Consider the following 72089-nt stretch of genomic DNA (forward strand, 5'->3'; position numbering starts at 1 on the left):
AGATGGTTTTCCAGGACATTAGTTTGCCATCTAGGTCTACAGAAACTTGCTATTCCATGCCCCAACACCTTGTCTCCTGATTTATTGGCCTGTCCTGCATTGAGGAGAATGAGTTTGGACTCGAGAACACTCCTATCTACATAGCAAGCTGGGCACTGGAACTGAGGACAGCTCTCCCACACCCAGGGACCTACTGTGAGCCCTTCATTGTTCCACTAGGGTGGAAAGTGGTTTACCTAGGAGAGATGGGGACTATGCACCGACACTCGGGCAGTCTGCTCTGTCTGGGTCTCTGAACTTTTATCTCCCACTCCCTGCCAGCCCAAAACCTGGGACAGTGCAGCTAAGGCAAAGATCATGCCTGCCTCAGTTTCCCAGCCTGCAAAAGGGGAATTTATACTCTTCCCAAGGTAGTTCTAAGCGACAAGGCCTGTGGGTGTTTGGTTCCGGGAGCAACAGGAAGACCAGCTCCTCTTGGGGGCAACAGGTGTGATCCCTGTAGGGGTTCTGCAGGGCCTTGGCTGGAGGGCTTGACGAGGGAGGTGAAATTTGAGCTTCTGGCCTTGAGGGGCTAGAGAAGAGCGTGGAGGCAGGACTGGCGCCTCATTCGGGGTGCCCTTGAAGGTAAAGTATTTCTCTTCATCTCGGCTACTCCCCTCCCCCTTCTCCCTCTAGATCTCTCGCTTCTCCTTGCTCCTCCTCAGTCCATCTCTCTCCCTCCAATTTTGGCTTCCTCTCCTACTCCTCCCATCTTCTCCCCCTCCCATCTTCTCCCTCCCTCGATTCCCCAGTGTATCTCGCAGAACCCAGAGCCCAGAGCAGATCGCTGGCCCTCCAGCGCATGCCCACGGTTGGATGCCAGCTGGACCGCGGGACCGAAGCTCCAGCTCCAAGCCAGGGATCAGCCCCTGTGGCTGCTAGGCTCTGTCGCTTGGTAGGCCTTTGGCTCCTGCCCCGGGTCGGGGCCTCCGGCTGTGTAAGTGGAAGGTTGGGGGCTCTGGGAAAGGGGGTCCCTGTGTCACAGCCTGCGAGGGCTCCAGTCAGTGCGTGTCCAGCTGAGGGGCTCGCGCCAGCCCCCTCTGCCTGCGCCACCTGCCCCGGCGCCCAGGCCACACCTGTCCAGGGCCGGGAACGCACCTGCCCGGGACATGGCCACCCCCGTCCATACCGCGGCCCGCACCTGCCACCTCTCGCCCCAGCCGGGCTCCCCTGAATCCGCGGCCGGCGCCCCCTTCCGCTCTCCCGCCCACAAGTCCCCTTCTCCTGGGCTTCCTCTCCTCGGCCGCAGGCCCCTCCCCGCCCCTGGGCGGGCTGTGTCCCGGGCCAGCGGGGTCTGCGGAACCGGGCATGGGCGGGGCAGTGGCTGGGACTGGCCTCCGAGTGGGGCTGCAGCCCGTGCCCCCCGCCGCTTTCCCTGCCCCGCCTCCCCTAGAATACACTCCTCTTCCTTTCCCTGTCCCTGAGGTCCAGCTCAGTGGCATGGACGCTGTTCCCTAGGGCTGAGAACCTCTGGCTGTAAAACCCAGCTTCTCCTGGCAGAGACTTGGGAAAAGAGAGCGCCAACGCTGAGCATGCTTCTTTCTCCTCCCTCAGTGTTTCTGCCCCAGGTAAATAGCCTTAATACTTTTTCTGGTGTTAGGATGGGGGGTGCTTGTTGATGTGACGTGTTTTTATAGTGAGCGTGATCACAGTGTTGAAAGCAGGGCTTGGTTCACTTAAAAGTGAGCTGAGGAGTAGGGGCAGGGCTATACTTAATATGTTTGAGTTGTTCTGCAGGAGCTAAGGCCCCCACCCAGGTGGAGGATGGTAACTTCAGGCTGAGCACGAGATTCCTGGAACACGGCCCTATTACCTACCACCAACTAGTCAGAAGAAAGTCACACACCTAGAAGCCCTCAAGCCTCATTTTGCCTATTAAAAGCTTTACCCTAAAAAAAAAAAAAAAGAAAAAATTTCACCTCAAAAACCATCAGAGAGTTCAGGGTTTTTGAACATGAGCCACTGTTCTTGTTTGGCCCTGCAGTAAAAAACTTTCTCTTCTCAAAATAAAGGGATGAGGGCATGAGGCTGTGACATTCTCCATCCTCCCCTCTCCCAGAGTGAAACATGTGACCGTCGATTTTAAAAAGATATAGTCCTTAACTTGTCCAGCCCTACTAGTGTGTGTTAACAAAAGTAGCACCATCAGAGGCATTTTGGAGACCCAGGAACATTGCAGTCCTAAAGATCTCCTGGCAAATTTTTGTTTGGTTTTGTTTTTTTGTTTTTCTTAAATTGTGGGGCAGACTAGTAATATAGAGGGAAAAATAGTGGTCCAGAATTATTTTTTCATAGAACAGCTTTATCGCGATATTGTTCACACACTGTGAAGTCCACCCATTTAAATGGTACAATTCAGCGGCTTTTAGTATATTCACAGTGGTGCAACCATTATTATTCCAGAACGTTTTCATCACTTCAGAAAGAACAGTGGAAATAAATGATCAATCCACGCCTCCCCAGTAGTGGTTCTAAAGAAGTTTCCTGGCTGTTCCTGACCCTAAATTAACTTGTTACATTCCATAAAATATCTGGTAGGAATTCTAATCAGAATTACGTTGAATCTACATATCAGAACAGGAAGAATTAATGTCTTTATGGCATAAACTTTTTCTACCCATAAATGTATCTGGGACCCTATCTTTTCGTCTGTCCAGAGGCTGGCCTATGGAAAGTCTTCACTAATTTGTTGGGTCTGTGAATGAGATTATATATACCGTTGGTTGCAACTGTAGCTTTTCACGAAAGAGAAAATAACCTCAGTGAAGCCAATTGACTCCCTAATGGTCAGAAAGAGTGACAGCCATTGCTGGAGTGATCGAGTGGACTTGGTGCTTGCAACCAGTGTTCTCCACCACCTACAGCTAAGGGGATTACAGTGTTCTTTTATTTATTTATTTATTTTTAAAATTCTTATTTTTTAGTAAAGTGTAATCAGTTTACAATACTAGTTTCAGGTGTACAGCAGAGATTCAGTTATATATATGCATATGTACATGTATGTTTTTCAGATTGTTTTCTGTACAACTCATTACAAGAAATTGAATATAGTTCCCTGTGCTATACAGTAGGTCCTTGTCGTTTATTTATTTTATATATAGTAATGTGTATCTGATCATACTAAACTCCTAAAATGTCCCTCCCCCTTTCCCACCTGCTGACCACAGTTGACTATGTCCATGAGTATTTCTAGCAGCATCCTTTTTGCTAGTGATATATGCTGGTTAGCTGCCTTCATTATCAGTAATTCCATCTTATCTGTGGGCTTTTTTCTTCTGGTGGGCCTGCATGTGATTTGCACACGTGTTCATAGAGATCTGTATTTGGGAGAACTCCAGGCCTCGTGTAGTGCCTGGCATGGAGCTCCCACTGAGCTCATGCTTGAACTGGGAAAAACCATATAAAATTTGGAATTTCCACTGTGGTTGAAACTTCCAGGTTTCTATAACCTATTTAGCCCACCTTAATGTTGGTGGCTCCCATATTGGATAATTTGGTGGAACTGCATGGTACGACGGTGCAGAGAGAGGGCTTGTATGTTTCTTCTCTTTCCTTTTTCTAACACTCATTCTCCTGGGCCTCCCACATCCTTCCCCAGCAGTGCCCAGGGCTGGCTTGGTGCTGCGCTGAGGCAAGATTTGTAAATAAGGCCCTTTCCTCATCTCTTCTGAGCCTCCGTTTCCTTCTCTGCACAATGAGGGCTTACACTAGATAATTGCTTTTTGGTTTCTTTTAAACCCATGTCTCCTTTTGAGAAACAGAGAACTCAAATCTCTGCTCCAACCCTAATTCTTCAGATTTTCATACGTCCTCCGAGGGGTGACACAGCACTTTGTGGAAAGTTAATGTGAATTTGGTTCTTTCCAGGCAGCACAGAAAAGACTTAAGAGAGTTATTGCAGGGAGGGGGCAGGTGGGGGGCAGTATTTCACACTTTCTTGTGTGAGAACTGCAGCAGGGGCTTGGATTTAAATACAGCCTCTGACGTGGCTTCTCTCTAATCTTGCACAATGTGATAAACCTCTCTTTTCCTCTGTTTCTTCATGTGTCAAGTTGGAGTGATATTATTTTAGGTTTTCGTGAAACAATATACACATAAGCCATTTGTGTCTCAGTAGAAATCTGACCTGCTAGAGAATCAGGGGTTTCTTCAAAAAAAAAAAATCTTGTCCATAGCAATCTGTCTATGTGTAATTTGAATTTCCTGGAGTGTGTGGGTTGAGACTAAATTTCATCATGGGACAGGTGGCCCCTGGGTCTGTGGACCCCAGTTCCCTCCTCCTCCCCAGTCCTCTTCCTCAGTCCAGGATGCAGTTCCTGCCATTAGAATTACACAGAGTTCTTGTGGATATGGCTTTTAATTTTATTGTTTCACTGGGAGGGCTGCTGTCATGATTTCCTTGGTCAGGTTTTGGTGACCTGAAGGCTATGCAATTGGGTATTCCTATTTAAGTATAAGAAAACAAAGTTACAAATACAAAATTAGACCTAGGGTGGAGGCAGGGGCTCTTGGAAGTGGGGACGATTAGCTTTGTGAGCTTCAGGTGCAGTGGCCTCTGGCCATGAGGACCCATCCTTGTGCTCTGGAGTTGGAGGGACCAGTAGGTTCAGTGGGAATGTTTACTGAGTGTATATCATAGGCTGTGCATTGTCCTATTTGTACTGTGTGTTCCTTATTTAAGACAGTGAGCTCATTTAATCTCAATAGCCTCTTTAAAAAATTAGACTTTTTATCTTGACATGTAATGAAGATTCCCATGCAGTTGTAAGAGCTGATACAGAGACAGCCTATGTACTATTTGCCCAATTTTCCTTAATGTTTCCATCTTGCAAGGTTGGGGTACAATTCATTATTGACTCACTAACCCTTTGAGGTTTGTGTTATTACTCCCGTTTCTATTCGTGAATAAACTGGGGTTTAGAGAAGCACACAGGCCTGCTCAGGTCACCCAAATGGTTAGTGTAGAGTCGGGTGGAACGTGGGCTAAGGATTTCCAGGCAGTACCATTGTGAAGGTCTGTGGCAGGGGCAGTATTCACTTGCGTGTTTATTCATTCATTCAACAAACATTTATTGAGTAACCTCTGTGGGTCAGATGCTATCATAGGGTTATCTGATTCTTCAGCAGTACTGAGAATCAGGTAATGTTTTCTTTTTTTTTAATCTGAGAAATTTAGCTCTGAGAGGTTATAACCCCCTGCAAAGGAAATACAGCTCATAAAGGAGGGATAGTACATGTGTACAGTCCTCCAATTTTTATGCAGATTGTACCCTAGGCATTTTACATTTGCAAACTTCCATAATCCAGATATATTCTTGTAAGGCAAGGATTTATTTTTTAATTGAAGTATAGTCGTTTACAATGTTGTGTCAATTGCAAGGTCTTTTTTTGAATTTTGAATTAAAAAAGTTAATATTTGATGTGGGGTAATTAGGTTTATTTATTTGTTTCACTTTTTTTAATGGAGGTACTGGAGATTGAACCCAGGACCTCATACATGCTAAGCATGGGCTCTGCCACTGAACTGTACCCTCCTCCCCAAGGAAAGTTTTCTTATCCATTTTTCTGCAGCTTAGGAGTTCAAGTAAATTGGAGTTGAAATCCAGATCTTTTGATCCCACTGTGGTTCTTTTCTTTATATTTTGCTCAAGGGGGTGAGGAAAGCAGTTCCTTTGTTCATTCTTGTATTCAGCATTTTTGAGCACTGACTTTGCATCAGGGCCTCGCTAGGTGTTGGAAACTGAAAACAAGAAATGACCCTTTACTGCAGGGGCTGGAAGCCTAGATCAAAAGATGGGTAATGTGATCCGAGCTATGGTAACTATGTGCTGACGCTGAGGACAAACTGTACCCCTGGCTTTGCTTGGGCTTCCCTGCCTTAAGGCTGCTACACACCAGGTCACTGCATCCCAGAAGGGTCTGCAGCCCACAGCAGAGTGTGTACCTCAGTCTCCTCTCCCCTCTCAGCAGGGCCTGCAACATGAGCATCCCTACTATGTGCAGTGTGCTGAAGACAACCAGAATCTCCCCGTGGTGGTCCAACCTGTTGGGGATCATCTCAGAGGAGAATTTCTTTTGCATCTATAAGTGAATCTCCTCAGTGTGCCAGATCAGCCCGTGCGGCTCCCAGTGCACACTCTGTATCCACTACAGTCACCACTACGGGCCCAAGAATGGGTGGAGCGACTTCCAGACCCACCACAATGTCGTGGGCCTTGTCACCATTACCGACTGCCTCTTGGTCAAGACCTTCTAGAAGCTCCACATGCAGAGGAGCTGTATGGCACCACGCTCTACGACCCTCAGCTCTTTGCCTTTGGGTCTGCATGGAGAGGTGGTCAAGCAGCCACCTACTGATGTGGCCTTCAACCTGCAAGGACTGCAGAGTAGTGGAGAAGAGGGTCGAGGACATCATCGAGTCACTCTTCATCGTGCTCGTGTCCAAGAGCCTGCACGGGGCCCCCGATAATTCTAGGGACAAGATCCCCCTCCCCTGCATCCCGTTTGAGAAGAAGGACTTGGTGTGACTGGACACAGACAGCAGGTAAGCCTACCCGGGGGCCCAGCTGCCCTGGCTGTGTGCCGCGTTGCTTCCCTACAACCAGAAAGGGATTGGCAAGGAGGAGGGCTGTCTTGTAGCCAAGGGGGGAGGGAGGTGCAGCCTGCCAGTTTTCAGACGTTTAAAAGTGAATCCGCCTTTGTTTCAGAGAGATCCTTTTAGGGTTAGTGTGGACACTTACTCTCCCTTTTCAGCCAGGACCCCTGGTGGGACCCCTGGAATTGCTGTCCAATAGAGTAGCCACAGCCCCTGAGGCTAGGAGCACTGTGGGTTTCTAATGTTTCCTTGTTCCTCTTTTTCTTTCTCTTTTTTCCGTTTTCTCTCGGACCTCCCTGTGAGCGTGTTGTTGGGTCTGAAAATGTGGGCTGTGCACACCCTGCATTGGAAATAGCGAGAATGCCCTCAGTGCTGCCTCCATCGCTTTAAGAACCAAAAACTTTTGTTTAATAACATTTTTTATTGATTTATAATCATTTTACAATGTTGTGTCAAATTCCAGTGTTCAGCACAATTTTTCAGTCATTCATGGACATATACACACTCATTGTCACATTGTTTTCTCTGTGAGTTATCATAACATTTTGTGTATATTTCCCTGTGCTATACAGTGTAATCTTGTTTATCTATTCTACAATTTTGAAATCCCAGTCTATCCCTTCCCACCCTCCACCCCCCTAAAAAGCAAAAACTTAATGGTTGCTTTGATTCATGTATTATCTCACTTATGTTTTTATTTTCTAATTTTTTGGAATGTTTTTTGTTAGCATGTCACCTGCTGGTGTTTGATACCTGGTAGAATCCTTGCTTTGAGAAACATGTTTGGTCCTCCTTACATTTGGTGACAAATGAGCCCTTATTAATTTTGTTTGTTTGTTTTGAGGAGGTGAAATGAGAATTGAATTAGGCGGCTTCTGAGGGATGTTTTTCATGGGTATTTTCACTTGGGAAGTCAAAGTCTGCAGCACCTTGCTTGATTCTGGCTTTTACACATACGTGCTTGGCACGTGGTTCCTGGCTGTCGCTGTGTGACGTGCGTGACGGCGCTTCCAAGCTGGCGGTCACTGGTGAGGAAGCGGCCAGCTCTGGGGTGAGCAGCTGCAGGGGACACTGTTGGAGGAAGCAGTCACTGGGTTTGCTTTTGCTTTTGCCTTCCCCATGTCATTTACTTTACTTTGTCCTCATAAAAGGGCAGAAGCAGGTCTAAAATCCATGTCACTCTTTTACTCCCTTTACAAGGCTGGCTTTTCTGAGTATCAGGACAATATGGCCTTCTCCTAAGTAGCTGGCTTACCTGGATCTGGTGGACACAGGGACCGCTAAAGGGGACCGTAGCTTCCTCTCTGCTCCAGCCAGTGGGCATTCAGAGCCGGGTCTGTGGTTTGCCTCAGCAGCCGTGCACGCCTCCCTGAACTGGCCTTTACTTTTAACCCATGTTGGCAGTAAAGAGCTGACTCTGTCTGTTGCAGCTGAGGTCCACCACTGATGGCCGTGTCATTAGTTTGCGGTAGTGAGACTCCAACACCCAAGTCAACTGTGAAGGGAGATGCTTTGACCGACATAGGACCTTGGATTCTCACCCCCACCCTGGTTCATCTCACCCGGGGGAATGGTTTGGCCACCAACTTCATGCTGGTCATGAGACCTTGTTTCTCCTTTCATGCTCTGGTCCAAATGTGGACACTTCATCCTTCACTGACTTGGTCTCGCTTCAGACAGGCCAGACATTCTGAAAGAGTCCATCACAGTCTGGGAGGGAACAGAACAGAAGTTAAGTGTCACAAGTAGAAGGAGTCTAGGCTGTCCGAGTTGGGAAATGCAAGCTGGGATCTGTGATGGGGGGCTGTGCCCTGGACACAGGCCTTTTCCGTGGCTTCTTAGAGCCCAGGGGTCGGAGTGAGAACAGACTTGCCTGGGTTCCTCCATCCTCATCTGCTCATTGGCAAGTGTGTATGCTAACAAGAAGTTTCCCCAGACCTCATTCCTTTCAAAGTTCAGACCACGAGAGAACATTGAATCCCATCTCCTGGGCCTCCTTTGTGAGAATCCAGTGCCTTCTGAGGTGACCTGTGCCAGGAGATGCCTCCTCCTCCAGGGAGCTCCCTTCAGAGGGCTGTGACTCAGTGCACCTTTCTGTGAGCTTGTGGGGTTCCGGTCGTGGTCTTTGCAGAACCAGACTTAAGATGGGCTTAGCGACGGAAATGACAGGACCGATTCCAGGGCAGGGCTGGGGTGAGGGAACAGTGGAAATTGAATGTAACCTCAAACACCTATGTGGGTGCTGGGGCTGTTACTAAAATGGGAACCCGGTAGTTACCTGCAAGGGGTTGAATTCCATAGTAAATGGTGGACATGAGGCAATTTAAGATGCCATTTGTCATCCGAGTTATGAATTCAAACAGGCACTCCGCTCTATGAGACTGGGGCTCAGGTGAAGGAGCCATACTAGAGTTACTCGTTGGGAGTCGTCATTCTTAGCTGGTGTTCACAGCCTTGCATGTGGATGAGCTCATCTCGAGATGTACAGTCTGAGGCTGAGGGAGGGCAGGGCTGTGCCTGGGCTGGAGGAAAGCCCAGACCATGCTGCTTTGGTGTGTCAGTCAACAGGGCTTGGGATTTTCAGAGCAATGCCATTTATCCTCAAAGGGCCGGGGAGGGGGGCGGTGCCGCCCAGGAAGAAATCAGAAGGGAGGGTCGTGACCACATGTGCATCTCAGGAAGATGCGGAAGCCGCAAGATCTAGGCGGGACACCTCCTCAGAAGCTGGAATTGCAGCGGGGAGTGGGGAGAAGGTAGTCACACTCATCTGTGAGGGAGGGGGGAGGCTTGGGGAGCCCCCACCCCAGCAGACTCGCTTTCTGCTTTCCACGTACAAAACGCAATCATACAGAGGATCTGAGGTGAGAGAGGATGGGGGATGGAAGGGGACCTAACCTGGAGAATGGTGGGGGGACAGTTCTCAAATATTCTCCCTGCCAAGTAGACTTAAAAAAAAAAAAAAAACTCTTAAGAACACGGATAGTGACTAGGGAGGAGGCAGTCCTTTTTCTGGACTCCTAAGGGTAAGGCATGTATCCGGGGATACACAAAAGAATCAGGCATTCTGTCCCGGGGACTTGACCCTTACCAGGGTAACAGTGCAAGTTTAAATGGGGAGAAGGGCAGCGGAGGGAAACTAGCCAGGCCCCGTGTCAGGTACCAGTTGGCAGCCCTACTTGCATGTTGCATTCACACCCATGCCTCCCAGGTGGGTGGTGGCAGCCCCCTTTTGCAGATTGGGAAGCCTTCTCAGAGGGGTTAAGGTATTGGTCCATTTAGCGACCAGTAAATGCTGTAGCAGGATTCAAGCAGGGCCTTGTCAGACTTCAAGGGCATATTTTCTCTACTAATTCCGGTACCTCCCTGCTGTACGTGGAATGGTGAAGTGGGTCAGTTTTGGAGCCTTTCAGAAAAAATGTGATTTAAGTGTCTCAGAACTGTTTCACAAATCTCAGTGATCTTCGATGGTTCGGAAGCAACGCAGTACTTTACGCCCCACAGAGGTTAGGTCTTGCTCCTTTGACGATGACGTGGTTGCAAATGACGTACAGGTGCAAAACCAGACTTAGCAGCTTCTGAAGAGAAATTCTCCAGTTCTCCCTTGATCAGCTTTCATCCGCTGGATGTAACTGTGCTGCAGCGTAGGCCTGAGATTTCTCTATGGAGTGAGGATTTGGTATCCAATATTAGCATAAAATGATCAGATGGAGAAAATCGACGTTGACAATTTATTTTTGGGTTTCATTAGACAAGATGCACTATCAGTTAATGGCCCAAATAGCATATGAAATTGAGTAGAGAACTTTGCATTTACTTTCTATTTAGAGTTCTCTTACAGCATAATGTTGCCTGCTTTGGAACATCAGCTCCACCACCAGGGCGCCTGTCTTTGTGTTGGTGTGATTGCATTTACAGTGCATGTAATCTGGGCTTCCTTGGTCTCAGATACTCCAGTGCAGAATCAAGGGCTATAGTCATCACTTAGTCATGCAAATGACTTCTAAAACTATATGATGCCAAAAAAAAAAAAAAAAAAGGAAACAGAGAGAAATTACCTTTATAAAATTTCCTTTGGATTCTAACTGTAAACTTTTGTTGAGCAGCTCTGGTTTCCTTTGGATATTAGTGCATACATTTCTTTGCATGTAACTTGGTTTTTGGACTAGAACACCAAGCTCTGGATTTCCACAAGCCACAAAAATAGTAGCCAAATTGCACACGTATGAAATATTTTATTCTTTTTTCTGAGAAAGTCTCCTTGAATTTGGGACTTGGGCTGTGATTTTTGCTTTTTGATTCTCCCACCCCTCTTATCATCCCTCACTCCTTCTTCCCACGTGGCCTTCAAGAGTTCGTGTTCTCCAAGGAGCAGGTGGACACCCAGTTGGTCATTATGCAATGCTGCTATAGAGGGAGCCCAGCCAAGAGCTAAAGGACATTATCAGAGAGGACTTCCTAGAGCAAATGGACTCTACATTCAGTTGTGAGGACAGAGTAAGAATCAGCCAGGGGAAGGGGTCAAGAGGGTGGCTCAGGTGGCAGGAGCAGCCCGGGCAGACGCCTGGAGGCTTGTGGGTGGGGACTCGGGGAGAGTGCCCTGTGCGGTCCAGGGTGGAGGGTGCCCATGCTGGGGAGGACACTGGAGAAGGCCTGGGGTGGAGGGCTTTGGGGGAGCTTGCTTTTTACTAGAATTGACAGAGGAGGTGGTGAAGTTTGTCCGAAGGAAGTGACCCTCAGGAGAGGTACTCCTGGTTTTGCTTCTGATGTTCTACAGAAAGGTGTCGGGACGGGTGAGAGCAAGACTGTCTGTCCGTTTGAGACCCACCCCTTCATTCATTTATTTATAACATGCTCACTTCTAAGTGTCTAGGGGAGAGGGGTGAACAGACAGTAGTAAGCAAAATGTACTTGCTTCTTGCGAGCTTAGCAGTGTCAGAAGTTGATTTAGCTTGGAATGTTCTAGGAACACAGCAGGGAAACCTAAACCAAAGTGTGGGGATTGGAGGCAGGGAAGGTTTCCTTGAGAAACAGAATCAGAATGAGCCCGGAGGCAGGTGGGAAGTAGCTAGGCATCAGGTCAGGGGCCCCCTGAGGTCACTGGGGACCTAGGTACTGCGGTGAGGCTGGGTGATGAGAGGCAGGGGCGGGGGTGGGGCTAGAACTGTACCAGCGAACCTCCGAAGTGTTTCAGTGGAGGAGTGATGTAATCAAATTTGTGCTTTGGGAAAGCTGCCCCTGCTCTCTCTCGCTCTCTCGCTCTCTCACTCTGGCTCTTGCTCTCTTTCGTGTGTGTGTGTGTGTGTGTGTGTGTGTGTGTGTGTGTGTGTGAATGTGTAGTGGGGAGAAGGGGGTGGGTGCCACTGAGTGGGAGGGTCATTAGAAGACCACTCGCAGGCTGGGAGGTGACCAGTGGGAGAGGGGCGTCAGGGCTGCGTGCGGACAACAGGGACACGGTGGATGTAGTATATCCTTATGGGGAGGGCTTGTTAGTGGGGCTGCCCTCGTGGCGCCTTGTGGCGGGAAGAAAGCAGATGGTTGCAGCCAGCCTGACTTTCCTCTTCTGTCCTTCCTTGCCTTGTGTGATGGTCTTAGCTCAGCCAATATTTGGAAGAGAAGAGCTGAATTCCAGGGTAGCCCAGGACTTTGTTGAGCTCGTTCAAGTGAGATCTGATAGGATTTAAGTTTGTGTTGAGATCTGCACGTTCATTTAGCTAGAAATTCACTGTCTTTTGCATTTCCATAAAGGTATTTATTCTTGATAAATATTGCTTTCTTGGTGAAAGGAAATTGAATATAGCTGCTGTTTTTCTCAAAAATATCTTATCTTTAAAGAAATTTAATATTCAAAAGAATAGGAATATTCTGAAATGATAAAGTAAGGCTTCGGTGTAATTTCTTTGGTTTCAGAGTTGACACGGAATTAGAGCCTTTGCATTACTTAATAGCACATCGTTGTCAGTATTTAAAGAGCTATTAGTGAGCTCCCCAGGCCCCAGGTCTCAAAGCATCATTAAAGCTTGCTCTGAAATTGTGAATTTGTAAAGATCTTGTTTGCAGAATCCAAACAGTTGGTTTATAATATGCAGCATAGCTCTTTTTATAAAATAATAGGTTAAAAGTTAAGAAAGTAGAAGATAGATATTAAAGCTGAAACATAAACATTCTTGTGCTAATGTTGTGATTGGAAATTTTGAAAAGAAAAAAATCCTTCTGTAATGTCGTCTACATGAGATACTTATATGTCTATGACATTGAAAAATAACTACGCAGTGTTTTTCAAAGTCAGGGCCATTCCAGCTCAGATACTGGCAGTGATGGTTGCTGGTTTTCAATTGTAGAGTCTAAATTTGCCTTGTTTGCTTTTTGGTTTTTTTTTTTGTTCTTTTTTTTTTTTTTTTTTTTTGTAGTGAGAGGGTTGAGTAGTGCTTTGCCAGCATGCTTTCGGGGCAATTTTGAGGCAGACGTCATGCACCAGCAGTGAGACATTTCTGTGCATTTTACTTTCTGGACATCACCAGGGCGCATGCGGAAACACGAGGGGGTTTGTGCCTGCAGGCCGGGATGCTTCAGGGCTCCCTGGTCCATCACCATTTGTTCTGGAGCTGCTCCGGTCAGTGAATGACTTTCTGTGGTTTGGAGGTAAGGTGGTCTGATTGAGGTGATCAGATGTGTAGTTAAAGTGCTGTTACTTGAAATAAGAGAAAACCTTGAAACACAGCTCTAAAAATACAGGATGAGGGAGGAGAATTGTCTGAGCTGCTTGCAGTGGGGAGTCTTCTCAGGTGACTCCCTCACCGTGATTCCTGCCAATATCCGCCCCAGCCCTGCACGGTAGTCTTGCCGAAGCAAGCATGCCCTTTGCTCAGAAATGCGCTGAATTTCCTTGTGCCTCTGTGTGTTGGCTTTTTTAAAGCACATCTTGCCCTTTGCTTCAAATGGAATTCTTGTTAGGAGCCTCTTACACTCATTCTTCCAAACCTTGTCTATATGTAGCGACTGAGTGGATGAACAGAATACAATATCTCCATGTAGTGGAATATTATTCAGACATAAGAATGAATAAAAAAAAAAGGGGGGGAGATGAAAAAGGCCACCTGCTCTGGGAAGTCCACCCTGATGGCTCAACCTGCCCTTTTCCCTTTGAAATCCCACCCCTTGTACTCCTCTCTATTTGATAGTACTTACCACCTTCTAATAAACTATAGCCTTTAAAAAAAAATAAGATGCTAATACCACTTTGAAATGGACAACCGTTAATAACAGCATGTTAAGTAAAAGGAGCCAGACACAAAAGGCCACATATTGTTGATTTCAGTGATCTGAAATGTCCAGAATAGGCACATGCAGAGGCAGAGGGCAGATGATGCTAGCGAGGGGCTGGCTGGACAGGGGGATGGGGAGTGACTGCTAATGGACAGGGGATTTCTTTTGGGGTGGAGTGTTCTGGAAATAGATGATGGTAAGGGCTGCACAACCGTGAATATACAGAAAGCTGCTGAATCGTACCCCTTTAAGTGGGTGAGTTTTATTATATGTGAATTATATCTCAATTATAAAACACTGGAAAAAAAAAACTCAGTCAAAGGACAGCCTCTCCTGGGCCTGCCCCGCAGTGGGGTCTGTCAGTCTCCCTCTGTGCTTGAGATGATTGTGACATGGTTTTCTCCTGCAGGGACTGTCTCCTGGAGGTGGGAGCGGGAGGCAAGGTCCATGTGTCTCCATCATCTAGCATGTTGTAGATGTTCCCTAAATGCTTGTTAATAAATGCCCTGGGAGTAAGGACTAAAATGGGGCTCTTTCCTGGAAGAAGCTGTCAGCTCAGAGGGCCTGCCAGCCACTTAGGATAAGTACCGGTCAGAGTGAAGTAACAAAATTCTCTGATAGAATTTTAACAACCAGCTGTAGTACACACTAAGTAGAAGAGATTCTTGAATGGACTTACATTTCCTAATATGGCTTCTTAAAGAGTAGGGAGAAATAAAAGTGAGAAAGAAGAAATCAATGCAAAAGAAAAGAGAAAACATGTAAAAATAATTAAGCTGAATGAGAAAAGGAAATGATGGGAGCTTCAGTACGTTGTATTGAAGGAGAAGTCTGTAAATCCTCGTGACTGATGGCTGGAGGGTAGCTGTGAGATTGGGCACTTCTCCAGGATGAGAACCCACCCGGGACCCTGACTCACATGGTGGTGATGGGCTGTCAGCTTCCTGCAGAGAACGGGGTCCTGGGTTCTTGGCCTCTCACCTTCAGTCCATTGGAAAGGTACAGTGGAGCTTCCCGGGGGCTCCACGACGTGCGACACCACAGCAGATGGAGGGCAGAAGAGCTTGTGGGGACCCGGCTCACTTGTGTTGAGCCAGACGGTAAGGAAATTTGTAGAACCATAAAACGAGGCCACTCTTCTGGAATTTGTTTTGGAAAATAGTTATCCTTCATAAAAATTTAACATTTAATGTGCTTATTATTTTGATAGGAATGAATACATATAGTTTTAAATCCTTCTTATTTTTCTTTATTTTTTTTAATGGAGGTACTGGGGATTGAACCCAGGACCTCTTGCATGCTAAGCATGTGCTGTATCCCTGAGCCATATCCCTCTCCCCTAGTTTTACTTTTGAATATGGTAAGTATCTGTAAGTGTAACCTGCACACACACACAGAAGCACTCTTTGAGATCCTCAGTGATTTTCCAGAGTGTCAGGGAGATCTAAGACCAAAAAGTTGGAGGCCTGCAGAGCTAAAGAATACAGATTAAGACTGTAGCCCAGCTTGTCAGGCGTGTGGCTGTGTAAGGTTCTCAGGGTGGAACTGCCAGTGAGAGGAGAGCAGACGGTTGTAGCTACTAACTGTGGCCACCTTTGAGAAGGAGGCAGGCCAGTTAGATATTTATTCCAGGTGGGGCAGATGAGTTTAGGGTGAAGGAGGTGGAAAGGTATTCTGGTCCTGCTTCAGGTGGTATTATTTTAAAACACTTTCATTTCGGGGGTCCTTCCTGCTCAATCCATCTCTCCGCAGTGGCAGCATCTGGCCCAGACCCTGCCACAGAGCGCACATTAGATTCTTGGTTAAATGAAGGACTGGATGGCCTGTTTCACGTGTGGTCTCAGTCCCTCAGTGGAACCCTGAGCATCGTGAGATTCTTCCGTGTCGCCAGCCTTGACACGGGCGTGCAGAGCAGAAAAGGTGGCGTGTTCCTGTTTGTAACAGAACCAGAGATCTGTGGGTTTGATCTTTGGGGGAAAAATTGACATTTCCACGTAATCAGACTGTCCAAATCATTCTTAGTCACTGCAGTCTGAGATGAGGATGGGCCGTAATTTTGTTCATTGTACTTTCATTTTAACGCCCAGCTGAGCCTGAGGGGCTGTGTTCGGCCTCTGTCATCTGTCACTATCCTGCTGAGACTGGTTTCCAAGCTGGGGCTCAGAGGTTCCAGGGAATCTCACTTCCTGCCGAGGCAGCCAACAGACACTGCCCAGGTAAGCTCTGCCCGTGCCTCTGTCCTGGGCTCGTTGGCAGTCCTTCAGCAAGCAGGAGTAATTTGTTATTTTCCCCTCTGAGTTAAGCTTGACTAATGTTTAAATAAAGTATAAAATCCATTGCATCAGGAATCCTACACATGAGATATTTTCTTCGGATTTTACTGAATATGCATTGATCTTATTGAGTCTAATTGAATGATAATAATGGATTACAGTCATTGGTTGATTTCTGGAACAGATACATAACATTTCATGGTAGATCGACCTTGAACTTCTGGGTTCTTTTCATCCTGTGTATTTGCTGATGTTAATCCCAGATGTCAGTTTTAACAGCTGATTCAGGGCCTGGGAGCTGCTGCTTTTTTTCCTGGTTGACGAATTTCTCTTACTGAATGAAGTTAGACTTGGTTATGTTCATTAGCAGCTGCAGACAGCAAAGAATTTTTTTTAAGAGATGACCTGCAAATGATCGCTGAATGACTTTGACCCTTTGGGCCCCTAATGAATGAAATTGCCTTAAAAGTTTCAGGACATAGCTGTCATATCGCACAGGTTGCAAAGGTAATAACAGAATGCGGAGATCCATGTGGGACACAGAGCTGCCAGGTGATTTTTGATCCATGAGTTTTTATTTATTTATTTTTTTTATGGATTATTCCCTCCAAGGAGAAAGCCTCTGGTAGTAGATGTGTATTAGATGAGGAAATGCCTTAAATTTCTTTCTCCCTGATTTATTCCATCCCCCACCACCACCAAGTGGTGCAGAGAACAGAAGCCGCGCGGCCTGAACCTGGGTGCACTCTTTGTACCCAATGAATCTGATGGTTCTTGAAGATAGGCTCATCATTCTTCCTCAGGCCGTTCTAGTGGTTTCAGTGGGGCCTCAGCTACTGGAGAGGGAAGAGGCAGCCTGAGATGTGATAGAGGAGATCAGGTCTAGATGTCTCTGTTCCCCCTTTCCTGACCTGAGGTCCCTCCCGTCAGTGTTCCCCCCACTGTGTTTATCCCTTGCCGTCGTCTCTGCTGTCTGTGGGAGGATGTTCTAGCTTTCTAAGCCCCCGGTCCTCTGCTCCCTCTCTCTGGGAGTGCCTGTTGCTGTGGGTGGCTTTGTTTTGTTGTCACCCTGCAATGTGAAGAGTCCTCATGTGCTGAGGCCGTTCTACTCATGTGAGCAGTGAGGCTCAGAGATTTTGCAGTCATGTTTCTTTTTCCCCCTTGCTGAGTGTATGTGAAAAAGGTTTAAGCTAGAGAAAGGGCTCTGTCTGCAGAAATGTCCTTATTTAGCTTTGCATGGTGTAAAAAACTTGAGAGCTTTTTAATCATTGAAGACAGTCTGCGGGGGAAACAGTCAGTGAAGCCCAGGTGAGACCTGGAAGAGCCGCACTTCCCTCACTGCCACAGGTGGTGACTTCACCCCCTTCAGGCAGTAAAGGGCCCAGACCAGTGAACGGAGGTGACATCATGAATACATATGTGTATCCGCTGCTTCACCTTGGGTATTAATTTCAAGCTAAGGCAGTATGTGGCGGCAGCCTCATCCTACATCAGGAATTTATGAGGAAGACCAGACAGACTTGATTAGTGCAGTATGAAGTTTTCATGAAATTAATGTCATTCTAGTAAGATAGGGACTAGTTAAAGTGTCTTAAGCAGACAACCTTGAAGATTATTTACATGAATATGCATTTTTAAAACTCAGAATTCGTATTGCCATGTAACCATCCACTAGAACTTTTAAATTTGAAGGAATCTGACCAGAACCATTAATTTAGAAAAATCAACATTAAATATTTTCAGGGAATAACCTTATCTCTTTTGTGATTGAAGAAAATATTGATTTTTTTCTGTACTTTTAATAGGTTTTTAAATATCAAAACATTGATTTGACATGTCACTTTTTAAATAGAATAAAGTTCAAGCTGTTTTAATATGTAATTAAATATTTTTGTATTTCAGCAAACTGGTGTGATTTCCTGACTCTTTGTGAAGTATTTTGCAAGACACTTAGATTACCTATGTTGGAAAAATACAGAAGTGACATTTATGAATATAGGACTAGTACAGATCTGTTGGTTTTTGATATAGTGCAAGACATGAGGACTAGGAGAACTTTGCTGCTGATTGCCAGAAGGACAGATGCCAGGTCTTAGTCTCCCTTCCTGTAAAATTAAGAGGCTTAACTGGATTCTTTCCACTACTAAGCTGAGTTTCCATGAGCCTATGTCTTTTGTTTATATTCAGGAGTATTACCAATTTCAGATTAAATGCTGAATACCACTCCCTTCCCCGAAGCAGAATTCAGTGTGTGCTAGATAAGCATTTAGTTATCTGATTCTTCTTTCTTTTTTTAAAATTTTATTTTACTGAGTTATAGTCATTTACAATGTTGTGTCAATTTCCAGTGTAGAGCACAATTTTTCAGTTATACATGAACATGCATATATTCATTGTCACATTGTCTTTCACTGTGAGCTACTACAATATCTTGTATATATTTCCCTGTGCGATACAGTTTGTTCTTGTTTATCTATCCTATATATACCTGTCAGTATCTACAAATTTCAAACTCCCCGTCTATCCCTTCCCACGCCCCTCCTCCCTGGCAACCAGAAGTTTGCAATCTTTGTTTATGAGTCTGTTTCTGTTTTGTATTTACATTCATTTGTCCTTTTCTTTTCTTTTTAGATTCCACATATGAGTGATCTCATATGGTATTTTTCTATCTTTTTCTGGATTACTTTGCTTAGAATGACATTCTCCAGGAACATCCATATTGCTGCAAATGGCATTATGTTGTCATATTTATGGCTGAATAGTATTCCATTGTATAAATATACCACATATTCTTTATCCACTCATATGTTGATGGGCATTTAGACTGTTTCCCTGTCTGGGCTATTGTAAATAGTGCTGCTATGAACATTGGGGGGCAAGTGTCTTTTTGAAGTAGGGTTCCTTCCAGATATATGCCCAGGAGTGGGATTCCTGGGTCATATGGTAAGTCGATTCCTAGTCTTTTGAGGAATCTCAATACTGTTTTCCACACTGGCCACACAAATCTATATTCCCACCAGCAGTGTAGGAGGATTCCCTTTTCTCCACAGCCTCTCCAACATTTGTCATTTGTGGACTTTTGAATGATGGCCATTCTGGCTGGTGTGAGGTGATACCTCATTGTAGTTTTGATTTGCATTTCTCTGATAATTAGTGAAATTGAGCTTTTTTTATGTGTCTATTGATCATTTGTATTTCTTCCTTGGAGAATTGGTTGTTTATGTCTTCTGCCGATTTTTGGTTTTGTCTTTTTTTTTTTATATTAAGTCATATGACCTGCTTATATATTCTGGAGATCAAGCCTTTGTCGGTTTCATCATTGCAAAAATTTCTCCCATTCCGTAGGTTTTCATTTTGTTTTGCTTATGCTTTCCTTTGCTGTGCAGAAGCTTGTACGTTTAATTAGGTCCCATTTGTTTATTCTTGCTTTTATTTCTATTGCTTGGGTAGACTGCCCTAAGAGAACATTTTTGAGATGTATGTCAGACAATGCATTGCCTAGGTTTTCTTCTAGGAGGTTTATTGTATCTTGTCTTATGTTTAAGTCTTTGATCCATTTTGAGATTATTTTTGTGTATGGTGTAAGGGAGTGTTCTAGCTTCATTGCTTTACATGCTGTTGTCCAGTATTCCCAACACCATTTGCTGAAGAGGCTGTCTTTGTTCCATTGTACGTTCTTGCCTCCGTTGTCGAAGATTAGTTAATAAAAAGTGTGTGGGTTCATTTCTGGGCTTTCTATTCTGTTCCATTGGTCCATATGTCTGTTTTTGTACCAATACTATGCTCTTTTGATTACTGTAGCTCTATAGTATTGTCTGAAGCCTGGGAGGGTTGTTCCTCCAGCTTCTTTCTTTTTCTTCAGTGATGCTTTGTCAATTCTAGGTCTTTTGTGATTCCATATAAATTTTATTATGATTTGCTGTAGTTCTGTGAAATATGTCCCGGGTAATTTGATAGGGGTTACATTAAATCTGTAGATTGCCTTGGGCAGTGTGACCATTTTAACAATATTGATTCTTCCAATCCAGGAACATGGAATATATTTTGTTTTTATTTATTTTAGCCTCTATTGGGCTTAACATTCCTTGATTGCTTTTCCCCAAACCTATAGCAGGCAGGTAGCCTTGATGTGCCATCATTGCTTGGCTTATTTGACTAGATTGGGAGAGGAATGTAAATTTTAGATTTCCATTGTTTTAATAAGTCTTTCCCCCATAGGTTTATCAGCAAGTCAGCAATATAAAGTTGTATCTTAGCTGTCTGACCATCAGGGCCTCGACAATCAAGGATCAGACTGCTACATTTTAATCCCTGGGTTCTCCCTAGACCCACAACATCAATATTTGCTGGCTGCATTGGCCATCGGCTCGGCAGTGAGTAGAATTAATGATAGAAATGTCCGCTCCAGAATCAAAAAGCCTCTGAAAGATTTTTCTTCTATTTTCTCATTACAGACAGGATGTGAATCCAGAATCTTTTTGGTTAAAAACACCCCCACCTTTCCTGTCCTTCCAAACCCTTCGTTTCCTCGCACATTGTTGCTGACTCCTGCAGGGTAGTGTGGCAGCAGCGGCAGCTGAGCAGTTTTATTTCCTTTTTCTGCTTTTCATGGCTTTGTAGATGACATCATGACCTTAATTTCTCCTGTATAGTCACTATCTGTCACCCCAGTATGAACCCGGACACCTTGAGAAGTTAAACTCGATCTTCCTAATAAGAGGCCCACTGTCCCAGGAGGAAGAGGTCCATACATTTCTGTTTCTATTAATGATGGCTCCTCTCCTGGCATAAGAATAAGTGAATTTAAACAGGGGATATCGATGGAGGCACTCCCTGCTGTTGCTGGGGATAATTCCATGACATTGTGCTGTAAACTTTGTTCACGCTGGCATGTACAGGGAACGCTCCCTTTTGTCACGGGGCTGGGAGCAAGCCCCTTTTGAAGCTTTCCTGAAGCATTGTCCCATCCTTATGCAACAGAGACCTACATTGATTTGCCCAGTGATTTCCTTTTTCACATCTTGGACAGACTCCAGGAGATTTTTCCTTTTTATTTCTCATAAGATTTTCTGGTGCAGCCTTTTGTTTTGTATTTCTTCATTTCTTTTTTGTATGACCAATTTTTCCACAATTAAAACATTTGCCTTGAAAAGTTTTTCCTAATTTCAATCCTGCCATGGCTTGCAACATCATATTGGCCTTAAAACTTTCTGTTCCCACTCTCTGGCACAATTTCATATATTCAGTCAATGGAGCCTTCCCTTTAAAGGGACCGATAGCTTTTTGCAGTCCTCCTTAGCATTTTCATAAGCAAGAAGTTGAAGAATTGTGTTCGCAGACTCCAGGCTTGTCTGAGTGGGAGATGGGAGCAAGATGACCAGAGCAGAGTATACTGGGCAGGTCCCATACACCTGCGTCTGTAACTGCCATACCCCCAGTCCCCTGACCTCACCACACAAGCCTCCTGGGAGCAATCTAACCAGGAGAATTGCGTCCCTTGAACCTGGGGAAGCAGATGCTGCCCCCAAGGCAGGCCTCAGGGGAGATGGAAACCAATCCAGGAGCTCACACCCCACTTCTTATGCACATACTGAGAGTCCCTGCTGTGATAATGATGACAGTGGGGGTTGGAGGTGCCCAAGACCATACTGGGCACAGTACTCAGTAATTACTTCATTTACTTTAACCCTCACAAGCCCTTTATGAAGTTGGTGCCTTTACTGTTTCCCTATTTGACAGACAAGGAAGCTGAGGTTGGAAGAGGAGTGACTTTTCTAATACTAATTACCGATGATGGAGGTGGGGCCCAGTTCATCCATCTCCAAAGCACAAAGATCTTAACACACAGAGGATCTAGGAAAATGGGCATAGAAACTGATGGGAGACCCTTTTCCACTTGGTTATTTCTTCATCTGGTTTACCAAGGTGTTTTCATGTTCTTACTCGAAATGTTGAGACTATATTGACATCTTTGAAAATTACCAACTGGATAGAAGAAGGTCAGACACCAGATGGTCCCGAGGTCCCTCTGACTCAGTGACATTTTGAACTGCTATAAATAACAGCCAGATACCCTTCAATCTTTCACTTCAAAAGGATAAGCCTGCACGTTATGTTCAGTCATTGACTCCTGAAAGTATAGGCTGTCTTCTCCCAGCTGACCTCCCCTTTGGTGGATATGTACAAAAATGATGTACATCCAAAACCAGGAGCTTGGGCTCCAATAGTGACATACCTTATATGAATAGTATTTACATATTTTACATGCATTTCAGTAAACTGGTGAGTTTCCTAAGCTCCAGGTGGTAGAAATGAAAACTTGCAACATAATGAAAAACTTTGGCACTGAAAAGTTGACTCACACTCCCCGTCCTACATAAAATTCTGTGCTGCTCAGGAGACGATGAGGAAAATTGATGATGCAATAAGTGTAGTTCCTTCCCTGAAATCACCTGTGAATTCATCGATGAGATCACATATATAGAAGAAAGCAAAAAGCCAGCGTTATTACGTGAGTGCTGTGATAAGATCTGTAGGGATTGTCTCAGGCTGAGCTCCCCAGGAAGCAGATCCTCAGACAAAAATATGTGTGTGAGCCTGTTTCGGGTATGTTCTTAGGAAGCTCCTGGTGTGAGGCAAAGTGAAAAGTGCTATTTCAATTGAAAACAAAAAAAATTCACTATCCTCCACTTAAACCATATAGGCTGGCAGAAAAAGCCACCTTTCATATGATTTCATTCATAGGGAATATCCAGGAGAGGTAAAAACAGGCAGAGAGGAAGAGGACTTGGGGTTGTCAGGGACTGGGGAGGAAGGAAGAGGAGTGTGTGCTTTTGATCCAGGGTTTTACTTTGAGGAAAGAAATAGTGAGAAACTAGATAGTAGTGATGGTCGCACAGCATTGTGAATGCACCTAATCCTCCTGAATTGCACAATTCAAAAGGGAAAAGTCTATATTTTATTGCAAGAAACTAAAAACATAAAAATAAAGGATATCATAGAAGATGTGAAAGAAACAAAGGAAAGTAAAGAAAAACCAAATGAAAACAACTCCAGGGGAAGGGAAGTCAACTTTGGGTGGGGGAGGGGATTGACCATGGGAATTTGGAGAAGAAGGTGTGGCTGGGGGCAGAGGGGGCTCAGCCCTAGGGGGTGGTGATGTCTGAACTGGTTCTCCGTTGCCCAGCATTCCAGGTTTAGGTTCTGGAGGAGCAGTAGGAGCTGCAAGCCAGAGCTTGGGGTCTCCTGGTGGGCCAAGATCGTCCTTTGTTTGGTCTCTGGCATCTTCCCCTATTGTGCCTGCTCTGGATCTGCAACTGTTAGACTTGGAGAGAGCTTTGAGTCTTGTGGAAATGCTGAAGCTGTGACAGAAAAACAATTTACCCACGTGCCTCCCTTTCCATGTGCCTTTTCAAGAACAGAAATCTTCCTAGAGCTTTTCAGACACGTCTCACCCAGGAAGTGCCCACAGGATGTGTTCTGTGACTGAATTCTTCCAGACAGGTGGTCTGAGGCCAGTCTTTGCTCTGGTCCCAACAGCAGCCTCTGGGGATGCCTCCCTGTGTGGCCCACCACTCGGCCTTCCCTCACCTACACACATGCACCCAGCCCTGCCCTTCTCACTTTCAGGCTAGGCCTCTGTGGGCTCCTGGTCCTCCACCTGACCCATAGGGAGGAGGGCACGGTGCTCCAGGTCGGAGCCGGGTGTGCTGAGCTGCCCGTCAGCCCCAGGCAGGACCCTGGTGAGAGGCCTGGGTGATGTCTAGGCAGGAGGCCTGCCCTGTTCACCTATGGGCCGTGGTAGTGGGGACACCTCCATGTCCAGATCCACCCGGAGCCTGTGCTGGCCCTCAGAAGTGTGGCGCACCAGCCCCTCACTCGGGGATGTGGAATGGGTGTCCTTGTCCACCAGCTCCTGTGGTGTCTGGCTATGCAATGACGGTGACCAGCAGCCACCCTGGCCCAGAGGTCTCAGAGCCCTGCCCGGCCAGGACCACCCCTGCTTCTGCCCACTCGACCCTCTGCTGCCACATCAGACTGGGACCTTGGTCAGCTCAGTCACCCGGGAGGGAAGAGACACACCCAGAGGGCATGGGCTCCACCTCCGGCATCAGGGCCCTGCCCTGGCTCTCCACATCCCAGCCAGCCATCTTGGACCCGGGTTGTGGACGTGACCGGCCTCACAGGCCTCTGACTCTTCCTCAGCCTGCTCTTGCTTGAGGCAGGACCCTCCCACCCCAACATGACGGCCCCATCTGCACCAGCCAGGAAAGGGCTGTGGGGCTACCCAGGTGGGATCTGAGTGGTCGCACAGCCTCGGTAAGCCTTCCCTGGGGCTCCCTGTTTTACCTTTGGGTCCCTCTGTCCAAAAGGCCAGAGGCGCCTGGGGTGAAGATTCACCCAGTGTCAGCACCGATGATACAGTCCCTTGTTGCAAGCATTCCACAGGCCGCGCCTCGGGTGTTGAGATGCAGCAGAACATCTCTGAGTTGTGCTGAGTTGACCAACCAAGTGAGCTGAGTAGGGGGATCCTCTACAAAGTCAGTGTCTTGGAACTTGGAACTAGGTTCCAAGTTCTGTTGAGCTCTATTGTGAGGTTACTTCCTGGGGTCCCCTTCCCCAAGCTTCCTCCTGACACAAAGCTCCCCAAGGGCATTTCTGGGCTGCCGATGGCTCACTTCCCACCCCATGCCATGTCCACACACAGTGACACCAACTCAGCTCAGCCCTTAGCCCTGGGGAGACCTGGATGCAGCCAGGACACCAGCCCTGGACACACCTCTGAGGACACAGCTGGGTTCAGACCCGGTTCCCCCGTCACCAGTGCTGTCACCCTGGACAAGCCACATGCCTTTCAGTGTCTCCCCAGTCCCCCATCAGTGCAGAGGGCATCATTCAGGCCCCTGATTCCTAGGTAAGCCATAAGACTGTAGACACATAAATGTCCACTGCATATGTCACCCCCATGGGCTGGGATCACAGGGAGCTTGTGCACAGACCTAGCAAATGAAGGACACCACACAGGGCTGGCAGAGCACAGAGCACACCCTACACAGGCTGGGGTCTGCCCTGAGGAATGGGGAAAGTCACCCTTCTTGCCGCCTGCTTCCCAGCTCCCTGTCCCCACGTTGAAATTAAATACAATTCTGAAATTGTCCACTCTGGCATACAACCTCCTAAGTCATTCTTTCATGTTCAGATTCAGGCTCAGTGTCTCATCTGGGCCTCTAGGGTGAGCTGCCCCACAGTGTCTCCCTGCTTGTTTGCCTTCTGGTCACACGTCCTTGTGTGATCCCCACACCCTCCCCTGCAGAGTGGATGGACATTGGGACCAGGTTCTGACATGTAGACAGACTTGTGAAAACGTGCATGACTTCCACACATTCCCAGCTCCAGTGTTCATTCTTTCTCTGTCTCCCAGTGCTTCTCTGTCTGTTTTGTCTCTGTTTCTCTCTCTCCCTCTGCCTCTCTGTGTTTCATCCTGTCTGTCTCTTTCCTGTATGTATGTGTGCATATGTTTACGTGTATATGTGTGTATTCATGTGTGTGTATTTTTAGGACCCAGGGCAGATCACTTCTGAAAATGCCTTGATGACATATTATGTGATATTCATGTTACTGAAGAAAAAAAAAATCTTTGAAAGTTGTGCAAACACTTTGGTGGGATCAGCTCTAAGGATCAGTACCGCTGGGGAAGGGATGCACCTGTGGCCCTTTGATGCGTCCTGCACACTGTTCCCCCAAAGAGGAGCGTCTGTTCGCTCTTCCCTCCAGGGGACCTGCTGGGGTCTCTGCCTCCTCACGTTGTCACAAGACTAAAGACATGCCAGTGCGATGGTGACCAGTGCTGCCTCCACAGTGTGTCCGTCTGCCTGTGTCCTCACCTGAGAGGTTGAGCATCTCGAGCACACTGGCCACCTGCACTCCCTCTCATTGGAACTGCCTGTGTGAGTTCTCTTTCTTTTTTGAACACTGGGTTTCATGAGGTTTTTGGCCCACAGGGATATGAAATCTTTCTCTGACCTTGGGTCATGAGGAAAGATTTTTCCACGTTGTGGTTTGGCTTTCCAGCTGTCTTTCTTGGCCTTTGTTTGTTTTTTGGTTTTGTTTGATTTGTTTCACCACAGGAAGAGCGAAGCATCTCCCTTTTGGCTCTGGTTTTGTAATTAGAACAGCAGTGCCTACCCTCAGATAATGCAAAGAGTTATTAAAAGGGCTTTATTTTGTACATATCATCTTTAATTCATCTGAATTTTTCCTTTCAAAATACAAACATGCTAATTCATGTAAACACACACAAAAAAATCACCAGTCCCCTCTTAAGTTATGTGGGCACACACAAAAAGTCACCTTTTATGTGATTTCATTAACAGGGAACCTCTAGGATAGGTAAAGACACAGAAAGAGAAAGGGGATTGGGGATTTTCATGGGCTGGGGGAGGGAGGATGTGGGCTGTGCTTTGAATACAAGTTTTTACTTTGAGGATGGAAATAGTCTGAAACCAAACAGTGGTGTTGGTCTCACAGCATTATGAGTGCACTTAATGCTCCTTAATTGCAGAATTTTAAATGGGAAAAGGCTAAACTTTATTCTTATAAACTTAAAACATATAACTAGATGTTACTCTAATAGAAAAGAACAAACCTGACTCCATATTAGATCTGTTCTTTTGTCTTTAACCCTGTACACTGTCTTCTAGGCTCAGTCTTGCTGGCTCTGCACCTTTTGTAAAACAATGTTGCCTTTAGCCTCTCTGGTAAATGAAAGAGATTGTTCTCAAGGCTCTGACCTTTAAGCATATTAACACTTTTGCACTGATATAAAGACAATAATTTGCCAAATAGAAAATAACTTGTTTTGTTAGATGTTTTGCAGGGGCGGCATGACCTGACCCACGTGGACAGCTATAGACCAAGAAAATGGTAGACTACTTCCTGGAGAACCATCTTCCCCATGTCAGACTTCAGGTTCCTTTTCTATTGAAAAGGGGAGGGGCTGTGGTTCGTTGCTGCAAACTTCTTGGCGTAGGATTTCTTTGTTCTTGGAATCCTTTGCAGCTGTCCACGTGTGTCGGATCATGGTATCCCTGTAAAACCTCGAAGAAAGCAAAGGTTATGTTCTATCCTGCAACTTGTTATCTTTATAGGAGGGCAAAAGTGTTAATATCCTTAAAGGTCAGAGCCTTGAGACTAGGCTCTCATGCATATTTCAGGCTAAAGGCAACATTGTTTTACAAAAGGTGCAGAGCAAGCAAGAATAAACCTAGATAACAGAAGACAGGTTTAAAGGAAAAGGAACAGACCTAATATGGATTCAGATCTGTTCTTTTCTATTACAGTGCCTTTTGTTGAGAGGTAAGAGGATGTTTACAGGTGGGTCCTCCTCTGCCCCAGGCTGGGGTTCAGGCAGGAGTCCTTCCAGGTTCACCATGAATGTGGACTTGATCTCCTGCAGAGAAAGTAACAATTATTGGTGATTAAAATTGCAGTGAAACTCCCTTCAATTGCCTGTAAACCATACCATGGCAAGAGACATCTCATAGGCCAGTCAACCGTCAGTCTCCCCTTATGCAAGGGACCAGCAACATGGCGGGTTCCATGGTGGACTGGCCATCGAAGCTGCCTGCTTTGTTCTCCAACCTTGGCTTCCTAACATGAACACTTTAAAAGCTCCCATCCTTCTTCCCTTTGGCCCAGTGTGAATGAACAAGTTCCCTGCACCCACATGGGCTGAGCCCACGCCATGCACACAGCCCTGTGCACACAGCCAACTGCCCGCTCTCCATCTCTGGGCTTAGCTGCAACCTCTAAACTCCCCAATCCCTGCAGGTCCGCATTCCCAGTGTTTCTGCCCTAGGGGTCTGGATCACCATCAGGACCATCAACCACCCCAGGTCCACAGGCGAGTTGCGGGCAGCCAGAGATCACCCTGACACTCAGACTCAGATGAGGCACAGTGCACAGGGTTCAGGACACCAGGGCGGGAATTGTATCTGCCTCCAGCTCGGCCCACCTCGCCCTGTAGCCTCAGACACTAGCTATGCAGGTGCACACTAGGCCAGAACCCTCGCTGGTGGCAGTCACCATGGGGAGTGGAGTCCGGACTACCAAACCCCAACCACGGGGTGAGTGGTGAGAGAGTCATCTCCAGGTAGGGATGCACTAGGAGTGAGGGGGGAACCTGCAGTGAAGGGGATACAGGCTGAGAGGTGATGGGCTGCTCAGAAGGAACTGACCCAATTGAGGGGTGAGGGGGACCACTTCGGGATGTTGGAGGTCCTGTGGTGAGGCATGAGGGGTGAAGTTGGGGTGTAAGGGCCATAAGTTAGGACCTAGCAGGATGGAGTATGTGGCAGGGACCTCAGTGTGAGGAGAAGGAGCCCCATCTTCGGGGTCTGGTGGGAGACTGGGCCTGTCCAGGATGGGAGGATAGTATCGGGAAGGGAGAGGCTAGCAAGGGGAGTGGGGCTGCGGCTGTGGCCCGGCCCAGGGCGGTCGTGGTTTTGAGCGCCAGGACCCCATTGGTGGCGGTATGGGGGCACTGGGGATGGAGATCTGGGGAATGGTGGGCAGCGGTGTGGCAGGCAGGAGGGTAGGCCCGCAGGAGAGTGGGCCTGCAGAAGGGTGGTGTCCCAGCCCACCACCCAACCGCAGGGCCCCACCCAGGTCCTTCTGGCCCCAGGCGCCACTTCCCGTACAGCAGGAGCTCCCGACAAAAGTCCCCGATGCCGGCGGGACGGGGTGGGGGAGGGCGCACATGCACAAACGCACAGACGCGCAGACAGCGGAACCCGCGCAGAGCGTGTGGCAGCCAGGTGGGAGCAGGGTGTTCCTGGAGCAGCTCACTGAAAATGAGCGCGGCCTGGAGTCTGGGCCGACGCTTACAGTCTCCTCCGCTGCCGCCGCCTGGGAGGTGAAGGGGCGCTGGATGGGGCACGGAGCCGGCGAGTGCGGTCTGAGCTGCGCAGCTGGGGAGGCGCATGGGTAGGGGTGCTTAGTTGAGTCCCGGGCCACGGGGCCCATTAGGACCCTGAGGAGGGTCTGAGGTCGCCGCCTGGTTAGTGGTGCTGTCCCCTCTCCTTAGTAGTCCCTGAACCCCGCATCTGCCCTGACTCTTATTCCCGGGTTTGGGAAAGCGGGTGTGGCCCCGGAACATCTCCAACCGGCCCTCGGACAGTGGCCTGCTCCCTGGAGGCTGGTGCAGTGCAGTCAGTGGGCGGCGGCTGAGAGGAGGGGTGCCTGTCCTCAGGGGGAGCAGGTGGACTTGCTCCCATCTCCTCCAGGGCCTGTTCTCGAGGCGGCCTCTGCTGCCCCGGGTTCGGAGACACATATTCATGCCAACCCGCTCCTGGGAGGAGGGTGCAGTGCTGTGTAGGGCAGCGTCAACAGCGGGCAAGGACTTGTGGAGGACCGGGCTCTAGCCCAGGGTAACTCACTCTCCTTTCTTCTCTTGCTTCCTCAGGTGGTGGCAGTAGCGGCTTTTCCAGTATAGGTTATTGCCAGATATTGAATGTAAGTTTCTGTGCTATAGAGAAGAAACTTTTTTTAAAAATCTATTTTCATATATAGGTTGCCATTTTGTTTGCTTAAGGATTCATTTGCTGTGCAAAAGCCTGTAAGTTCAATTGGGTCCCGTTTGTTTATTTTTTGCTTTTATTTGCATTGCTTGAGTAGACTGCCCTAGGAGAACATTGCTGAGAAGTATGTGAGAGAATGGTTTGCTTATGTTTTCTTCTAAGAGGCTTGTACTATCTTGTCTTATATTTAAGTCTTTAAGCCATTTTGGATTTGTTTTTGTGTGTGATGTGGGGGAGTGTCCTAACATCATTGATTTGCATGCAGCTGTGCAGTTTTCCCTGCACCATTTGCAGAAGAGACTGTCCTTACTGCAGTGTGTGTGCTTGCCTCCTGTGCTGAAGACTAATTTACTGTAGATCTGTGTTTATTGCTGGGCTCCGTGTTCTGTTCCATTGATCTATATGTCTGGTTTCATGCCAATACCACACTGTTTTGATTATTGTATCTCTGTAGATTCATCTGAAGTTGTGGAAGGTCATTCCTCCAGCTTTATTCTTTTTCTTCAATATTGATTTGGCAATTTTGGGTCTTTATGAGTCCATAGGAATTTTAGGATTATTTGTTCTAGTTCTGTGAAAAATGTCCTGGGTAACTCGATAGGGATTCCATTAAATCCGTTGATTGCCTTGAACAGTATGAATATTTTAACAATATTGATTCTTCCAATCCAAGAGCATAGTATTTCTTTCCATTTCTTTAAGTCATCTTTAATTTCTTTAATCAGTATTTTGTAGTTCTCCATTTGTAAGTCTTTCACCTGCTTGGTCAGATTTATTCATAAGTATTTTATCATGTATTGGTTGTGATTTTAAAGGGGATTGTTTCTTTACTTTCTTTTCTTACTATTTCATTGTTAGTGTAAAAAATTCAACTGATTTGTTCATGCTAATTTTGTATCCTGCCACCTTGCTACATGTTTTTGTAGTTCTTCTCTGTCCTTCTTTCATACTCTTCCCTTATGGGTAGTTGATTTTCTTTATTGTTACATTTGTGCTTCTCACTTGTTTTTGCATATCTAATGTAGGTTTTTGATTTATGGACACCATGAGGTTCATATAAGTTGCTTTGTTACAATATCTGATTGTTTTAAAGTGATTGTCATTTAAAGTTATATAAGTTCAAAAAAGATCTGCTCTTTTACTCCCTCTCCACTCCTTTATTGATTGTATTTTTCCATCTTCATATGCATCCTATAAGTGTTTATTGTAAGTGTAGTTTTTAAAAATTTTGTCTTTTAGTCTTTGTAGTAGCTTGTTTAAGTGTTTGATTCACAGCCATTGCTCCATTTTTGCCTTTAAAGTGGGATTTCCCCCTTCACATAAGTTCTTACTTCTTGTTCTTTTTCACATAATGAAAACTTTTTAATACTTCTTGTAACGTCAGTTTAGGAATGATGAACTCTTAGTTTTTGCTCATCTGAGATGATTTTTAATTCTCTTTCAATTCTGATTAATAACTTTGCTGAATAGGAGGCCTAGATTCCAGGTTTTTTCCTTTGAGTACTTTAAATATATCATGGCTGTTCCTTCTGGCCTGCAGTGACTCTGCTGAAAGCCAGCTGATAGGCTTCCACCATTTGCCTCTCCTCATGACTACAGTGAAACCACAACTGACTGCTAAACAAGCATCAAAAAAAAAAAAAGACTGGATCCTAGAAAAAGAAGATCTTCAGTGGAAACACAGAGATGGAACCACAGCAGGATGATAGGAGGGGCATTCTCATGATATAGGTGGACCCCATATCCCTCACTGTGGGCAACTCACAAGGTGAAGAATAAGTCACAACGAAACTCCAACAGCAGTGGGAATTATAAGCCCAGCATCAGGTTCCCCAGCCTAGGGTTCTGGCATTGGGAGGAGTAGGGGACCCCAGGACAACTGTTTCTTTTTTTAAAAAATTCTTTTTATTATTTTTTTATTGAGTTATACTCAGTTTACAATGTTGTGTCAATTTCAAGTGTAGAGCACAATTTTTCAATCATACGCTTATTCATTGTCACATCCTTTTCCACCATGAGCTACCACAAGAACTTGTATATATTTCCATGTGGTATGCAGTAAAAACTTGTTTATCTATTCTATATATACCTGTCAGTATGTACAAAATTTGAACTCCCAGTCTGTCCCTTCCCACCCTCCTCTCCCCTGGCAATCACAAGTTTGTAATCTATGGCTGTGAGTCTATTTCTGTTTTACATTTAAGTTTATTTGTTTTTTGTTTTTTTAAGATTCCACATATGAGCAACATATGGTATTTTTTTTTCTCTTTCTGGCTTACTTAATTTAGAATGACATTATCCAGGGACATCCATGTTGCTGCAAATGGCATTATATTGTCATTTTCATGTCTGAATAGTACACCATCGAATAGGTATATCACATCTTCTTTGTCCGGTCATCTTTCTATGGACATTTATGCTGTTTCCATGTCTTGGCTATTGTAAAGAGTGCTGCTGTGAACATTGGGGTGCAGGTGTCTTTTTGATGTCAGGTTCCTTCTGGATATATACCCAAGAATGGGATTCCTGGGTCATATGTTAAGTCAGTTCCTAGTCTTTTGAGAAATCTCCATACTGTTTTCCACAGTGGCTGCACCAAACTGTATTCCCACCAGCAGTGTAAGAGGGTTCCTTTTTCTCCACAGCCTCTCCAGCATTTGTCATTTGTGGACTTTTGAATAATAGCCATACTGACTGATGTGAGGTGATACCTCACTGCAGTTTTGATTTGCAAATCTCTGATAATTAGTGATATTGAGCATTTTTTCATGTGTCTATTGATCATTTGTATTTCTTCTTTGGAGAATTGCTTGTTTAGGTCTTCTTCCCATTTTTGGATGGGATTGTTTGTTTTTTTTTTCATATTAAGTCGTATGAGCTGCTTATATATTCTGGAGATCAAGCCTTTGTCAGTTTCATCTTTTGCAAAACTTTTCTCCCGTTCTGTAGGTTGTTGTTTTGTTTTGCTTATGGTTTCCCTTGCTGTGCAAGAGCTTGTAAGTTTACTTAGGTCCCATTTGTTTATTCTTGTTTTATTTCTGTTGCTTGGGTAGACTGCCCTAGGAGAACATTTTGAGATGTAGTAGAGATAATGCTTTGCCTAGGTTTTCTTCTAGGAGGTTTACTGTATCTTGTCTTATGTTTAAGTCTTTGATCCATTTTGAGTTTATTTTTGTGTATGGTGTAAGGGAGTGTTCTAGCTTCAGTGATTTACATGCTGCTGTCCAGTTTTCCCAACACCATTTGCTGAAGAGCCTGTCTTTGTTTCATTATATGTTCTTGCCTCCTTTGTCAAAGATTAGTTAATGAAAAGTTTGTGGGTTCATTTCTGGGCTTTCTATTCTGTTCCATTGGTTCATATGTCTGTTTTTGTACCAATATCATGCTATTTTGATTACTGTAACTGTAAAGTATTATCTGAAATCTGGGAGGGTTATTTCTCCAGCTTCTTTCTTTTCCTTCAGTAATGATTTGTCGATTCTAGGTCTTTTGTGCTTCCATATAAATTTTATTATGATTTGTTGTAGTTCTGTGAAATATGTCCTGGGTAATTTAATAGGGATTGCATTAAATCTGTAGATTGCTTTGAGCAGGGTGACCATTTTAACAATATTGATTCTTCTACTCCACGAGCATGGGATATTTTTTCCATTTAAGTCTTCTTTAATTTCGTTAATCAGTGTTTGTATAGTTTTCCATGTATAAGTCTTTCACCTCCTTAGTTAGATTTACTTCTGATAGTTTATTAATTTGGTTGCTATTTTAAAGGGAATTGTTTCTTTACTTTCTTTTTCTGTTGATTCACCATTAGTGTAAAGAAATGCAACTGATTTTTGAATGTTAATCTTGTAACCTGCTACCTTGCTGAATTCTTCGATTATTTCAAGTAGTTTTTGTGTGGACCTTTTAGGGTTTTCTATATGTGGTATCATGTCATATGCATATAGTGACACTTTTAGCTCTTCTTTTCCAATCTGGGTCCCTTTTATTTCTCTCTTGCCTGATTGCTGTGGCTAGGACTTCCAAGACTATATTGAATAGGAGTGGTGATAGTGGCCAGCCTTGTCCCAGATTTTAGTGGGAAGATTTTGGGCTATTCACCATTGAGTACTATGGTGGCTGTAGCTTTTACTATGTTGAGATATGTTCCCTCTATACCCACAATGGTGAGAGTTTTTATCATAAATAGGTGTTGAATTTTATCAAAAGCTTTTTCTGCATCTATTGAGAAGATCATTTTTGTTCCTTCCTTTTGTTGATGTGAGTATTACATTGATTGATTTGCGTATGCTGAACCATCCTTGTGTCCCTGGGATGAACCCCACTTGATCATGATGTGTACTCTTTTTAATGTGCTGTTGGATTCTATTTGCTAGTATTTTGGTATGGATTTTTGCATCTATGTTAATCAGTGATAATGGTCTGTAATTCTATTTTATTTTTGGTGGTGACATTGCTGGTTTTGGTATCAGGGTGATGGTGGCTTTATAGAATGAGTTTGGGAATACTCCCTCTTGTTCAGTCTTCTGAAAGAGTTTGAGGAGGACTGGTATTAGTTCCTCTTTGTATGTTTGGTAGAATTCCATTGTGAAGCTGTCTGGTCCTGGACATTTATTTGTAGGGAGGTTTTTTATTGTTAATTCAATTTAATTTCTAGTGATCAGTTTGTTCAAGTGGTTAGTCTCTTGATTCAGTCTTGGTGGACTGTATGTTTCCAGAAACTTGTCCATCTCCTGTAGGTTATCCATTTTGGTTCCATACAGTTTTTCATAATATTCTCGTATGATACTCTGTATTTCCATGTTTATTGGTTGTAATTTCTCCATTTTCCTTTCTTATTTTGCTTATTTGTGCTCTCTCTTTTTCTTCTTTGTAAGTTTGGCCAGAGGTTTGTCAATTTTATTTACTCTTTCAAAAAACCAGCCTTTGGTTTGGTTGATTTTTTTCTATTTTTTATCTCTGTTTTATTTTCTCCCTGAGTTTTATTATTTCCTTCCTTCTGCTGACTTTTGGGTGTTTTTGGTCTTCTTTTTCTAGTCCTTTTAGCTGGTGGATTATATTGTTTAGTTGAGATTTTTCTTCTTTTTTAAGGAGGGCCTGTATTACTGTAAATTTCCCTCTTAGCATTCACATTGCTGCGTCCCATAAGTTTTGTGTGGTTGTGTTTTCATTTTCATTTGTCTCAAGGTACTTTTTAATTTCAACTTTGATTTCCTCAGTGATCCATTGGTTTTTTAATAGCATGTTGTTTAATTTCCATGCTTTCCTCTTTTTCTTCTTTGTTTCTCTGTAGTTGATTTATAGTTTCAATGGCATTGTGGTCAGTAAGGATGCTTGAGATAATTTCTTAAAGTCGTTGAGGCTTCTTTTGTGCCCAAGTACATGATGAATCCTAGAAAATGTTCCATGTGAACTTGAAAAGAATGTATATCCTATTTTTGGGGAGTGCAATACTCTGAAAATACCCAACAAATCTAATTTTTCTATTGTATCATTTAATTTCTCTGTTGCCTTCTTTATTTTCTGTCTGGAAGATCTGTCTAGTGATGTTAATGTGGTGTTAAAATATTCCGACAATGATTGTATTCCCATCAATTTCCTCCTTTATCTCTGTTAGTAGTTGTTTTACGTACTTAGGTACTCCTATGTTGGGTGCGTATATATTAATGATTGTAATGTCCTCATCTTGTATTACTCCTTTAATCATTATAATATGTCCTTTTTATCTTTCTTTATGGCCTTTGTTTTAAAGTCTATTTTGTCTGAAATCAGTACTGCAACACCTGCTTTTTTTGGCTTTTCCATTTGCATGGAATATCCTTTCCATCCTTTCACTCTCAATCTATATGTGTCCTTCATCCAAAAGTGTGTCTCTTATATGCAGCATATTGAAGATTCTTGCTTTATTATCCAGTCTGCCACTCTACGTTGTTTGACTGGAGCATTTAGTCCATTAACATTTATAGTAATTAATGATAGATGAGTATTTATTGCCATTTTTAACTTATTTTTGCATTTGATTTAGCATTTTCTCTTTGTTACTTTCTTCTTCCTTTTGTGATTTGGTAAGTTTCCTGTGTATTATCTTGTATTTCATTTAGTTTGTTTGACTCACTTGTAAGATTTTGGCTTGTGGTTACCCTTTTTTGTAAGTCTATTAACCTATTACTGTAAATGTTTGTACTAAACAGATAGTAATATTAGCTCAAAACCATCCTACCGAGAACACATTTTTTTTAAAGAAGAAAGAAAAACAAAATACTGTATGTTTTCTTGCTTCCCTCTCCCACTCTTAATGATTTAGATGTCTTCTATTACAATTTTATATTTATTCTATTTGTAATTCATGGCAGTCATCTCCTTTCCAGTTCTGAGTTTCTCATTTTTGTAGCATCCTGCTTCTTTTCTATTTAGAGTAGACCTGTCAATATTTCTTTTAGCATGGGTTTAGTGTTGTTAAACTCTTAGTTTTTGCTCATCTGTGAAGTTCTTTATCTCTCCTTCTATTCTAAAGGATAGCCTTGCTGGATAGAGTATCCTAGGCTGCATATTTTTTCATTCAGGAATTTGAATATATCTTGCCACTCCCTTCTGGCCTGTAGTGTTTGTGTAGAGAAATCAACTGAGAGCTTTATGCAGGTTTCCTTATAACTCACATTTGTTTTTTCTCTTGCTGCCTTTAGGATCATTTCTTTATCCTTCAGTCTGGCCATCTTGATTAGGATGTGTCTTGGTGTGAGTCTGTTTGGGTTCTTCCTGTTTGGGACCCTCTGAGCCTCCTGTACTTAGATATCTGATTCCTCCTTTAGGTTTGGGAAGTTTTCAGTCATGATTTCTTCAAATACCTTTTCAATCCCGTTTGTTCTTTCTTCCCCTTCTGGAAACTCTATTATGCATAGATTAGCATGCTTTGTATTATCCCATATGTCCCTTTATTGTTTCCATTGTTTTTTATTTGTTTTTCTCTCAGCTGTTCTGATTGGGTGGTTTCTGTTGTCCTGTCTTCTAGGTCACTGATTCATTCCTCTGCATTATCTAGCCTGCTATGTACAGCTTTTAGATCACTTCTCATTTCAGCCAATGAGTTTACCAAATATATTTGGTTCTCTTTATAGTTTCTATTATGTTTTTGACATATTTTATATCTCTAAACACTATCTCTTTTAGTTCCTTCAGTACTTTGATCACTTCTTTCTTTGAAATCTTGATCTAGTAGGCCATTAATGTCTATTTCCTTGATTGTGCTTTCAGGGGATTTCTCTTGCTCTTTTAATTGGGAGTGGTTCCTCTCCTTCTTCATATTGCTCATACCTCTCTGGCACTGTGACTTAAGGAGTATCAGTTATCTATTGTGGTCCATAAGGAGTGTATTTATTTATCTACCTAAAGCCTATGCAGGAATAAAACAGATTATTTCACTTCTTTGTCTTTCGAAGAAGGTGATGTTCTGTCTGCATTAAGCAGGTGCTCTGGTTGGCTGAGTGGGTCCATAGATGTGAGTTTTGGTGTATTTGTTGGAGAGAGTAAGCTACGAGCATTCTTCCACTCCTCCATCTTGCTTCTAAACTCCAATATCATGTGTTTTTATAGCGAGAGGTATTACAGTGTTGAAAGCAGGGCTTGGTTCAGTTAAAAATGAGCTGAGGGCATGAGGGATGAGACATCCTCCATCCTCTCCCCTCCTAGGGTGAAACATATGACTGTCAAGTTTGAAAAGATAGTCACAGTCCCTAACTAGCCCAGCTCAACTAGTGTATGTTAACAGGAGCAGCACCACCAGAGGCATTGGAGACCCAAGAATATTGCAGTCTTAAAGATCTCTTGGAAAATTTTTGTTCGGTTTTGGTTTTTTGTTTTTCTTAAAATGTGGGGCATACTACTAGTATAGAGGGAAAAATAGTTGTCAGGAAATGTTTTATTCATATAACAGTTTCATTGAAATTTTGCTCACACACCATGAAGTCCACCCATTTAAATGGTACAATTTGGAGGGTTTTAGCATATTCACAGTGGTGCAACAATCATTATTCCAGAATGTTTTCATTGCTTCAAAAAGAGCTGTGGAAATGAATGACCCATCCAACCCTCCCCAGTTCTAAAGAAGTTTCTTGGCTGTTCCTGAGCATATACTAACTTGTTATATTCCATGAAAAATCTGGGGGGAATTCTAATCAGAATTGCATTGAATCTATATATTAGAATGAGGAGAATTAATGTCTTTATGACATAAACTTTTTCTATCCATGAGTATATCTGGGACCCTATCTTTTTATCTCTGTAGAGCGTGGCTCATGGGAAGTCCTTACTAATTGTTGGGTCTGTGAATGATGAAATATATACATCATTAGTTGTGACTGTAGCCTTTCACAGAAGAGAAAACTAACCTCAGTGAAGCCAAGTGCCTCCCTGATGGTCAGAAAGAGTGACAGCCAGTGCTGGAGTGATCCAGTGGACTTGGTGCTTGCAACCATTGTTCTCTCCCTCCTACAGCTAAGGAGATTACAGAGTTCTTTTAATTTTTTTAATGGTGTTGCTTTTATTTTTATTTATTTATTTGTTTCTTAAATTCTTATTTTTTATTGAAGTGCAGTCAGTTTACAATGTTTGTTTCAGGAGTACAGCAGTGATTCAGTTATATTTATGCATATGTACGCATATAATTTTCAGAGTGTTTTTAGTACAATTCATTACAAGAAATTAAATATAGTTCCCTGTGTTATACAGTAGGTCCTTGTCATTTATTTATTTTATATATAGTTATGTGTATCTGTTAATCCTAAACTCCTAATCTGTCCCTCCCCCCTTTCCCACCTGCTGACCACAGTTTGTTATGCCCATGAGTATTTCTAGCAGCATCCTTTTTGCTAGTAATATATGCTGGTTGGCTGCCTTCACTTTCATTAATTCCAACTTATCTGTAGGTGTTTTTCTTCTGGTGGGCCTGCATGTGGTTTGCACACGTGTTCATAGGGATCTGTATTTGGAAGAACTCCAGGCCTCGTGTAGTGCCTGGCACGGAGCTCCCGCTGAGCTCATGCTTCAACTGGGAAAAAACATAGTAAAGTTTGGAATTTCCAGTACAATTTAGACTTCTGGGTTTCTGTAACCTACGCTTAGCCCACCTTAATGTTGGCTGCACCTGTAGTGGATCATTTGATGGAACTTCATGGTATGGCAGTGTAGAGACAGGGCTTCCTTTTTTCTAACACTCACTCTCCTGGGTCTCCCAGATCCTCCCCCAGCAGCGCTCAGGGCTGGCTTGATGCTGCACTGAGGCAATATTTGTTAATAAGTCCCTTTCCTCATCTCTTCTGAGACTCCATTTCCTTCTCTGCACAATGAGAGCTTGGACTAGATAAATGCTTTTTGGTTTCTTTTAAACCCATGTCTCCTTTTGAGAAACCAAGAACTCAAATCCCTCCCCCACCCTAACTCTTCAGATTTTGATACGTCCTCCAAGGGGTGACACAGCTATTTGTGGAAAGTTGATGTGATTTTGGTTTTTTCCAAGTGGTGCAGAAAAGACTTCAGAGATTTATTTCAGGGAGGGGGCAGGAGAGGGACAGTATGTCAAACTTTTTGGTATAAGCGCTGGAGCAGGGGCTTTGGTTTAAATACAGCCTCTGACGTGGCCTCTCTCTAATCTTGCACAATGTGATAAACCTCTCTTTTCATCCGTTTCTTCATGAGTCAAGTTGGAATGTTATTATTTTAGGGTTTTCATGAAACAATATACACAGAAGTCATTAGTTTCTCAGTAGAAACATGACCTGTTAGGGAGTCAGGGATTTCTTTAAAAAAAAAAAAAACCTTGTCCATAGCATGTTGTCGATGTGTATTTTGAAGTTCCTGGAGGGTGAGGGTTGAGTCTAAAGTCCATCATGGGACAGGTGGCACCTGGGTCTGTGTGCCCTAGATTGCCCCCTCCTCCCCAGTCCTCTTCCTCTCAGTCCAGGATGAAGTTCCTGCCATTAAACTTACACAGAGTTCTTGTGGATATGGCTTTTAATTTTATTGTTTCACTGGGGAGGGCTGCTGTCATGATTTCCTTGGTCAGGTTTTGGTGACCTGAAGGCTATGCAATTGGGGGTTCGTATTTAAGAAAAAGAAAACAAGTTACAAATACAACATTAGACCTAGGGTGGTGGCAGGGGCTCTTGGAAGTGGGGACAATTATCTCTGTTAGCTTCAGGTGCAGTGGCCTCTGGCCATGAGGACCCATCCTTGTGCTGTGGAGTTGGAGGGACCAGTAGGTTCAGTGGGAATGTTTACTGAGTGTATATCATAGGCTGTGCATTGTCCTATTTGTACTGTGTGTTCCTTATTTAAGACAGTGAGCTCATTTAATCTCAATAGCCTCTTTAAAAAATTAGACTTTTTATCTTGAGATGTATTGAAGATTCCCATGCAGTTGTAAGAGCTGATACGGAGACAGCCTATGTACCTTTTGCCCAATTTTCCTTAATGTTTCCATCTTGCAAGGTTGGGGTACAATTCATTATTGACTCACTAACCCTTTGAGGTTTGTGTTATTACTCCCATTTCTATTCGTGATTAAAGTGGGGTTTAGAGAAGCACACAGGCCTTCCCAGGTCACCTACATGGTTAGTGTAGAGTCAGGAGGGAAACGGGCTTGGGATTTCCAGACAGTACCATTATGATTGTGGCAGGGGCAGCATTCACTTGCTTGTTTATTCATTCATTCAAAAAACATTTATTGAGTACTCTCTGTGGGTCAGATGCTTTCATACGGTTATCTAATTCTTCAGCAGAACTGAGAATCAGCTAACGTTTTCTTTTTTCATCTGTGAAAATTAACTCTCAGAGGTCATAAAACCTCCCAAAGGAAATACAGCTCAAAAAGGAGGGATTAGTAAATTTGTACATCCCCTCTTTTTATGCAGGTGGTAACCTAGGCGTTTTGCATTTGCAATCTGCCTTGATCTAGATATATTCTTGTAAGGCAAGGTTTGTTTTTTGTTTTGTTTTGTTTTGTTTTGTTTTGTTTTGTTTTGTTTTGTTTTGTTTTTAATTGAAGTATAGTCAAGTTTAGAATGTTGTGTTAATTGCAATGTTTTTTCTTTTTAATTTTTAATTAATTTTTATGGGGTAATTAATTTTATTTTTTGTTTCATTTTTTTATTGGAGATACTTGGGATTGAACCCAGGACCTCGTGCATGCTAAGAATGTGCTCTACCCCTGAACTGTACCCTCCTCCCCAGGGCGAGTTTTCTTATCCATTATTTTGCAGCATAGGAGTTCAAGTAAATTGGAGTTGAAATCCAGATCTTTTGATCCCACTGTGGTTCTTTTCATTATATTCTTCTGAGGGGTGTGGAAGCAGTTCCTTTGTTCATTCATTTATTCAGGATTTTTGAGCATCAGGGCCTGGCTAGATGTTGGAAACAGAAAACAAGAAATGACCCTTTTCTGCAGGGGCTGGAAGAAAGAGCAGGATAATGTGATCCTAGCTATGGTAGCCATGTGCAGACTCTGAGGACAGACTGTACCTCCAGGTTTGCTTGGGCTTCCCTTGACTTATGGCTGGTAAACACAGGTCACCGCATCCCAGAGGGGCCTGCAGCCCACAGCATAGCATGTACCTCAGTCTCCTCTCCCCTCTTGGCAGAGCCTGCAACATGAGCATTGCTGACTACGTGCAGTGTGCTGAGGACCACCAGACTCTCCCCATGGTGGTCCAGCACGTGGGGATTATCTTGGAGGAGAATCTCTTATGCATCTATAAACAGATATCCTCAGTGAGCCAGGTCAGGCTGTGCGGCTTCCAGCAGTCATTCTGTATCTGCTACAGGTACCACTACCCACACAAGAACGAGTGGGTAGACTTCAAGACCCACCGAAGGGTCATGGGCCTCGTCACCATCACTGACCGCTTGGCCAAGGACTGGCTGCAGATCGAGGAGCTCCCTGTGCAGAGGAGATATGTGGCAACATGCAGGACGATTCGTGGCTCTTCATCTTTGTGCTGAAGGGCGAGCTCGCCGAGCAGCTGCGCACTGATGTGGCCTTGTACCCCAGCTACGAGGACTGTGGGACAGTGGAGAAGAGGATCAAGGACTTCATCGAGTTGCTCTTCATAGTGCTCGAGTCCGAGCACCTAGACAGGGCCACCAACAATTTTGGGGACAAGATCCCCCTCCTCTGCATCCCATTTGAGAATAAGGACTTGGTGGGACTGGACACAGACAGCAGGTAAGCCTATGTGGAGTCCTGGCAGCCCTGGCTGTGTGCCTGGGTTGCTTTCCTACATCCAGAAAGGGATCAGCAAGAAGGGGAGCTGTCTTGCAGCCAAGGGGGGAGGGAGATGCAGCCTGACGGTTTTCATAGTTTTAAAAATGAATTCATCTTTAGTTCAGAGAGATCCATTTAGGGTTAGTTTGGATACTTACTCCCCCTTTCCAACCAAGACCCCTGGTGGGACCCCTGGAGTTGCTGTCCAATAGGGTAGCCACAGCCAAAGAGGCTGGGAGTGCTGGGGAGGAGGCTGGTCTAAGCTGAGACGTGCAGAAGGTCAAATGGACATCAGACACTGAGACTTGTCTAGAAAAAAGAATGTAAACTATCTTGATAATTTCTATATTTACTACATGTCAAAATGATACTATAATACATATTACATTAAATTAGATCTGTTCTTAGAATCACTTTAAAGTGTTTGTTTTTCTACTTTTTTAAATGTGGCAACTGGAAAGCTTTCTTTGTGTGATTCTCATTGCATTCCCGTTGTCCTGGGACAGTCTCGTCCATTTGATGTATAGGTTAGGGGCTGAATCCCTAGACGCAGCAGATCGAGGCACTAGCTGAGCTGGGGCTGGAGCCCATGTCTCCTGACTCCCAGGCTTTTCTTCCTGCCCAACAGCCAGCATGCCAGGTAGGACATCAGAAACACCGCCAGGGATTTCCGAAGGAGCTCCTTATGAAGGGGAAGGCGTGTCACGGAGTATGGGACAGAGGATGGAAAAGTTCATTCTTACTTTGTCACTGTGATTAGGTCAGTGGCCCCACTTTGCCCCAGAATTGCAGACGAGCTCTTCTGGGCCATCTGCCCCCTCCGCCACCCTCTGCTCTGCTTCCCTGTGTGGCCATCGTGCCGTCCCTCGGGCAGAAGAGGGTGAGATGCCTTTGCTGAGAGGTGGTCCCCCTTTGCTGCGGAGAGCGAGGGAAGCTGTGTCCTCTGGCCTTGGGCCTCGGGCCCTGAGTCTTCACTCCCCGAGCTGGAGAGCATGCAAAGTGGTCTCATAGGTGACAGTTGGTGGTCCTTGCACATCCTACTGGGCCCGCTGTAGAGTCGAGGCTCCATAATTCTTGGACTTATCTAAGGTCAGACCATACTTTCTGGGTTTTGGTAAGTTACAGGAGAAGACACCAGAGAACTGACAAAAAGAATGTCCTGGCCAGCCCTGCGAGTGAAAGGCACAGAGGACCAGAGTCCCACCTGCATGTGGTGCCTGGTGGGCTCTGGATGAATTTTCAGTTCCTCCCCGGACATGCCTCTATGGCTTAAGGAAATGGCGAGACATGTTGTGGCCATGATGTGTACTTGTCCTCGCAGGGCTCTGTGATCTACACACCTAACTCCCTTCTGCTCCTTGGGGATGAGGTGTCACGTTTAGGGTCCTGGGCACTGCTGAGGGCACAGCTGCCAGCACCAGGCCACTACCAGGCTGGCTCTGTTCACTGCACCTGTCACCTCCTGCTGAGCCCCCAGGCATTAGGCGAGAGAGGTACATCGGTGATGCACTAAGGTGGGGCTGCTCGTGTGCACAGCGCTGCAGCGTCAGCAGGGACCACCTTCTCCCCCTGGACAGACTGGTGGGTGAGCGGTGGAAGCCTGGAACCCTGCTCCAGCCCCCTGGCCAGTGCCTCCTCTTTTTTCATAGGAGGCACTGGTGACATTTTTGCTCAGCAACTGCTTGGCCATGAGTCTGCGGACCCACCGGAAATTGCCAGCTTGTTTTTGCCTTTTGAAGTCTGTCCTCGGGATTTGGCGGAGGAGCTAGTTTCAGGACAGTGTGCTTAGTGCATAGTGATTGACACTGTCACCATTGTTTACCCAGCACCTCGCCTACCAGGCACAGCTCTGGGCATCAAAATACAGCAGCACATTAAACCTCCCTCCTGTTGGATCTGTCTGTTCTGGTACCAGAAGCGCTCGGCCAGCATCTGAACGTCAGTGAGATAATGTAGCCAGTGAGCTCCAGTCAAACACGTTCTCCTCCCATCACTTTTACTCCATTGTTGCTTTTATTCCATAGTCACCCAACTTTTAAAACAATGCTTTGTTGCAGGGGCAGAGCCTAATTCTCTCCTGCTACTCTTGGTGGGAGTGAGCAAAACTGTCAAGCCTGAAATGCGACCAAGTATTGTAGATCAAAAGCTGTCGAGGTGCATGTAGGTGGATTTTTGGTTTGGGGCGCTGATGACGTTGGGGTCCCCATGGCAGTGACGCTCCCCTCAGGCCCCTGGCTTCCCCGGAGCAGGAGGTGAGGGTGGGTCTCACTCTCCCCCGTCTCTAGCCTCATCACACTCACTTAAATTCTTATATTCATGCTGTCAAAATTATTTTGGTTGTTGTGTATTTCTAACTTTTGCTTGTTCCTCTTTTCCTTTTACTCTCGTACCACCCTGTGAGCATGCTGTTGGGTCTGAAAAGGTGGGTTGTGCACACCCTGCATCGGAAATACCTACATTTCACTTCGTGCTGCCTCCATCGCTTTAAAAAGCAAAAACTTAACAGCTGCCTTGATCCATTTATTATCCTAGTCATCCTATTATTTTCTAAAATTTTGGAAATTTTGCTTTGTTAACACATCACGCACTGGTGTTTGATACCTGTTAAAATCCTTGCTTGGAGGAGCCTGTTTGGTCCTCCTTATATTGGTGACAAATGAGCCATTATTAATTTTGATTGTTTGTGTGTTTTGAGGAAGTGAGATGCGAATTGATTTAGGTGGCTTCTGAGAGAAGTTTTTCATGGGTATTTTCACTTGGAAAGTCAAAGTCTGCAGTACCTTGCTTGATTCTGGCTTTTACTCGCACACAGTTCCTAGCCGTCGCTGTGAAATGAATCTGACTGGGCTTCTGGGCCGGCGGTCAGTGGGGAGGACGTGGCCAGCTGGTGGGGTTAGCAGCCCACAAGGGGCACTTTTGGAGGAAGCAGTTTTCTTTTGCTTTTGCCTTCCCCATCCCATTTATTTTACTTTGCCTTCATAAAGGAGCAGAAATGGGTCTAAAATCCATGTCACTCTTTTGTTCCCTTTATGACACTGGTTTCTCTGAGAATCAGGAAAATGTGGCCTTCCGCTAAGTAGCTGGCTTACTTGGATCTGGTGGACACAGGGACTGCTAACGGGGACTGTAACTTCCTCTCTGCTTCAGCCAGTGGGCATTCAGAGCCAGGTCTGTGGTTTGCTTAAGCAGCTGTGCAGGCCTCCCTGCACCGGCCTTTACTTTTAAACCATGTTGGCAGTAAAGAGCTGACTCTGTCTGTTGCAGCTGATGTCCACCACTGACGGCCGTGTCGTTAGTTTGCGGTAGTGAGTCTCCAACATCCCAGTCAGCCGTGAAGGGAGATGCTTTGACCGACATAGGACCTTGGATTCTCACCCCCACCCTGGTTCATCTCACCCAGGGGAAGGGTTGGGCCACCACCGTCATGCTGGCCATGAGGCCTTGTTTCTCCTTTCATGCTCTGGTCCAAATGTGGACACTTCATCCTTCACTGACTTGGTCTCGCTTGAGACAGGCCAGACTTTCTGAAAGAGTCCATCACAGTCTCGGGGGGAACAGAACAGAAGTAAGTCTCGTAAGTAGAAGGAGTCTAGGCTGTCCGGGTTGGCAAATGCAGCCTGGGATCTGTGATGGGTGGGCCGTGCCCTGGACACAGGCCTTTCCCGTGGCTCCTGAGAGCCCAGGGGTCGAAGTGAGAACAGCCTTGCCTGGGTTCCTCCATCCTCATCTGTTCACTGGCAAGTGTGTCTGCTTATTAGGAACTCCCCCAGACCTCGTGTCCTTCAAAGTTCAGACCACGGGAGAACCTTGAGTCCCTTCTCCTGGGCCTCCTGTGTGAGAATCCAGTGCCTTCTGAGGTGACTGGTGGCAGGAGATGCCTCCCCCTCCAGGGAGCTCCCTTCAGAGGTCTGTGACTCAGTGCACCTTGCTGTGAGCTTGTGGGGTTCCGGCCGCATTCTCTGTAGAACCACACTTGAGATGGGCTTAGTGACGGAAATGACACGACTAATATTCCAGGCCAGGGCTGGAGGGAGGGAACAGGTGAAATTGAATGTGACTTCAAACACCTAGGTTGGTTCTGGGTCTGTTACTAAAGTGGGGAGCCTGTGAAGTAACTGCCAGGAATCGAATTCCAGAGTAAATGATGGACATGAGGCATTTTTAAGATGCCATTTGTCATCGAAGTTAGGACTTCAAAGAGGCACTCGGGTCTATGAGCCTGGGTCTGAGGTGAAGGAGCCGGACTAGAGATACACGTTGGGAGTTGTCATTCTTAGCTGGTGTTCACAGCCGTGCACATGGATTAGCTCATCTTGAGAGGTGCAGGCTAAGGCTGAGGGGGGACAGGGCTGTGCCTTGGTTGGAGGAAAGCCCAGACCATGCAACTTTGGTGTGTCAGTCAGCGGAGTTTGGGATTTTCAGAGCAATGGCATTTATCCTTAAGGGGCCGGGGGTTGGGCAGGGCCAGCCAGGAAGAAATCTGAAGGGAGGGTTGTGGCCACGTGTGCGCATCTTGGGACGATGTAGAGGCTGCAGGGTCCAGGAGGGGAGACTCATCAGAAGCTAGAGTTGGAGTGGGGAGTGGGGAGAAGGTAGTCACACTCACTTGTGAGGAAGGGAGGGAGGCCTAGGGAGTCCCCACCCTACCGGACTCACTTTCCCATGAACAGAAGGCAATCAGACAGAGGATCTGAGGTGAGAAGTTATGGGCACTTGGAGAGGAGCCAACCTGGAGAATGGTGCTTGGACAGTTCTGGAATAGTCTCCCTGCAAATAGAGTTAAAAAAAGTCAGACTCTTAAGAACACTGATAGTGACTGGGGAGGAGACAGTTCTTTTTCTGGCCTCCTAAGGGTAAGGCATGTATCTGGGGATATACAGAAGATTCGGGCAGTCTATTCTGGGGGCTTGATCCATACCAGGGGGAACAGTGCAAGTTTAAAGGGGGAGAAGGGCAGCGAAGGGAAACTAGCCAGGCCCCATGTCAGGTACCAGTTGGCAGCCCTACTTGCGTGTTGCATTCACCCCCATGCCTCCCAGGTGGGCGGTGGCAGCCCCCTTTTGCAGATTGGGAAGCCTTCTCAGAGAGGTTAAGGAATTGGTCTGTTTAGTTGCTAGTAAATGCTGTAGCAGGATTCAAGCAGGGCCTTGTCAGACTTCAAGGGCATGTTTTCTCTACTAATTGCTGTACCTCCCTGTTGTACGTGGAATGGTGAAGTGGGTCAGTTTTGGAGCCTTTCAGGAAAAGTGAGATTTAAGTGTCTCAGAACTGTTTCACAAAGCTCAGTGATCTTCGATGGTTCTGAAGCACCGCAGTGCTTTACGCCCCACAGAGGTAAGGTCTTACTCCTTTGACGATGACGTGGTTGCAAATGATGTACAGGTGCAAAACCAGACTTAGCAGCTTCTGAAGGGAAACTCTCCAGTTCTCCCTTTCTTCCACGGGATGTAACTGTGCTGCAGCGTAGGCCTGAGCTTTCCATATGGACTGAGGTTTTGTTATCCAAAGTTAGCATAAAACGGTCAGATGAAGAAAATAGAAGTGACAATTTATTTTTGGGTTTCATTAGACAAGATATACTATCAGGTAATGGCCCATATAGCGAATGAAATTGAGTGCAGAACATTGCAGTTGTTACTTTCTATTTAGAGTTCTCTTACAGCATAAGTTTGCCTGCTTTGGAACATCAGCTCCACCACCAGGGTGCTTGTCAGTGTGTTGGTGTGATTGCATTTACACAGTGAATGTAATCTGGGCTTCCTCAGCCCCAAACACTCCAGTGCAGAATTACAGGTTGTAACCATCTCTTAGTCACACAAATACTTCTAAAATTATATGATGCCAGAAAAGAAAGAAGAGAGAGAGAGATTGCCTTTATCAAAATTCCTTTCAATTCTAACTGCAAACTGTTGTTGAGCAGCTCTGGTTTCCTTTGGATATGAATATATACGTTTCTTTGCATGTAACCTGGGTTTTGGACTAGAACATCAAGCTCTTGCTGTCCACAGGCCACAAAAATAGTAGCCAAATTGCACACGTGTGAAATATTTTATTCTTTTTTCTGAGAAAGAATCCTTGAATTTGGGATTTGGGCTGTGATTTTTGCTTTTTGCTTTTCCCACCCCTCTTGTAATCTCTCACTCCTTCCCACATGGCCTCCAAGAGGTCGTGGTCTCAAAGGAGCCGGCAAACACCCAGTTTGTCACCATGCAGTGCTGCCGAAGAGGGAGACCAGCCAAGACCTAAAGGACATTATCAGAGAGGACTTCCTGGAAGAAGTGGGCTCTACGTTCATTTGTAAATACAGAGTAAGTGTCAGCCAGGAGAAGGAATCAAGAAGGTGGCTCAGGTGGCAGGAGCAGCCAGGCAGAGGCCTGGAGGCTTGTGGGTGGGGAGGGAGAGTGCCATGTGTGGTCCAGGGTGGAGGGTGCCCTGCTGGGGAGGACACTGGGGAAGGCCTGGGGTGGAGGGCTTTGGAAGAGCTTGGGTTTTACTAGAACTGACACAGGAGACAGTGAAGTGTGTCAGCAGGAAGTGACACTCAGGACTGGTACTCCTGGTTTTGCTTCTGATGTACTACAGAATGAAGGGTTTGGGAAGGGAGATAGCAGCTCTGTCTGTCCCTTTGAGACCCACCCCTTCATTAATTTATTCATAACATGTGCCCTTCTGAGTGTGTAGGGGAAAGGGATGGACCCACTGTAGTAGGCAAATCGTACTTGCCTCTTGCGAGCTTATCCGTTTCAGAAGTTGACCCAGCGTAGAATGTTCTAGGAACACAGCAGGGATAGGTAACTAAAAGTGCAGGGGTTGGAGGCAGGGAAGGCTTCCTTTACATATAGTGAAATTGAGCCTGGAGGCAAGTGGGAAGAAGCAGGTGGTCAGGGGGGCCCTGAGGTCACTGGGGACCTGGGTACTGCAGTGAGGATGGGCAATTAGGGGCAGGGGGGCTAGAACTCTACTAGGGAGCCCATGAAGGGCTTGAAGCAGGGGAGTGATGTAATCATATTTGTGTTTTGGGAAGGCTGCTCTGGCTGTGTCTGTGTGTGTGTGCAGTTGGGAACAAGGGGAGGGTGCCACCAAGTGAGAGGGTCATTAGAATACATTTCACAGGCTGGGAGATGAACAGTGGGAGAGGGGTATCGGGGTTGCCTGGGGACGGCAGGGGCAGTGCAGATGCAGTATCTTCTTATGGGGAAGGCTTGTTAGCGGGGACGCCCTAGCGGCGCCTTGTGGCTGGAAGAAAACAGATGGAGGCCGCCAGGTGGACTTTTCTCTTCTCTCCTTCCCTGCCTTCTGTGATGATCTTTGCTCAGCCAACATTTGGAACAGAAGAGCTAAGTTCCAGGGTAGCCCAGGAGTTTGTTGAGCTCATTCGAGTGAGTGTGTGTTGAGATCTGCACGTTCACTTAGCTAGAAATGCCCCGTCTTTTGCATTTCCATAGGGGTTTTTAGTCTTGATAAAAATTGCTTTCTTGGTGAGAGGAAATTGAATACAGCTACTGTTTTTCTCAAAAACAAAATCTTATCTTTAAAGAAATTTTATATTCAAATAATAGGAATATTTAAAAATGGTAAAGAAAGGCTTTGGTGTAATTTCTTTGGTTTCTGAGTTAAAGTGGAGTTAGAGCCTTTGCATTACTTTATAGCACATCCATGTCAGTATTTAAAGAGCTGTTAGTGAGCGCCCCAGGCCCCACCTCTCAAAGCATCACTAAAGCTTTCTCTGAAATAGTGAGGTCATAAAGGTCTTTTTTGCAGAATCCAAAAGTTGGTTTATACTATGCAGCATAGCTTTCTTTATAAAATAACAAAAGGCTCAAAATTAAGAAATTGGAACATACTTGATTTTTTTTAAAAGCTGAAACAAACATTTTTGTGCTAATGTTGCGACTGGAAATTTTGGAAAGAAAACTCCTACAGTAATATTATGTATGTGAAATACATATATGCCTTTCATGTTTGAAAAATAACTACGCAGTATTTTTCAAAGTCAGGACCATTCCAGCTCAGATACTGGTAGTGATGGTTGCTGGTTTTCAATGGTAGAGTCTAAATTTGCCTTCTTTGCTTTTTTTTTTTTTTTTTTTTTGTAGTGAGAGGGTTGAGTAGTGCTTTGCCAGCATGCTTTCAGGGCAATTTTGGGGCAGATGTCGTGCACCAGCAGTGACACATTTCTGTGCATTTTACTTTCTGGACATCACTTGGCCGGGATGTTTTAGGACTCCCTGGTCCATCACCATTTGTCCTGGAGCTGTCAGAGACAGTGAATGACTTTCTGTGGCTTGGAGGTAAGGTGATCTGATGCAGATGATCAGATGTGTAGTTAAAGTGCTGTTACTTGAAATAAGAGGAAACCTAGAAAAATGGCTCTAAAATACAGGATGAGGGAGGAGAATTGTCTGAGATGCCTGAGGTGGGGAAACTTCTCAGGTGACTCCCTCACTATGTATCCTGTCACACTCCCTCACAGCCCTGCACAGCAGTCCTTCTGAAGCAAGCATGCACTTTCTAAGAAACGTGCTGAATTTCCTTGTGCCTCTGTTTGTTGGCCTTTTTTAAAAGCATATCTTGCCCTTTGCTTAAATGCCATCCCTGTTAGTCACCTCTGACACATATTGTTCCGGACCTCATCCATATATAGCTGCTAAATTGATGAACAGAATGTAGTATCTCCATGTAGTGGAATATTATTCAGATATAAGAATGACAAAAATGAAAAAGAAAAAAAAAGGGGAAGATGAAAACAGCCACCTGCTCTTGGAACTCCACCCTGACTGCTCAACCCGCCCTTTTCCCTTTGAATCCCCACCCCTTATGCTCCACTCTACTCTTTTTGATAGTACTTACCACCTTCTGATAAACTTTAATATTTTCAAAAAAAACAAAAGAAGATGCAGATACCACTTCAACATGGACAAGCCTTGATAAAAGCATGTTAAGTGAAAGGAACCAGACACAAACGGCCACATATTGTTGATTTCAGTGATCTGAAATGCCCAGAATAGGCACATGCAGAGGCAGAGAGCAGGTGTTGGTTGCAAAGGGCTGGGCGGAGGAGGGTGGGGAATGACTACTAGTGGACAGGGGGTTTCTTTTGGGACGATGGAGTGTTCTGGAAATAGATGGTGGTGAGGACTGCACAACCATGAGTGTGCAGAAGACTGCTTAGCGCTGTCTCTGGGAGTGCCTGTTGTTGGGGCGGCTTTATTTTGTTCTCACCCTGCAATGTGAACAGTCATCTTGTGCTGAGGCAGTTCTACTCTCTGAGGTGAGACTCAGAGACTTTGCAGAGTCATGTTTCTTTTTCCCCCTTGCTAAGTGTAGGCAAAAAAGGTTTAAGCCTGAGAAAGTGCTCCATCTGCAGAAATGTCTTTCAGTTTGTATGGTGTAAAAGACTTGAGAGCTTTTTAATCATTGAAGACAGTCTGTGGGGGAAAATAGCCCGTGAAGCCTGGGTGAGACCGGGAAGAGACACGCTTCCCTCCCTGACACGGGTGGGGATTTCATCCCCGTTCAGGCATTGAAGGGCCCTGACCCGTGAGCAGAGTTGACAATCGTGAATATTTATGTGTATTCGCTGCTTCATCTTGGATATTAATTACAAGCTGAGTCAGTTTGTGGTGGCAGCCTCATCCTACATCAGGAATTTATAGTATCTGCTCTTTGAGGTGAAGACCAGACAGACTTGATTATTTAAGTCTCTCTTGAATTGTATCTCAGATTACTTTGTCAAAAGCAAAACAGCAGAAATACAGACGTCCTTTAATGCTGATGTGACCTGAAGCAGGTTTAGTCTCTGTGGATCAGTGGCCTTATCTGCGGGTGGGGAAGATGATAACAGTGCTTCCCTCAGAGGGGCTGGTGAGGGGGGAGTGAGAAGCACAAATGGAGGACTTACACAAGATGCTCATGAATGACTGGATTTAATGATCTCAGCCTGGTGAGGCCTCAGGGGCAGAGATGTCAGAACAGAGCAGTCCCAGCCAGAGCTCGATCCATGTTGGCAGCTGTGATTATGATCTGTATCACCACTGTGGGTTACCAGGTAGTTTTAAGACTTGGTAATATGAATTCATGAATAATGTTAAAAGACTAGACATCTCAGATCCGGTTTACATAGTTTTCAAGATTTCCTCTGAGAAAAGGGTGTCTTTTTTCCCCAACTTAAATCTGAGTTGATTCTGCAAAAGAATTCTGTAGTCCTCCATCTTTGTGCTTTAGTTCTCCATTTCTTCAAAAAACGTTTTTAAATGGAGTTACTGGGGACTTAACTGAGGACCTCATGCATGTTAAACACGTGCTCTCCCAACTGAGGTATAATCCCCCCCTATTTTTTTTAACTTTACTTTCTTAGTATTCAGAGTTTAGAGGCCTCTAATTCTTTTTCTTGAGACTTGTTCATGAAACTGGAAGTCTATAAATAATGGGCAATACTTGGCTTATTAAAAAAATCAATAGAACATTCTGCAGTCCATCCAAAAGGAAAAGCTCATTGACTTAAATATTTCTCCTTTATGGTGATTTCTACTTTTTGATCTAGCTTAATTTGTTAACAGCCATCCTCATCATCATAATGACCAAATTCGCCCTGAATGGGCACCGACCAAAGACTAAAATGCTTTCCTCATGTTTTACTTCATAGCAGGTGTTTGAGGGTAGGTATCATGGTCTCCTTTTTCGCAGCTGAGGGATTGAGATATGGGGCAGCTTGTCCCAAATCACACGCAGCTGGTGGTGGCAGGCTCAGGGCTGGAACCCAGGCTGCACAGGATGCCTTCTCAATTGCTCCTCTAATCAGCCTCCTGATGAGTGGTTTCCCAAATCCCTGTGAGTCCATAAATGACCAATTTTAGTGATCTCAGCCTGATGAGGCCTTCAAAGGAGAGACATCAGTGAGAATGTGAGACAGAGTGGCATAAATTAAAATTATACATTTTCACAAATGTTATATTCTCGGCTAATGACTTAAAAAGTTAGTGTTATTTATTCTAGAGTTCTGCAGCACTAAAAACAAAATATTAAAAATGATTATAATGCAAAAGAAAAGTGAGCTCTGAAAGTCCAACCACTGCTAATGACTCATTGATTGTTTTTCTCTAGTGGTGCTTATTGAGAGAAAAATTTACAAAGTCTGAATTGGTTTTATGTAGTTTTAGTATGGAAGAAAAAATTGTCAGTGAATATTGAAAGTAAAATCTTGACTCTTTTCTTTCCTGATGATGAATATGTAAGTTGTTTTTCATGGCTTAAGTACATTTCCTCATTTGTAAAATTTGAGTAATGCTGTTTAACTTGTCTTGACTGTGAGAGTTAGACGCCTTGTATACAAAGAACCCAAGAGGTGCTCAATAAAAAAATGTGCTTTCACAATGACAGTTAAGGAGAATCAGCTCTGAATACTAAAGAGGGTGGCTTATTTCTGATACATATTCGATATGTATATATATGATATATATGAATATGATTTACAGTAATAAATATTCAGTTGTTTTTTAGTGCAGTATGAAGTTTTGATGAAATCAATGTCATTCTTGTAAGATAGGGACTAGTTACATTGCCTTAAACAGACGACCTTGAAGATTATTTACACTGAATGTGTATTTTTACAACTCAGAATTCATATTGCCGTGTAACCATCCACTAGAACTTTTAAATTTGTAGGAATATGACCAGAACCATTAATTTAGAAAAATCAACATTAAATATTTTCAGGAAATAAGCTTATCTCTGTTGTGATTGAAGAAAATTTTGATTTTTTTCTGTACTCTTAATAGGTTTTAAAATATCAAAACATTGATTTGACATGTCACTTTTTAAATGGAGAGAATAAAGCTCAAGCTGTTTTAATACATAAATTAATCTTTTTGCATTTCAACAAAATGATATGATTTCCTGACTCTTTGGGAAGACTATTTTGCAAGACACTTAGATTACCTACTTTTGCAAAAAAGCAGAAGTGGCTTTTATGAATATAGGCCTAGTACAGATATGTTGGCATTTGACATAGTTCAAGACATAAGGCCTAGGAGAGCTTTGCTGCTGATTGCCAGGAAGACAGATCCCAGGTCTCAGTCTCCCCTCCTGTAAAATGAAGAGGCTGGACTGGATTCTTTCCTCTTTTAAGATGAGTTTCCATATGCCTATGTCTTTTGTTTACATTCAGAAGTATTATCAATTTCAGATTAAATGCTGAATACCACTCTCTTCCCCGAAGCACAATTCAGTAAGTGCTAGATAAGCTTTCAGTTATGTGATTATTTTTATTTCTTTTTTTAAATTTTATTTTATTGAGTTATAGTCAGTTTACAATGTTGTATCAATTTCCAGTGTAGAGCACAATTTTTCAATTATACATGAGCATGCATAAATTCGTTGTCACATTGTTCTTCACTGTGAGCTACCACAAGATCTTGTATATATTTTCCTATGCTATACAGTATAATCTTGTTTATCTATTCTATATATACCTGTCAGTATCTACAAATTTCAAACTCCCCGTTGGTCCCTTCCCACCTTCTTCCTCCCTGGCAACCACAAGTTTGTATTCTATGTCTATGACTGTTTCTGTTTTGTATTTATGTTCATTTGTCCCTTTCTTTTCTTTTTTAGATTCCACATATGAGTGATCTCATATGATATTTTTCTTTCTTTTTCTGGCTTACTTCACTTAGAATGACATACTCCAGGGACATCCATGTTGCTGCAAATGGCATTATGTTGTCATTTTTATGGCTGAATAGTATTCCATTGTATACCACCTCTTCTTTATCCAGTCATCTGTCAATGGATATTTAGACTGTTTCCATGTCTTGGTTATTGTAAATAGTGCTGCTATGAACATTGGGGTACAGGTGTCATTTTGAAGTACGATTCCCTCTGGATATATGCCCAGGACTGGGATTCCTGGGTCATAGGAAGTCTATTCCTAGTCTTTTCAGGAGTCTCAATACTGTTTTCCACAGTGGCTGAGTCAAACTGCGTTCCCACCCCAGTGTGGGAGGTACCCTTTTCTCCACAGCCTCTCCAGCATTTGCCATTTGTGGACTTTTGAATGATGTCCATTCTGACAGGTATGAGGTGATACCTCATTGTAGTTTTGATTTGCATTTCTCTGATAATTACTTATACTGAGCATTTTTTTCCTATGCTTATTGATCATTCATATGCCTTCATTGGAGAATTGTTTGTTTAGGTCTTCTGCCCATTTTTGGATTGGGTTGTTTTTTTTTCTTACTAAGTCATATGAGCTGCTTGTATATTCTGGAGATCAAGCCTTTGTCAATTTCATCTTTTGCAAAAATTTTTTCCCATTCTGTAGGTTGTCATTTTGTTTTACTTAGGTATCCTTTGCTGTGCAAAGCCTGTAAAATTAATTAGGTCCCATTTGTTTATTCTTGCTTTTATTTCTATTGCTTGGGTAGACTGCCCTAGGAGAACATTTTTGAGATGTATGTGAGATAATGTTTTGCCTATGTTTTCTTCTATGAGGTTTATTGTATCTTCTCTTATGTTGAAGTCTTTAATCCATTTTGAGTTTGATTTTCGTTTCTGATCCTACAGGCAATTTTTGTGTTGCATCTTTCCTGGCAACCTGGAAAGCCTTTTTAGCCATAGGTGGCGCTGTTGCACCTTCTTACAGACTTAATTTTCCTGTTTGTAAAAGAAGGCTTAAACATTATTTTATTTTGATTTCTTTGCTTAATGCTTCAGGATAGCACAATGTCCATTGTGTCTGTCTACCTGGAAAAATTATTCTACTTAGATCTTACTTTTATTCTGTCATCTCACTGTGAACATTTCAGACTTGCTGTGCAAACAATGGCAAAATCGGACTTTTTTTCCAGTGTTAGAAACCAGTGAGCCAGGATTTTATTAAACAGCTAGAAGCGGCCTCTGGGGCACCTTAAAGCTGAAAAGTGTACTGAGTTCCCTGAGTATTGACCCTGCCACTGTGTGTTAATTGGGAGGTGATTTGGCATATATAGGAAGGGGTGTAGCTTTGTTTGCATGCACGCACTGCCATTGAGCCACGTGAATCCGAGTCATTTCGTTCTGTTTTTCCCTCGTCCGTGTGATGGGGACGCTCATATCTGCTTTGTAGAATTGTGAGAATTAGAAATTATGTAAAGAGTTTAGCACAGTGGGTATCTCAAGAGGGCTCATAAACTTTAGCTCCTGTTTTGTATGAAGCCATCATTTTATAGTCTTTGGCAATTTCTAAGAAATAGGAAAATAAGAAAGCTGGTTTTATGATGAAAGATATTTGAAGAGGTTCCATAGTTCCTATACTCATAATTTAGCATCAGCAGAGTCAGGACCATTACACGGTCACCCTGAACCAACGTTAAGCCACAGAATTTTTTGTTAATTAGTATACATTGGGGCTTAAGGGAACCCAATACTTATACACATGTTTTCTCCAGCAGCCAACTGAGAGATGACACAGAAAAGCAGGCAGGCGATTAACATCTCCTATATTACTGAGGAAGCCATGTTCTCCATGAACTTCAGGGCTGTGGGAAAATGGGTGTCATGGTACTGTGTCCCAGAAGTAGAGACTCACCCTGTCCCAGGTAGCTCTGGGCCACAGCGAGCCTTCCATTGAGAGGATCTGCCCCATCATGCACAGGGCTGTCCTGCCTTGGAGCTGAGCATCCAGGGTGCTTCCCAAGGGTGGCCAACAAAGGAGAGAAAAGAAGGTTTTCACATGCCCTGCTTGTCTCCCGGATTCACAGCTCACTCTTTTAGTGTGACAAAACCTAGCTGTGGGCCAGGTGTCAAGGGTATGAAGGGAGAAGCACTCTCCATGGCCCAGTGGAGTGGGGAGGAGGCATCCCCTCCCTCAGTTTAAACAGGTGGTGGTATGGAACAGAAGGGTGCTCCCCAACAGTTTATAAAAGGAGAAATAAGGATTTCCTTTGGGACCTAGTCGAGCTGGGAAACACTGACGATGATTAGAAGGAAGACTTGTAAATCACTTTAATATTTAGTTAACATTTGTTGAGCACCAAAAATACGCTACATTCTTTTCTGAGCATTTTATAGAAATGAATCCTTCAATCTTCAAAACAAGCGAGTAAAAAAGGTTTGATTTTTATCCCAGTTTTACAGTGTGGAAATTGAGTCACACAGAGGGTAAGTAATTTGGCCAAGGTCACAGAGCTAGTAAGTGACAGAGCTGGCATTTAAACCCTGGCTGTCTGGTTTCCAGGCTCCCAGAGATGGGCTGTGAGTGTTTAGAAGTATCTGCATGCCTGGGTCTCTGTAACTCTGTACATCAGTTACCCCAGAAAAGACAGGGGAAGTAGAGTTACACAGGGGCTCACAGTTGTGTCTCAGCCACTGTCCAGGAGAGTGCACCATGATTAACATTGTTTTCCAGGCAGCATGTCTGTTTGTTTAACATTGAGTTAACCTAGAAGCCCTCCCTGCATTGCTTCTGTCCATGCTTGCCATATGACCAACTGCCCGTGATTGAGCTGTTGAGGAGAAAATGTACTGATGGTTGAACTCTGATATTTCAGTCTGGTTCATAGTTTCATGTCTCCTGTTACATTAATAAGTTAAAAGTCTGGTTTTCTTGCATCAGTTTGGTTAATGTGAGACCAGTCCATTGGAGCCCAGGGATGCTGATGGTATAATTTCTGAGCACGTTGTGGCACTTCTACCCATGCAGACCTGGCTGGAGAATGTCCCCCTTCCTCACTGATTTCTCCCGACAGCAGCATCCTCTCCCAGCCCTGCATGTGAGGCTGGGAGCTCTCTGAGTAGGCCAGTTAGAGGCAAACTCTACAAATCGGAAAATGATGAAGTACTGGAAGTGGGTTTAATAGATGAAAAGGGCTTCCAGGTCGTCCGATGGACTCTTCGAGGCCGTTTGTTGAAAAGCTGTCCACTGTTTGTGGTTAAGCTACCTCTTTGCTGTTGAAAAGTCTGGATTAGATGAAAGGATTATAAAAAGCAGAAAGGAGTGATTTCAGGTGGTCCATCCACACTGGTGAGAAGTGATGGGTGACCGCCTGTGTGAGGCATTAACAGAGTCTTACAAGTTTCATAAAACAGCTTTAAAAGCTCTGCCATCTGAATGCACTTCATTTGGGGTCTAGTTCATCACTGGTCGCGCTAAGAGAGCAAAGAATTGATGATGGCAGAAAGGACATGGAGGCATCAAAAAGGTCTCAGTCGTGTTCCCTGTTTAAAGGATGTGGCATAGTGTAATATACTTCAGCTGGTTATTCACTGAACAGTTTTGAGTGTTTTCTGGGACTCCCCAGTCCCCCAAGGTTCCATGCAGCTCGGTGTCCCCTCAGTGCAGCTCTGTCAGCGCTCATCCTGGGCTGAAGTGGTGTCACGGGGAGCAGGACGGTCAGTGTCCCCAGCTCCTCCGAGCTCCGTCTCCTCATCCGCAATGCCGGGTTGCTCATCCGTGTCTACTTAGTAGGGTTGCTGAGAATCACACGTGATGGTTGTCAGGTGTGATTTGTGGTTGTCCCTGTGTTTGACATATAGTCAGTATTTGATAGAAACACTTGTTTTTGTTTTTTGTTTTTATTATACTTGTGGGTCCTAGATTGCAGTGGTTTTTAATCTGCATTTTTTATAACTTTATTCTTATATATAAATAAGCACTTATTTTTATGTATGTACTGGGGATTGAAGCCAGCACATTGTGCATGCTAAGCAGGTGCTCTACAACTGAGTAATACCCACCCTTCTTGTCTGCACTTAAAAATAAACATTGCAATACACAAAATAGCTCTTAAACACCATCATGGGACCTAGTCTCTGTATAATTGAACATGTATTCTATTTCAATAAGAATAAATGTTGGGGCATACCTTTCTGAATCTGTTAATGTGCTTAAAAACGATCATAGCTAGTGATAAACATGAGTCTTGGATCCAGTACTTCTTAGGGTCTGCTTTGCCATCATGGGAAATTACATTCTACAGAGAAGGCAAATTGGGTCTTATTGATAATGGATGATTTAGCAGATGATCAAGGCTTTCAAAACCTGACAGTTTTGTATTTTAAACTAACTGCAAAGTTATCTTCAAGAAGTTGGAAGTCCTAAGCTTGTGAAGTGCCCAGTAATTCAGTGTGTATGTGTCTGTGTCAGTGTCTGAGAGAATGTGTGTGTGTGATTTCAGGAATGTAGAAATAAGTTCCATATAGCCTTCTGATACATTTCTCCTTCAGTTTAAGTGTAGGCATATATTTACACAAATAAACATATTCTATTTTTATTTGGCATATTGGTGGGAATACGAGGTTCTCATACTTGTTTCAGAAGGGTTGGGGAGCATGAGCTTAGAAAGTGGGGAAAGATAGAGGCAGGGAGGTTCTTTACACTTTGTGCAGGATGAGAAACAGTAGCTTTTCTTTTTTCTTCTAAAGCAAACTGGCACTGAATTGTAACATACTATTACTCAGAATTGCTTTTCTGATCAGATACAAGTGCCTCAGATTTTTCAAGGCAACATGAATGATGAAATGTGTTTTAGCAGTTATCTTTAAAAGTAGTTTTATTTTTCAAGTAAAAAGCTACAGCCTGTTCCTTCTTCCAGAGGGACAAGAAGTTCTCATTGATCTATGTACATAATCTATGTGCTTAGTTTCTTTGGTTTTTTTTTTTTTTTAAGTGCTTGTTTCATTGTGGTTTGAATGAATGTTTAAAATTTCTGAATTTTGATCTTTAGAACATGCTGATTTATCAGAACTGTTAAAAACCTGATTGGTCTTTGGTCCTTGTTTGGTGGGGCTCCCTACTGATTTCTGTTGTCTGTTAAAGAGGGAATTTCTTCCTCTAGCCTGCAGATCATTAAGTGAATGGTTTGCAGTGTGCCTTTAAAACTCTTTGAGTGCATTGAGCATGTTTGTCCAGTGAATTTTGAATTGACTCATAGTAATGACTTTGCATTGATTCTTTGGCTTTTCCTCCTCTCCACAAGAATTTGAATTCTCTGTTGCATTTTGTATATGTGTTCTTCACAGGGGAAGAAATTTTGCTTTTTTTACAGAGGTGAATTTTCCTATCCCCTCTGAATGCCTTCTGCAATTAATACAGCAAAAAATCTGTTATTGCAGTGCTTAATTACTTCATAAACTATTTTTTGTCTTAATCAGAAACAATGACAAAGAGTGATAATAAAAAATATGAAGATCTTCCTTCCTTTGAAGAATAGAAATCAGGTGGTCAGGCTCACACATGCTTTGTGCCTGACACACTATCATGTCATTGTGTATCATGATTTGGAGATGGAGCTGCTTCAGGTTTGTAGATTTTTGTTTGAACATTTTTGTTGAATTCTTTCTCCAGGCTAATGTTTCCTGTTGGGTTTGTGGAAAGTGTAGAAGAAGGGAAACAAATGCTTTGTTTTGTTTTCAGGAAGCCTGAGTTGCTGATGAGAAAAGAGTTGAGGGTGGGCTGAGGAACAGACACTCCCTCTCCTGGCTGAAATCGATGAACAATGAAATCAATTAGGTGTACCGGTATTTGACCAATAGATTTCAGTGAGCCCAAACTGGCTAGTTATGCCCAATGGAAATTACTGAATTCACCTGCAGAATTAGGTGCTTTACCAAGTAGAAGCAGCTTAGAGGAATCAGAAAAATCAGTCCTATGATGAGATATAAAAAGAATATAATATCTTTTATTTCTGAAACTTTTCTATGTTAAGTTGTGTAGAGATAAAATTAAGTTTCAAGCACCAGGAGTTAAGAGTGTGAGTGGTTCTGTGGGATCGTTATTCAGGGATGTGCCTAGACCCTGCTAGAGTGGCCGAAGCTGGCAGGAAAAGACCCAGACCCAGGATTTGTCATCCTAGGGTGTTCTCCATAATGGTCCATGTGGGAGCCCATGATTGGGTTAACAAATTATAACAGACCCCAGCCGCCTGTCAATTTTAAGAAGGAAAAACTGTGCTTAATAACTGCTTTGCAAGCAGGCGCCTGTGCATCCTCATTCCTGTCTCCTTGACTTAAAAAGAAGAGACAATTCTTTGCTTGCATAGTTGAGGTTTTAGATAGCACGCTGCTCGTTACCAAGCAAGGACCCAGGCCCTCAGCTATAAACGCTGCGCTTGTGTGCTGTTAGATATTCAATTATCCCCAAAACAAGGACCTGGCTGGTCTGGTGGTCTGCTTTCTAATGAACATATTTAAAGAATGTATCTTGTTCCCTTCACCCCATGACTTCCTTAAAGATAAACTAAGCCTTTGTACTCAGTTTGGATTCTACAATCTCTATCTCATTCTGCCTTTCCCCAAGTTCCTGCTTACTATCACACAACACTTAATGACTTTTTCCTTTGATTATACTCAATAAATATGAGAGCACTTGAGAGGCTCATGGAGTTGGCTCCCTACTCCCTCTCGCTCTGTTAACTTTTTCCACATTGTCTTGAGTAATTCATTCCGTGTCGGTAAGACTTCTGCCAGCCAGTAGCCACAGTTCCAAGTGAGAAGGATGCAGGCTTTATCTCTCCTACCCAAGGGAGAGAGAGGAGAGAATTGAGATTTGCTCCCCCGTGGTCCCTTCCTGCCACAGGGCCACTCCATTTCACCTGTAGCCTTCTGGCCTCTGCTCACAGGGCCTCTGTCCCAGGACTGACTGCAGCCCTTTCTTCCCTTGTCAACATTTCCTGTGCCTTTCAGAAGTTGGTCTCGTCTCTGCAATTCAACCCTGGCAGATGTGATGGTGGCCAGCGTGCTGGTGGGCAGTCACCTTGGGACAGCCAGGAGCCATGCTGATTCTCCTGAGTCTCTCATTCGGGGTTACAGAACTGTCGAGCACCGGAGGAAGCCCATTCACGTGAGGCCAGCACAGCATTTCATCACTTTCATTTTATTTTTGAAATTTCAGTGGAGAAATTATTTGTAGCAAACTGTTCCAGATTTTCGGCGGCCTGCTTTCCTCACCACTGTCTCCTTGTTGGCTCTGGTGCTCGTTTTAAGAACCAGGTTTCTTCTCTAGTCATTTGTAGCAGCTGAGCTTGCCGAATCCTTGATCTGCGTTTGAAGCAGAATTCTTCTTCGTGATGTCAAACTGATTTCCCTTGTCATTTCTGAATATTTCGTGTACACTCAGCAACTGTTTCAAGTGAACTGCTCTTGTCCAATTTCGGTTAACTCACATTTGCTGATCTGCTGCTTTCATGCTGAGGGCAATTTCTTCTTCCTGTAATAAAAGTTAGCAATTTGCATTTACTATTGGAAGGTACTGGCCCAAGATGCTTTTGTTCTTAACAGTTTTAATACAACTCACCGATTAAAATGTACTGCGGTTTTTACTCTATGACGAGAATTGTGCAACCCAGTCAATCTTAGAACATTTTCATCCCCCCAATAGGAAGCCCCGTACCCATAAGCAGTCATTCCCATCTTCCCCATCCTTCCCCATCCCCAGGGAGCCACTCTTCTCTCTCTGTGGATTTGCCTGTGCTGGACATTTCATGTAAATCGAGTCACTTCATGTAAGTGGAACCGTCTATTGTGACTGACTTCTTTCACACTGAGTAACGTTTTCAATGTTTGTCCACATTTGTCCACGTTGTTGCCTGGGTCAGTATTCCATGCTTTGCTATTGCTGAATAATATTCCACTGTATGGCTGGGTCCCTCTGTTTACCCATTCATCACGTGATAGACATTTGGATTGTTTCTGCTTTTTGCCTGTGATGAATAATCGTGTCATAAACATTCCTGTAGGAGTTTTTATGGGGACATTTGCTTTCAGTTCTCTTACGTGTGTCCCCAGGAAGCAGAATTGCTGGGTCATTCAGAAACCAAATGTTCAACTCTCTGAGGACCTGCCAGGCTGTTTTCCAAAGTAGCCACTCTATGTTACATCCTCACCAGCAACTGCTGTGAGCTCCGCTTCCTCTGTGTCATACTCTTTTTTTGATTATAACCTATTGTAGTGAGTGTGAAGCTGTTTCTACTAGTGGTTTTGACTTGGTTTCCTTTACAGCTAATGATATTGAACATCTTTTCTTTGTGCTTATTGGCCATTTTTACACTTTCCTTTAAAAATATCTTTTCAGATCCTTTATTCATTTTTTAATTGAGTTGCCTTTTTGTTGTTGAGTTGTTGGAGCTTTTTTTATCTTGGAATTACAAATTCCTTATCAGATAAATGATTTCACAAAATTTTCTCCTGTGTGTTGTTTTTTCACTTTCTTGATGGTGTCCTTTGAAGCGAAGTTTTAAATTTTGATGAACTCCAGTTTATCTCTGTATTCTTTGTTCCTTGTGCTTTGGGGTCATATTTAAGATATGAGGTATTTTATTTAAACTTTTATATATAAAATAACTGAATTCTTAGGACCATTCTAGAGATGGGTGCTGTTGTTGTCCCGAGTCTATGGATGAGGAGACTGAGATGCAGAAATTTTCCCTGAATATCAGTGTCACAGCTATGCAGTGGTGCTGTGGGATTTCAGACCCTCTTGTTTATCCCCAGCATCTGTGCTCTTCACCACCATGCTCTACTCCTTCCTGGAATCGTTAATGAAAATATATCCTTCTTTGATTTCTTGTTAGTTTTTTTCTCATTGGGGACCTCATCTTCTCATTTTCCTTGCAGACCTCAGTGTAGGTTTATTTTAGGTCTCATGTAGGCAGAAGCATTGCTATCAGGTAACATTTTTATTACTCACTCTGCAGTGATGGCTGTTGCTAGTTGACCTAATCAAGTCATGCTTAAGTCTTTCCTGCTCATGACACTAACAGCAGAGTCATGACTTAGAGAATGCTCAAAGAAGAAAGTACTTGATTGATTTTATTTTGCTAACCAATCAAATAAAAACCCCAGAGTTGCCATAGATTATAAGCCCTCCAGAATAGGGTCAATTGTCTTCCTTGTGTTTCATTTGTTTGGTCACAGTGTCTGGTTAGTGCCTTGCTGTCCAGCAGTATTGTTAGGATACGGTGCTCATGAATTATTGTAAGGACAGAATTTTGACAACAGACTGTGTTGTTCATTTGATAAGGGAAAGGATAACATAAAATACTGCTCAGATCTATTTTAAAATTAAGCTTGGAAATTTGAGAAGAGTTCGAGGAACCATACAAAGATATTTTTCACTAATTATAGATCTATCTTTGACACATTATGGTTACATAGCAGACTCACTTATCAACTAGATTTGACAAGAGGGGTGTATTATTGATTATTTGTTTTAGTTGAAATATTCTACCTGGGATAAAGTAATCAGTGCCCATAAATGAACAAATGTAACTTTGTACTTCTATGCAACATGGGAGCAGACTTCATACATTTATATATAATATATATGGGTGTGTGTTTTAAACTGTCTTTCAGTGTTTTTATAGTTTTTCAGCAATGTTCTACCTTTAGAATTCTTCTAAGAAAATCACTCCCGTATCTAGTGCAGTTTGTACTGTGTATCCTGTCTTATGTATGGAATCCCACTGTCCCCTCAGTGAGGAATTTCCTCTCCTACTGAGTTAGTAGCAGAGCTACAGAGACTGGGATTTCTAGGCCTTTGCTCTCCATGTGTTGGAAGTTGTGTGTCAATCACGATTTTCCCTTTCTTGGGTTTTCATTGTTCAATTAGAATTTTTGAAAATAACTATTAATATGTTGCAGCAGTCTCCCTAGATACTTGATGTGTTTGTGCTCTCCAGTTTTCAATTTATGAAAAATGTAAATGCACTCTTGTTTTTAAGTAGTCCTTTTTCATTAGGTATTTATTTACCTCTTTATAGTTAATTTTTTTCCCCAATGAATGAATCGGTGTGCATGTTTTAAAAGATACATTACTTTTTATTTTCTTATTGTAACAGTTATATTCATTGTAGAGAATTTACAAAATAAGGAAAAACACAGTAAATAAGTTAAAAAAGGCCTGTAATCTCACCTGGAGATACAGTTGTAAGTTTTGAAATTGAGAATTACAAGTCCTCTCATGTTGTTCTACTTTTTCAAGATCACTTTTGTTATTGAGACCCTCGAATTCCCATATGATTTGTAGCAGCAGCTAGTCAGTTTCTGCAGAGGAGCCTGCTGGGATTGTGATCGAGACCACATTGAATGCACGGATCACTCTGGGGTGAACTGCCATCCCAAGAGCATTGTCTTCTGACCCAGGAAAATGTGTGGTGCGTCTGTCCATGTATTTAGTCTACTTTAATTTTTTCAACATTGCTTTGAGTTTACAGAGTATTATTTTACTTTTTTTTTTTTGCCTTTATACTGAGGACAAGTGTGTAATGCACCGGGATCAGAAGTGTATTTGAGCCCCACCCCTTGCTGCCACCATGGTCTCTGTGCTCTTTCTTCACCCTCTGTACAATCTTGCACAAATAGGACTTCAGTAACTCTCTCTTGAATGAATGATTATATGATTGTTGGATGATGCTTGGGAGTCCTTGTGATGATTTTTTCCCAGCCTTTCCCCACTTCTTAACTATGCCCTTCCCCTTCTTAAACTCCAGCCTTTGTTTCAGACTGCCGGTGGCATTGATTTTTCTTGTTGTAGACTCTTCCTTTCACTGGTTCACGATAATGTTACATGTGGGCTGTGGAAACTTGCTAGATGTCAAGAAAGAGCAAATCCATTGCATGCTAGTATTTTTAGAGTGTGGTAATATTTTATCGATTGAAATTAAATCAGGCTGACCCCCTGAGCCCTCCAGTGAGCTGTTTTCACCTTCTTACAGGTGATACTGCTCTGGTTGCTGCATGTGCCCTTCCCCCAGCCTTGGTTTTGGAGTTGAGTAAGTCACCATCAGTGGAGCCCTCTCTTTAAAAGATGAAGAGAACATTTGCTCCTTCTCTCTGGTTGGGGACTTGGATGAGGTGAGGTACCAGATAAAAATGGAGCCCCACCTCATTCTGACCCCGGCTCGTTCCGTTCCTTTCTCCAGGGGAAAAGAGTACAATTCAACAGTATAAAGATTGATTTTGAGCTAATGAGACAGACAAGACAATCGATCATTTATTAAATATCCTTTCATGCCAGAAACAAATGTATTATACACACACAAAAAGCACAAAAAGTGTGGTAGTACTGTGGTTACAATTGTGAGTCCGAGTTCGAGTCCTGCTCTGGAGTGACCAGTCCTGTGAGATGGAGAACTGGTAGGTCGGCTTAGCCTCTCCAGGACTTGTTTTCTGTCCTGCAGAGATGAAGCTCGCTAGGCGTCCCCCCCGTAGAGGTGCTGTGGGGTGTAAATGACGCGCGTGGGCAACCCGAGCACAGCTGCTTGTTCCTCGTAAGTGCAGGATAGCATAGCTTTTGCGGTGATGGCTTTATGACCGCCCCGTGTAGACTCTCAGTGCTCCAAAGGGATGCTTTGTGGTTTGGAGGTGGGATTCTCATTTCTGTAAATACCGAAGGATTGTGTTATTGGGCCTTGCTGATTTGAATCTATTCTTTAGAAAGTATATATTGTAGATTTTTTTTCAAGCATGCATGATTTTTTCTTTTAATATTTATATTTCTACTCTCTCATCACTTGTGTGATTTTTCATGGAAAGTAGGAAACAATCCTAAGCCACCTGCCCCTTCACACTTCTCCGTGGTGGATTTCCTCCCTGACTGGAAGAAGGTTTTGCATAGGAAATTTACTTTGTTTCCCTTTTCTTGGAGTCTCTCTGTCTGTCTGCCCATCTCTCACCTGTCCATCTGTCCATTTATCTACCCACTCATTCTTCTGACTTGTTCCAACAATCATTTCAGGCAGCTTACAGAAGAACAAATACCAAATAAGCAGGTGAGAAAATGGAGCCAAGTTCAGACCGTGAGGCTAGGAAGCGAGCCTGTGTGAGGGTTGCAGGGTGAGACACACGCATCTACCCTCTGACTTATAAGATCGACAGCAAGTGTGTGCCTGATGCTCCCAGCAGACACAGGGAAACAGGGTTTGTGGGAGATGCTCACTGGCTGTGAAATAAATAAGTGGCTTAGGAGTAGCCCAGCCTTTCCAGCTACTAAGGCTTAGGAGAATATTTTGAGTGTCTTCCAAAATCAGAGTATTGCATCGTTTCTTTTGTCACAGTTCTACGTGTAGTTCATTACATTCTATACCTGGAAATTTTTCCAAAACTCCTTCCCACGTGAGTCCCATGGCTCGGGACTGGGGTGGTTCTGCTCATTGACAGGTATTGGCCAGAAACAGAAAATGACATCCTCAAAGGAGACTGGGACTATTCAGTCATGTTTTGTCAGTGCTGTTGACTTCACAAAATGCTTTCAATGTTTCTCTCCATCTGAGGCGGCAGCGTGCTCTCTTAGCAGCATCAGGAGCTCAGGGCCACGGGATGGTGGGGGTGACTGCATTGCCGTCAAGACAGCTGAGCTGGTCACTGCAGGCTTGGTGCTTTCACGTAGTGCATTTTATGTTCTTTAATAGAAGGTTTCAACAGGAAGTTAAGTAACTGAGTTAATTAACATTTTATAAATATGATGCTTTAGTTGAAAAAACCATTACTGGCACATTATAAGTTGTGAAGGATTTAAAAACGGTTTCATTACTGAAATTTCAGTAGGGAAGATACACAGTTTATCTTATTTGTGCCTCTCTTTACAGTAAAAAGGAAACAAGACAGAAAAGGCAAAAGATGCTTTCTGTTCTTCCTGTCTGTTTGCAGGTGCCCTCACCTCCAGCGACATTAATCCAGACACCAGCACTGACACTGGCCGTGCTCAGATCTACCTCAGCCCTGAAGACACAAGTGACAAATAGAAGGGGGCCACGCCCTGTTCCAGCAGGTGCTCTCAATTTGTGGGTCCTTGTGTAACTGAGTGGTGTTATTCAGGACCACCCATTCTACATTGTGTGATGCTGCTGCCGTGTATCCTAGTTACTTGTTTCTGTAAGTACTTGTGTATTTTCTCCAATGCTTGGTACTAGACATCTAAAAATGCTTTTTTCAGATGAAAAATAATGTGTATTTAATATAATAAGTCTGAAAAAAGGGGCAAAAGAAGCCATCCTTGTCCCACTACTCAGAGACAATAATTAACATTTTAACATCTATTTTCTGTTCTTTTCGTCAGTGTGTATCACCTCTGTCATAAAAACCAGCGAGCACATTGTGCCTGTTTACTGTGTGGAGACTTCCATTTTCCATTCAGCTTATTACATGTTTTTCTACAATATTCTATCTCCCCTGGCATGATTTTTAATGACCAGTATAGCATTCTGTCTTGTGGAGGCATCGTCCATTTTACTTCGGACTTAAATAAACTTTTAAATTGCAAGTATACTTAACTGAAATACTGAAAAGAGAGCTGTGGTGGTAGTTAAAGGCCCCTACCTCCCTTCCCCTTATTTCCTGAGTGTAAAAGCTGTTGACAATGTGGTGTATATATTTCATGACCTTTATGCCTATGACATATATATATATACACATACATACGTACATACATACACGTATATGAGAAATCTATTTATATGTGTGTGTATATATGCTTTATTGAAAAATAAGGCCATACTATATGTTTTCTGCAGCTCGCTTTATTCACTCAGGGGTATATCATAGATGTCCTCCCACTCCAGACTCACCCGGCCCTTTCAGATAGAGTGGAGGGGTCTCCTGGTTTGCAGGTGTGGTCTCTTGTGCAAGGATAACTTTGGTGGGAGAGTGCTGTGGACAAGGCCCTGGACCACACCGAAACGCTGGCCCCCTCAGAGCCCACAGCTCGCCGTGATTTACCGCATCATTGTCTTGATGGTGGACACTTAAGTTTTCTCCACTTTCCACTGTCAGAAAAGATGTTTGACTGGCATCCTTGTTGTACAAACATTCCTATGATCTTGTATGAGTATTCCTTTAGTTAAATCTTCTGGAAATTTAGTCCCTGGATGTGACATTTACATTCATCACAGGCTCCTTTCAAGTGACTCTAGAAATTCCTTCTCCAGTGGGGAATGAAAGATGTAAAATTACTTATGTAACCAATTCTCTATCACTGGATATGATTTCACTTCAGCTTTTCTTCCCACCATTGTAAATAGTGCTGTGTAAATGCCCTGATGAGTACATTTTTTTGAGCTGATTTCTTTTTTTCTAAACGAAATGATTCCTAGAAGTGGAGTTAAGTCAGTGTGTATGCACGTTTTTTAGAGTTTACATATTCATTGACATGTCATCCTCCAAAAAGTTTGCTCAGTTTTTTCTCCTACAGATGGACACTAGCTAGAATACCTTTTACAAATATTTGCCAATATGATGAGCAAAAGTTCTTTTTCAATGTTTTAGTTTGCATTTGATGACCAGTGAGGTACTGAGCATTTTTCACTCATTAGCTATTTGGCTTTTTAAAAATGAATGGTCCCTTTTGTTCTTTGCACACAGTTAAGTGAGGGAGCTTCTTGTTGCTTTGTGACAGCTCTTTGTATGTTATGAACATTAACTTCTTGTCTTCATCAACACGTGTCACAGAGGTTTTTCTTGTCATTTCTTGCCTTTCATTTTGTTCAGTAGGTTTTTTATCTTCATTGTGGCCCAAAATATTCTTAAGATAGTAAATGTCTTCCTTATGGGTTTTATCTTCAGCATTATTCTTAGAAATATGTTCTTATAATGGAATAAATCTCTTCTGTAGGTTTTTTAATGTCTAAGATGGAGATGATAATAGTACTTGTTATAGTGAGGGTAAGTTGAGTTAATATGAGCAAATTGTTGTATTTACTGTTATTATTATTTTTTAATATTTACATCACTATCTGTAATTTTTCTTGTGGTCATTATGACAGGAATATAATTTATTCTTTCCAGGTGATTGTCTGATCTTCCCAGGACAATTATTGAATTCATATTTTTCTCTTTGATTTGAAATCCCACCTATACAAAATACTTATGTAAACTAGAGTCTCTTTTTGAGCTAATGGTTATTTCTATCAATTTTCCTCTCTTATTCCAGCACCATATCTTACATATTGTAAAAATTTATTTAATATTTTACAATGAGATTTGTTTTTTATTCTTTTCTTGCATCCCAAATTTTCTTGGCCAGTATTATCACTTTATTATTCCTGAAGAATCCATAAATATTTTGCTCAAGTTAAAAAAAAATCAGATAAGAGTTTTCATGGGATTTATTAGTAAGTCTTCAATTATCTTTAGGAGAACTTATATCTTTACAAAACTGCTTTCCTCCATGCAATATGTTGATGTCTCTACATTTACACCTCTTCTTTTACCCTTCAGTACAGTCCTGTAGTTTTCTTCATTTAGAACATGGGCATAATTTTTGAGTTTATTCCAGATTATTCTTGATGTTTTTGTTAATTTTGTAAGTGAGAATTGTTTGCTATTGTATTTTCTGACTGCTTAAAACTGAGACCTAGGAAGGCAGATTCGGTTTGTAAATACTCACTTTGTAACTTGTCATTTAAAATTGTAATTATTAAGTACTTGTTCCAGAATCCTTTCTATTCTGTTTTTAAAAATTTGTTTCCAATATTATCAAAATGGTCATAGCTAAGTAGTATATGTGGGGAGACAGATGGAGAGAGGTAGTGTGGCTCATGTACAAACTGTGAGCACTTTCATGGCTGCTTTTAGGCTGGAGAAGCCCCAGAAGAGCCCAGGTTAGACCAGGGGTGGCTTTGTATGCACTTGAAAGCCAGCTTTCCTGCCTTTATGGTGAAGCCTGGTGGGCGTGGCAGGTAGGTGATCAAGGTCCGATGAAGGTCATTGGCTGCACAGAGTGCTGTGTTTGTGAGAACTGGAGACCTCTGCCATGGGAAATACTTGGTGCCAGGAACACTGCAGGGGAGCAGGGGAGCCTGTGTGTTAAGGATTTTCCAGCCCTGGGAGTGGGAAGAGCAGACTCTGCATTCAGATCTGAGTTTGAATTCATCCTCTTTAGTTTACTGGTCCTCTGACTTTTGTCAAGTTATATACCCTCTTTGAACTCCTGTTTTCTTGTCTCTCAAAACAGGAGAATTACAGCCTGCTGCTAGCATTTGTTCAGGGTAAATTATCTGTGTCTATAAGATGCCACGTATAGTCACAAGCTCAGTGAGAAATAGGCTGTCACTTCTTCTGCAACTCAGTGCTCGACAAGACATCAGGAGAAAGACAGTTCCCAATTTGTATGTTATGCCAGTAGGAACAAAATTAATGTTTTGCCTTTCCCTAGCAGTATACTTACTCCTTTGCTTCATTTACCTCTTTCCTCCTTTCCTTTCCCTTCCTCCACCAAAAGATCCTGAGACTCTCTCAGAACACTAGATTCAAATTACTTTAAAAGTTGGCTCATCCCCTAGAAATGACAGTGACATAAAAAAATCTGTTCACATCCCAGACTTGACTGTATTTGATTTACACACACACACACATACACACACACACATCTGGACACCTCTCAATTCCTGAGGGAGAAGGACCACTTTTTCTGAGTTTTCATTCACTGAGCGTGAGAGCAAAGTCTCTTAAGCAGACTTTCTCCTGGCTTCATGCATGGTTTTTTTACTGGATTTCTCTGTGGCCATAGAATTATTCTCCTACTAGAAGACAGGAAGTGGAGACATAGAGATTCTGCTTAGATATTGGTGTCATCATATTTGAGCTGGAAAGGACTTAAGACAGCATAGAGTCATAACTTTTTATGGGTGAGAATCCATGATGGTGTAACTTGGACAAGAACCTGGGTCTCCTGCCATTGTGTCCACGTGGATGAAGAGGCAAATGGGTGTGGGATGGCAGGGATCCTTCTTGCTTGAGTTCCAGGGTCTTGCTAGATTTCATTGCTCAGCTGCCTTTAGTTTATGTCCATGTGGCCTCTCATGGGAAGGTCACTCTATCCTGATAGATTGAGTTTCTTATCAGCAAAAAGCTCTGGACCCACTCACATTGCCCAGAGATTTTCTGCTGACCTGTTGACACTTTATGTAAATGAGACCTAAGAAAACTGCTGGATATAAAACCCTTATTTTTATCATTTGCCCTCGAATTCCATAGGAAAGGGGTGCTGTCTCAGGCTGTCTAAGGCTTGATCTGAACAAAGATAGGGTGATAGGTTGTGCTGCTGGACCATCACAAGTGGAATGGGATTTCCACCTGAGTTTTTAGAATCAGGCAGACGAGTTCAAATATTGCCTTTACCA

This window comes from Camelus bactrianus, chromosome 23 (assembly GCF_048773025.1).
Source record: "Camelus bactrianus isolate YW-2024 breed Bactrian camel chromosome 23, ASM4877302v1, whole genome shotgun sequence".
NCBI classification, from domain to species: domain Eukaryota; kingdom Metazoa; phylum Chordata; class Mammalia; order Artiodactyla; family Camelidae; genus Camelus; species Camelus bactrianus.